Source organism: Pyrus communis, chromosome 1 (assembly GCF_963583255.1).
Source record: "Pyrus communis chromosome 1, drPyrComm1.1, whole genome shotgun sequence".
NCBI classification, from domain to species: Eukaryota; Viridiplantae; Streptophyta; class Magnoliopsida; order Rosales; family Rosaceae; genus Pyrus; species Pyrus communis.
The window spans coordinates 38,419,578-38,491,666 of NC_084803.1; the positions used below are offsets into that span (position 1 = coordinate 38,419,578).

Below are 72,089 nucleotides of genomic sequence, written 5' to 3' on the forward strand. Positions count from 1 at the left end.
CAAGATGGTTTGAGGACGTTAGATAAATCCATCTTAGCTATTAGGAATGCGTTGGTGTATGTAACGTCTTCTCCACAAAGGGTGGAAGCTTTTAGGAGTTGTGTTAAGAAGGAAAAAATTGAATGCAAGGGTCTTGTTTTTTTAGATGTGCCAACTAGGTGGAATTCCACCTATTTGATGTTAACGAATGCTTCGAAATTTGAAAAAGCTTTTGTGAGAATGGGAGATGATGAGATTGCATACTTGTCATGGTTTGGTGAAGATTTGCCGGAAGAAGAAGAACGGGTGGGTGAACCTTCCAATGGTAAAAAGAGGTATGGGCCACCAAATATGGAAGATTGGAGTAATGCTGCTATTTTTGTCAATTTTTTGAAAGTGTTCTATCAAATGACATTGAAGATGAGTGTTACTTTGCATCCGGCTTGTCATAGTACTTTTTCTGATTTGCTTGCAATTGATGAAGAGATAGTTGATTTGTTCATCGAAGAAGATATGTTATTGACTCAAACCTACACAAGCTTGAAATTGCATGAAATGGCACGAAGCATGAAGGTAAAATTTGATAAGTATTGGGGTGATCTTGTTAAAGTGAATCCTTTTCTATTTGTCGGACTTGTGCTTGATCCAAGATATAAACTGGGTTATGTGACACATATTTTGAAGCGTCGTGGGTGTAGTATTGATGAAGCCATGGCTAAAAAGGATGAGATAAAAAGCCTAATCTTCAAACTATATGATGAATATGTTCCTTCTTCCAACCAACCAAGTGGTTCTAGTGCTAGTAGTTGTTCTAATACTACTAGTACTATAGGTGGGGCTAATCCAACTCAACATGGAAGGGGGAAAAACGAGCTGAAATGGATGAAAGTTGGATAAAAGAAGTTGAAGCAAGTAATGCCGTGCTATCAAACCATGAGTTTGATAGGTACTTGTTAGATCGCAATGAAAAAGTGGAAGTAGGTCAAGATTTTGATATTTTAAATTGGTGGAAATTGAATGGTGTTAAATACCCAGTGTTGGCACTAATTGCAAAGGAAGTTCTTGCAATTCCGGTCTCAACGGTAGCTTCAGAATCTGCCTTTAGCACGGGAGGAAGGATTGTGAACTCATATCGTTCTTCATTGACTCCTCTAATGGTAGAGAGGTTAATTTGTACTCAAAATTGGTTGATGTCAGATAACATCTCAATTTTAGACGATGAGACAATCTTGGAAGATATAGAGTTTTATGAAGCACTTGAAACAGGTATGAATATTTATTTTTCATTACTTTGTTTTTGTTTTTTCTCTTGTTTTATTGCATGCTTACTAACTATTTGCTAATGAGTTCTTAATTTTTATATGTTCTAGAAAAAAGGAATGGTGGCACATCTAGCAATAGCATTGCGGATTCATAAACTATTCAATCCTAACTTATCACCTTTTACTAGTGATGGTATGTATGTAACTATCTTTCGTAAGTTGCAGCAAGTTGCAATCTCTGTTTCTACTCTGATTCTATCTTTCGTAAACTATACTGGTTTAACTATTGTTGGATATGCTGCTGTTCTTCTTGCTTCAAATGTTGCATTTTTTTGGGGCTGTTGATGGCGTGCTCAGTTGCTGTTTTGTTAATTAACTTTGGGAAACTTATGAGTTGAAAGTTGCAACTTAATAATGACTGCAGTAGCCTGCCTTAGCTTAGAAATGTATGTCACTTAACCACGTAAGAGCAAATCTGTATGATCAATTGAGTTTAGATGGTCGAATTCTTGTTTCTCTGTTTGGATGAACTCAGTAGACATATTTTAGGTACTATGAACTGATTTAGTTGTTTATCAGTGACCTAATTATAGTTTTGTCAAACTGCATTTCTACTTATTTGTCATATCAGAATGCATCTTTCCCTGATCAGACAGTACAGAATGCATCTTAATTGAAATAGTTTCTAAGGTCCTATTTTCTGTGGAAGTTATCTGCACAACTGCGTACAAAGAATTCAATCTTTTACTGAAATTCTTTCTGAGTTTGAAAGGCATCCAGCTTTGGAGGATTAGTCATGGATCATACATGTTAATTTCAGCATGTTTGTATATGCAAGTAGTGAATCCAAATTCCCTTTTATTGTTTGGCTTCATGTGAATTTATATCCATTTGGTTGTAAATCACATTACCAAATTCTTATCTTGTCTTTTGCCAGCATGCTGTGGATATTTACTTTTTTGTGGTTTGCTGTTTTACTTTTCTGGTTCATTTGAGTCTTCTCTAGTAGTAAATAGTAGAAAACTGATTCGGTATTTGATGTCTTGGTAAACTGGTGAATCAATAGTATGGCCTTGGTTGTATCTTTGTAATATTTCTCAATTATTTGTGTTGTAAAAGCATATTGGAACTCAGTAGACATATTTTAGGTACTATGAATCATACTGGTGAATCAATAGCCTGGCTTAGCTTAGAGCAAATCTGTATGATCAATTGAGTTTAGATGGTCGAATTCTTGTTTCTCTGTTTGGATGAACTCAGTAGACATATTTTAGGTACTATGAACTGATTTAGTTGTTCCTGATCAGACAGTACAGAAATTTCATTGTACAAACTATTCCGTTCATTTCTGAGTTGTTTGAAGTCTACTTTGAAATCCCATTTTAACCAGACTTTTTTCAATTATCCTCTGACTGCTATTTCAAGCAGTGATTACAGTTACAATGATTTTGGATTTTGTAGTAGGAGCAGTCGTGGAGGGAACAGAAATGGTCGTGTCAAACCACGTGGGAGTGGCAACGACAGTGGTCGTGGTGGAGAAGGGAGGAAGAAGCCTGTGGAGAAGTAGGTTGATGAACTCGACAAGGAACTCGATAGCTATCACGCAGATAACATGCAGCAGGGTTAGTTCAAAACTGGAGATGTGGAACTTTGCTTGCTGGTATCAGTCAGTGTTTGAGCTATGGTAGCTGTACAAAATATGACGGTTGTAATTTTCGGGATATAGACTAATTTCTGCTTGGATGTTAATGTGGATCAAACTAGATGTGGTTCAAAACTGGAGCTGTGGAACTTTGCTTGCTGGTATCAGTCAGTGTTTGAGCTATGGTAGCTGTACAAAATATGACGGTTGTAATTTTCGGGATATAGACTAATTTCTGCTTGGATGTTAATGTGGATCAAACTAGATGTGGTTCAAATAATTTATTATTAGGAACCGTAAACCGGCAAGAACCGGATCGGAACCGGTGTAGACCGAACCGTAAGGTTCTAGTAATAAATTTAAGTGGAACCGCACCGAATCGAACCGTTAATATATTTCGGTTCCGGTTTCAGTTTAGGGGTGGAACCGCACCGAACCGCACCGTGCCCACCCCTAATAAGCAATATTGGGGAGCGAGTAACTAAATGCGTAACCAACTAAAGCTACAAATCATTTGCACAATTCTAAATTGTTTCAGAGAATAAAAATTAAATTCATTTCAGCGTTCCCAAAATAAAAGAGTAATTTTTTTATTTTTTTATTTTAAATGTGACCTATTCATCTCACCGCTTAATAATTCTAAATGACAATGTTTTCCTTCCACCTGTAAGTTATAGAAAAAAAAAAAAATTTCAAAATCCCAAATAATCAGAACAAAACTTCTTCATGTGATTTGCTGAGAGGTTCATCGCTGACTCTAAAACTTTACGATCGGCCCTACTCTTGACTTTGAAACTATATATTATAATATATTTTGTCCTATTTTTAGTTATTATTTATAGTTATTTTGGTTAAATTTTGATACTTGTTATATATTTCAATTGTACGACATGTAAATCTACTTTGAGCAAAAAGTGATCAAATGAAGAAATTTTGGAGTAATTCCAATTGGAGTAGATTTGTGATGATTGTATCAAAATTCCAAAATTTAATTCCTAGCCGTTTGATTGTGGCGAAGTGAATATTACATACTCATTGCATATTAGTTATACGTTCTTGCTTGATATCACAAGAAAAATATGCATAAGGAAAACCTAACCTTCAAAGTTGCATGTATAATTCATAAGTATTTGGTAGAACTACATAGAATTGTTAAAGGCGATGGCTAAACCCTAGAGCTTTTTACATTTGATTTTTCCAAAACTATTTTATTTTCTCTTTGTTGCTAAGGTTTCATTAAAATCAATTTTAATTATTTTATGTCTTTTTATTTTAATTCACAATTCTAAAACATTTTCAAAACTTGTTTTAAATGATTAAATAAGGATTAGTTTAAATTAAAATTATTCATATCAATCTCTGTGGAGAGCAACCTTGCTTGAGCTGTTATACTACAATTACCTTGTTCTCTTGCAAGTATTTTTAAGTGTCTTTATTCTTACTTTTGCAGGTGGTAAAAATCCTATAATTCCCTCTCAACTATTCATTACAATCCCTCCCAAATGATTCATCACAACAAAGGAAGGATATGTTATGCTATCACTCTTTTGAACATTATCGAATACACGATGATTACGATAATGACATTTTTTTTTTGGTAAAACGATAATGACATTGTTCTATTGAAACAGAAACAATTTACTAGACTAAAGTCGGTCCAAGTTGGCGGGTATGAATATTTCCATTTTTTTCAAGCTGAAAGAACAAAACATAAAATCAAAGGTATAGATTTCAAAAGATCAGTCCTCCTCCTAGAAAGCTATCTTGCCTACGCCGCCTCCTAGTGCAAGGTCTATGACGCTATCTATACACTTTCACCTTGGAAAATAGTCGAATTTAAAGGATTGAGATCCACTACATATCTCTGTGTTTGGAGTCTGTCAATTTCAATCCTACAGGCCTCATTAATCCGTCCCAATAGCTCACTTTACAAAAATTCAAAATTTTGAACAATCCAAATCTCTTTTTCTCTCTGTCCTTGAGTTCTAGATATAGAGATTTAGAGTAGATCTCATTCCGAATTGAAAAGGATCATAAGGTTAGAGTGGAGGCTGCGTGATTTTCACGTAGGTATTTTTATTTGCTTTTGGTAAATAAAAAAAAAAAAAAAAAGCAAAAGTAAATTTTAGTTTATTGAATTATGACTTTTTTCTTCATTGGTACATGAATCATAACTTTTTAGTTTGTGATGAATAACGGATTACCATATTTAACCACCTAGAGTCTTAGAGGCAAGAGATTATCTCTTGTAACTAATGCACATTTTTAGTGGTGTCGCCACTTTATTGGATGTTCGTCACGTGTTCAAAACTCCATTCAACCTTTAAATAGATGTTTGTCATATGATGTCACCAATTATTTGAGCGTATTTCTTCAGACACCCCCAAAAAGGCTAACCTGCACTAGTAGTCTCTATGGTTTACTCAGATTTTTACTTTCGTTCCTATAATTTTTCTGTTGTATTTTCGTTCTTATAGTTTTCATTTAAGGGACTTCATTTAATTAACACCTTATCTAATCTTTCATGGGGAGTGGTTTCTGCACTCCCAATTCACCTCTTGCACTATCATTTTTTTTTTTCAAAGCAAGGGAGTACAAAAGGTTAAAAGGAAGTGAAAACCATTTCTTAAAGGCAAAAATCATTTTGTGTTAGTTTTTTTTCACATGAGAGGATGTGTTACAAATGGATGAAAATCTCAACTTAGCTGATAACTTGGAGAAATGTAAAAGCAAAATGAAGACAAGAAGGATAATGTAACAAAAAAAAAGAAAAAGAAAAAAAACCTACAACTAAAGTTCAAATTTAAATAAACTGCATAAAAATGATAGACCACTAATTCAATTGACTTATCAAATTGACTTAATTTTTTGTTAAAAAGCTTTTTAGTGTAAACTATAAATAAAAAATATAAACTCTGATTAATGTTTAGGGCATGCTTGATAACTATTTTCTTTAAATGAGAGACGAAGTAGATCAATATGAAGCATTTCGTTGAAGACTGAAATCTATATAAGTGCTAGTAAAAACAAACACCCTACCATTAACACAAAAGGGAAACCGAGGAGAAGGCAAAATCAACCCATTTTAGGCTGGAACATCACCATATGGGTATCAGGCTAAACTTAGAAGCATGGTTCTTGAGAATGGATGAGAATCCTCACCGCATTCTCTTTGTAATGATCACAGGGATCAATTTATCATGGTCATTTATCGTACATCATGCGACTAATTTTCGTTAGGTACTGTTTGCGTTCAATTTTAATAAAAAAATTCAAAATGATTTCTGCTTGTAGGATGACTGATGTACGGATAAGATGAACTGATCCCTAGGATCCTTACAAAGTGGATCCGGATAGGATCCTATTCTGTTGAGAATGACGGCCAATCAGGAAGAACATCAACTGAACCTCATAATACAACGTAGCAGAGCAATAATTCTGAGGGGGTTTTTGCCTGGTTTTGAATTCTAACTAGTTTTAGCTAGGTAGAGATCTAATATTGTTCATCGAAAAATCACTTCTCAATTTGTTGGGAGAGTTGAAGGTTCTTTTCTTGAGCTTTACGTTTAATTTTTCACAAATGACGCTGCAATTGCAATGTAAAGTTCAGCCTTACGGTTGCAAATTGATATGTGCTTGCAATTGTAAGTTTAATTTTTTCACAGATGACACTGCAATTTGCAAGTAAACCCGAAATTTGTGAATTGGAAATAAAGTCTGAACTGTACATTTCTTGGCAAACCTGAATTACCGTAAAATCTCAATAAATCAATGTCCGATAAATTAATAATTTCAGTTAAATAATAAAGTTTTATGTTTCCAACTCGGGCCTGTGTTTAAAGATAATAATGTCGCTAAATGCATGGTATAATAATTTTTCTTAAAATCCTTTAAAGCCCAACAAATATATAAAATAATAATTGATGAAATACAATAAAGAAATAACACAAAAAGTTCATAATACATACAACAACTAGACCTTATCCACTAAGAGGGGTCAGCTGTATTAATCATAGAACACCATTACGCTCGGTTTTGCTCCAAGTCTTTCATTAGCTCCAAGTACTCTATAACTTTTCTTATAGTGTCTTTCAAAGTCTTCCTAGGTCTTCTTCTATTCCTTTTGCCCTAAGTCTCCGTCTCATTGTCGCATCTTCTAACCGGAGCATTTGTAGGTCTTCGGTTCACTTGTGCAAACCATTTTAACCGATTTTCTCTCATCTAATCTTCCCGATTTTCTCTCATCTAATCTTCAATTGTGCGCACTCCTACTTTACCTCGGATATCCTCATTCTTATCCTATATTTTCTCGTGTGCCTATGCATCCAACGAAGCATTTTCATCTCCATTACACCATTTTTTACACATCTTGCTTTCTAACCGCTCAACATTCTGTGTCATAAAGCGTCGCTGGACTTATCGTTGTCCTATAAAGTTTTTCCTTGAGCTTTGACATACAGCGATCGCACAACACACCAGATGCGCTCTTCCACTTCATACATCTAGCTTGGATTCTATAGTTGAGATCTCCATCTAATTCTCCGTTATTTGCAAGATAAAGATCCAAGATAATGAAAACGTTCACTCTTTGGTACTTCCTGATCTCCAATTCTAATCCCTATCTCATTTCGGTCCATTCTCACTGAACTTGTACTCTAAATACTATGTCTTTGACGCACTTAGGTGAAGACCTTTAACTTCCAACACTTCCACCAAAGGTTAAGCATCGCATTCTCCCTCTTGTACTTCATCTGTCATCACTATATCTTCTACGAAGTATACGCTAGGTCGAGGCCCAAATTTGGAGGGACTGGACTTGACCCGTTTTAAAATGTAACGGGGTGGGCCACCAGGTTTAAGAATCTGAACTTTGGAACTGGACCTAACTTGGCATGTAAAAAAGAGGCCGGTTCGAGGCGGGTCTACGGGTTCAATTATTAATAATATTTTTTTTTTTGAAAAAAACAGTTTAATAATTTATTACTCCTGCAGAAGAAACCTCCTTGATTACAAGGTTTCGTTTCCATATATAACTACATATAAGTATATTTACAACCATCTTGCCTTGCATATATCGTTGCCCTGAATAGCATATATCGTTGCCCTGAATAAAAACCTAAATTACTGATTGACGTTTATGATTGTTTAAACGAATTCATGATATGGACTAAGATTAATCACCAACTAATTCATGTAAACATTGTGGAGCAAAAAAAAAAAAAAATCAGGAAAATTATGGAGGTGACACGTGGATTTTTGGGTGAAAAAGATAAAATTACCCTCAAAGCACACCGGGACTCCTATGCATAAGCAGCGGACAATAGCGATTCAATCAAGGTCAAAGGTGATCAAAATAGGTATTTATTCAAAACCTATTTTATCAATGTTCATCAAATCCTCCCCACAAGGTAACCTTCCAATCATTCTTTTCAAATTAGTATTAATTAGCTAATTAATTGATTAATTGCCTAATTGATTACAATTACACTCAAATCACCACAATAAGTGGCCAGTCCTTATTTCTCCAAATAGGGCCTACCATACCCCTCTAAATAGCCCTCATTACTCCAAAAAATCTAAGTCCATTCTTCTCCAAAAATTCTCTAAACACTTTCTCTCTCAAATTCTAATTTTGGCATCGGAGGTTCTTTGGCCAAAGCCCCCCCCCGCACCCCCCCCCCCACCACAAAAGTCATCGTGAGCACATGAAACTCTTGGCCTTAGCCTTAGGTGTTAATTGTTTTGCAAGTGCATTTTCGTCCAAGAAGAAGAAGGTGGAAATTTGCATCCACAAATTGGTGCTTTCATTGAGAGCCTTGATTCACACGCTAGAAAAAAGATTCTCGCATTCAAGGTTTTTCGTTTTCTTGTTCATTTGTAGATTTTTCATACATTCTTATTCTTGAAATTTTTGTTTATAAAAATTATTTGATAAAACGTAAAAGAAAAAGTACAATGACTAGAAACTCGGAAACCACAACGAGCGAAACTTCCTACGTTTAAGGATTTAGACCATGATGATCCATGAGGCTTAATGCGACGACAAATGGAGTGGCACCAGCCCAAAGGGCGCCATTGTAGTAGTCACCACTATGGTAACCCTTGGCGCAACCTAAGCCCAAGGTGAAGGAGACACCTCGCAGCCGCAAGCCCAAGCCCATGCTGTCTTGCAACAGCGAGCCTAGGCCTGTGCCACAAGAGTCTAGCTCGGCTTAGCATAAATAGGCCAAAGTTGCAACCGCAGTTGTCAAGGCAACAACCTAGACCTCGTGAGCCCAATCCACTCCAAGGTCGAGCCCAAGTCTAGAGGGCCCAAGCCGCGCCACTTCAAGCTTAAAGGGCCCAAGCCCAAGACAAGCTGACCCGAGCCATGACCCATCTCGAGCCCAGTGCGCATCTGAGCAGGGCCCAGGTCCAACTCCTACACATGCCACACGTGGAGGAGCCTACTCCCATGGCCCAGCCCATTCCTGTGGTGTCCCAAGCAGCCCAAACCGGTCTAAGATTGGTTCAACCATCCCGGCTCCAAATTTTTGGGCCGACGATTGAACTGGGGGCATTTTTACCTAATTTCTTCGCGGATTTGACATTTCCCAACTCAAATCTCGCACCCGGAGTCCATTACACTTCCATTACTCAAGGAGACGCATTCCATCTAAGCTCTTCTAACCTAAATGGTGAACAACACTTGTCCCGACAAGTCATAAAGTTGACAAGTGCCCTCGCATAGCAGACGACCTTGGTGAATCAGCTCTTGCAGCGCACCGAGATGCAACGTGCCCTAGACAAGGTGTCCCGAAGTAGGACAAGGGCAACGAAGAACCTTTCCAGCAGCGTCCCAGCAATCAGCCACTCGACTAGTCACGAACCGAGTGTTTTGGCGGTGTACACTCCCAATAGGGCCCCTGAGATAGCGTATACTCTCATCTTAGTACGCAGATGAACGTGCACTCTCGATTAAGCCCATGGACGAGTATACACTCACAGTTAGGGTCACACCCCAATATCAAAATGAGCAACCTTTTAGGCGAAGTGTTCATTCATGGTTAGGCCCGCAAAGAGCATCCTCCACCTTACATCGGAGTAGGCAACACGACGGACTGAGAGAAGTAGTTACTTAATCAAGCTCAAGTTCAACCAGCAGCCTGCAAAGAACTCGCTTACCTGTTAGTAATGTACCATATGCATCGTAACCCTAGCATAGACGAGTCGAACATATGGAAGAGCAGTTTAGACTAACAGGTCACGACTGGAAGCAGCTGGGAGCTTCGTTATCCTAACAAAGGAAAATTCAAGAAGAAGTAGAGAGGCTCTTAACCAAGTGATTATGTGATTTCCAACGCAACGAGGTCACTGACGAGGCACTATAACGGGACATGACTAACATAAGCAGACCATCCTTCATAGATAAGATTGAGCAGGCAGAGTCTCCACCCAAGTTCAGCATGCCATATTTCACATCCTTCAAAGGAGATGGAGACCCGAAGAGACACCTAAAGCATTACTGAAGCCAATGATCCTCTATCAAAACAATGACGATCTCATGTGCAAGATATTCACCACCACTCTATAAGGCGAGGTGTAAGATTGGTTCTACACCCTGCTGCCACAATCTATACGAAGTTTCGATGAACTTTCTTTGGTTTTCACCAAAGAATATTCATTTCATCACTCAATTAAGAAGAAGTCCGACCATTTGTTCAATGTCAAGAAGAACCCAAAAGAGTTGCTTCGTGATTATGTGAAAAAGTTCCAAACAGAGAAGGCAAAGATAATCAGATGCAATGACTTGATAGCTAGAGTAGCCTTCCAAAAAAGAATTTAGCAGACCACCCGTTGTTCAGAAAATTGATCATGAAATAAGATCTAACAATGGCAGATTCTTTGGCTTTGGCAGAGAAACATGTACTTTGGGACGAGGCTCGCTGATGCACATTCAAAGACTTGAAGAAGTACCCGACATCACATCCCTATTATCTAAACTGGAAGCAGTGAATGACTTATTTATATGCTTAATGGTATTTGAAGCAATAGTAAGCTCTACCCTCATACGAGAAGACTTAGGGGCCTTGCTACCTGTATTCTTTAGTTCAAAAGCTTTTCTCGATGCGGAAACCAGCAACTGGAAATTCAAAAGCTAACTTTGACAATAGTTGTTGCAACCTGGAAGCTCAAGTTATACCTTCAGATGCGAGCGGTCATCCTCATGACGCACTATTCTGCCCAATCCAGACGCGCGTTGATAAAGGTGCAGACACTAACGGATGTAAAGTTTTCTGACGAATGCAACGACTTAGCCCAAAAGGTGCGCCAAGGGAAAACGAACACTAGAAGGACATACTCGGAAGCAAGTTTTGTCTTCATAGCCCTAAAAGATTCTACATAGGAGCAACATGTGCCAGTAGTGGAGCACCACCTTCTATTTCGCGTAACACGGCCCCAGCCAACCCTTGCTCCATAATTCAGCTATAGAGTAGCCCAATACCGGCAGTTGAACATCTTCTGCTGCATGTAGCATGGCCCCAGCTCTATAGCTCCCTACTGCGCCTTCACGCCTAGCCTAAGCAAAGCAACAGAGCGACCCAACGATGCCTCGAAGGCAACCGAACACGCCCCAGCCACGCCTGCTTCACCTAATGGAGACTTCTGGCATTTGCACATTGATGGTGTATCCAACTACAAGGGCTCGGGAGCAGGCATAGTCCTTGTCAACTCAGATGGTTCGATGCTCGAGTAGGCAATCACTTTAGGCATCAAAGCATCTAACAACGAAGCAGAGTACGAGGCCCTACTAGCAAGCCTTTGAATGGCAAAAGACTTAGCGGTAAAAAAACTTGCGATCCATTCTGATTCCCAGCTAATCACCAGCCAGACTACTAGGGAGTACACGGTAAAACATCCGAAGATAGTGCAATACCTAAAAAAGGTACTAAAGTAACTTAAGGCGTTTCAGACTTACAACCTCACTCAAGTTCCACAAGCAAACATTGTTCCCAATGGCATTTGGTTTTGAAGCAATCATTCCTCCCAATGTTATCGTGCCAAGCATCAGCACTTTACTGCCAAGCATCGAGCATAATAGAAATGAGATGGCCATAAACTTAGATATGGCAGAGGAGAAATGCGAGAAAGTCATCACCCATATTGCAGTCTACCAGCAATACCTTCTCTCTAGATACAACAAAAGGGCCAAGATCCAGCAGTTATAGCCTGGAAATATAGTCCTAAGAAAAGTCTTCATCACTACCCACAGAGAAGGCTCCAAAAAGATGAATCCCATCTGGGAAGGTCCATACAAGATCAGTAGAGTAGGCGGCAAGGATAGTTACACTCTTGCCACCATGAAGGACAAGGAGATCGAAAATCAGTGGAACGCCTACAATATGAGGAAGTACTATGCGTGACCTCCCACTACATCAAAACCTGAAGACTCAAGCAGCTCGACAGGTTCCACCTCGCAAGCCAAGGACTATTCAGTTCATATGCAGTTCTTACCTTACAACTAAGTTTTCGTTCATTTCACTCATTTTTCAATAAGGAATTCAGAAGTAATCTACAACTTGGCTCGGCTGCATGCTTACAACAACTGATCACATGCACTTTAAAAAAAGACTGAGACCTTCTTAAGGACTTATTGTAGGAATTGCACCCTCTAAGGACCAACCATGCTCTCCAGTGCGAAAGGGTAAACTAATTCCCCGACACCCATCTAGGTTTGCTCTCTAGTGTGAAAGGATAAACTAATTGCTCTTTAGTGCGAGAAGGTAAACCAATTCCTCGACACCCACATGGGTTTGCTCTTCAATGTGGGAAGATAAACTTTACACTCCGAATATCCAGACGTGGATAAGTCGGGCTGCCCTGGTATAATTAGGTGCATAATGGCTTGTGTCGGGATTCCTAGAAGTAGCCACAATAGTCTTTTTCAAGGCTTAGCTAACTGAACAATTTTGGGCCCTGGAACTTGAAAGTTGTTACCGAGTGCACTAAGGTAGCATATGGTTTTCGAAAGACTGCCTATAGGTTACCCTTTAAGCAATAAAACCACACTAGGGTTATACAATTGCACTTTCTTGTGAAAGGTTAAATAAACTAACGTGCATATACGAAGCTTTATCTACTGCGGACATGCTACACAGTCGATAAGCTTCACCTCTGCCAATCATGAAATGATCATCTAGATCTACACTAATCCCTAAAGTGTTGTGATACTTGCTACGCAACCCACGTAATGGGTTACATAAAGAGCAATGAGTTCTCTCGAAACTTTGCTTACAAAATTCCATACACCCGCATACTTTTGATACGAAAGGTTAACGAATTTCATGACCCAAAGATCTTTAGTATGTTGTGATGCAGGTCATACGGCTCAAATGATTGAAGAAAGCCAAGGTTAACAGCCTAGTGGTCATGTCGATTCGTCTGCTTGTATAAGTAAAGCGTTCAGCTGCGGACCCTATGGCTAACAACCTTGCAAAAGTTCTACACCAAGACCTACAGCTGCATAGGCTACGCGGGCTTGTCTGTTTGTAGAAAAGTAGCACATTTGTCACTGATCTAAGGGTCAAAGGTTAGGCGAGAACAAAAGAAATGAAGATGAAGAAAAGTGAAAGAAGCAAGTTTATTAAATTTTCTAGCAAAATTGATAAATGACTAGCAAAGGCCGAAGAAGTTCAAGTAAAGCAAAAAGCAACAAGGAAAACAAAGAATATCCTAACGGCTACCTAGAAGACTACTCTTCAGCAGCTTCGACATCCCATGACTACTCGGTCTCCACACCTTTAGTAGCCGCGATGCTCTCTGTAGTGGCATCATCCATCGCTTCATCCCCGGCAGCCCTAGCCTGGGCACTAACTTCTTCGACTGCTTGACCTATAAAAGCCTTAAAAGTAAAGGTAAGCAAGTCTTCCGGAGAAATAGAGAAGGTCTTGAAGTTTTTCCCAGCAAACTCAAAGTTAAATGGCCTACCAAATAGATGGTTTACATAATTGAGCTTGTAGAAATCAGCTTGACCCTAAACAAGCGAAGCCTCGAGCCCAGACTTCTCACCCTTCAATTGTTCATTCTCCTCGAGCAAACCAACACGTACACACTGCAGCTCATCCACTTCTCTCTTCAGACTTAAGTTGATCTTTAATGCACTTTGGAGTTCAAACACTTGGGGTTCAAGCCTATCGACGATCTTTTTGAAGTGGATCACTTGATTATAAGTAGCAATCAACTCTTTATCCTTTGCGTAAGCAACATAACGAAGCTCAAAGACGGCACGCTTAAGATCTTGAATATGAGGTATGTAACATCCAATCTTTTTCTCTGCACTTTCATACTTAACTTGGATCACGTCAAGCCTAATCTTCAAGTCAACGATCGCTTGGCGAGCGGTCTTAAGCTGCAAAGAAGTGAGGGCAGAGATATTAAACCCCTTCAAAGCAACGAGCTCAAACTCCAACTTAATGATCTCGGTATAAGAATAAGGTTCAGCTGCCATAGTCTTTGACATCTCTTTGACTGCCTTGGCATCCTCTTGGTCAATGAGCATAGACTCAACTGCCAGAATCGTTGTTTTCTGCATCATAGCAAGCAAATCAATCCATCTATATTGGGTCGTATGCTTCGCAAAGGAACTTGGACAAGTAACCCCTCTAACGCCATCAACAAGCTTGGTACACGCGTCCATCTAGCTTCAAAAGTGCACATATCTCAGCAACCTCTCGAGAAACAGGCTTGGTGGATTTCTCACAACTGCCTACATAAGCAGTCTCATCTTTCTCAGTAGGTGCACTAGTCTTAGCAGCAAGAGGAATAGGCTTTGGCGCCACTTTAACAGAAAAGTCCAACTTATTGCTCTTCATAGTAGCAAGCCTCTCTAAAGGTGAAATGGACTTAACTCCCAATAGATGTCTTGGTACAGACATCGACGTTGGGGGTATGACAAAACCTCAACATTGAGCAATCCTATTAGTAATGGCACTAACCATTTTCGGCATGGTAGGCGTCACAGGCTCAGATCTAGCAACCTCATTATTCTTCCCATTGGAAGAAGTCAAGTCATTCATAGGCCTCTCGGCAACAGGCAGACCCTCACGAGTAACGAATGAAGTCTTTAGTTTTTTGTTAATCGACATCTCTTGAGTAAGCAGAGAATATCTCTTCTTTCCATCTTTATTTATAGTAGGCTTCACAACATCCATCAGACGAGCCATTGCATCCATCTTAATCCTCTTTATCTCCTCTCTCAGGAGCAACTCACATTTCTCTTGGTGAATAGAACTAAGTAGCCAATGCCATTCATAATACTCAGCAGGGGAGCTCAACCCATACTGGTTTTTCCCTTATTTTTTCTCGAACCAACAGGTATGAGGTCTGCATGCCTAGTATTCTAGCATCTATGAGGCCCACGACCTCTTCTTTTTTCTTAATCACCGACCTGGCCAGCATCAGGTCTAAGAGCCTAAATGACATGAGCCATGCGGCTTGCCTAGCACTGCATCCCAGCACCCCAATCTACAGCCTCAGCAGTATAGCTACCCTTGGCTTTAGCCAAACCGAGCAACCGAAGTAGTAGTCGTTGCCACTACACCTCCTTAACCGATGCCGAGTCGAATCTTAGCCCCTGCCAGTAGACATGCCGCACCACCCCGACAGCTGCCCCATGACAACACTATCCAAGGAAAAGACAAGGAAAATTAATATTTCTTACCTTGGTGCGGTGCAGATAGGACAAAGAAAGCAACGAAAGATGGTCATTTGCACGAGCAAGTGTAGAAGATTGCTAAGGGAAGGGGAACAAATATCCTCTAGCTTTCTCTCTCTTGTAGGGTAGAATAAATTGCTTTCTAAAGTTGATTTAATAATCTACTTAAGGTAGACTTTAGAAGTAATTTATTTCCTTTTCCTAGAAGGATCTAATTTCCAATTAAAGAGGGAATCTACATCAAAATAGGAAACAATACTATGTTTCCTAAAGCAAGAGAAGATCTTTACATCTGCTGCCCTTTCCTGTGAGCAGCTCAACTGGTGTGGGGACATTTGTGGAGCCAAAAATAATCAGGAAAATTATGGAGGCGACACATGGATTTTTGGGTAAAAGAAAAAGACAAAATTACCCTCGAGGCACATCGTAACTCCCACGCGCAAGTAGCGAACAATAACAGCTCAATCAAGGTCAAATGTGATCAAAATAGGTATTTATTCAAAACCTATTTCATCAATCCTCATCAAATCCTCCCCAAATAGGGGCGGCCACACTCAAATCACCACCATAAGTGGCCAGTCCCTATTTCTCTAAATAGGGTCAGCCACACCCCTATAAATAGCCCTCATTTCTCCAAAAAAACCTAAGTCTTCTCAAATTCTAACCTTGGCATCAAAGGTTCTTCGGCTGAAGCTCGCCTCATTCATCGTGGGCGTGTGAGGCTTTTGGCTTTGACCTTAGGTGTTAATTGTTTTGCAGGTGCATTTTCATCCAAGAAGATGAAGGCGGAAATTTGCATCCACAAACATTTGCAACGAGATGCCAAACAAGAAGATAAAATGAGGAGGGACTAGGAAGAGATAACCATATAGCTTTTTGGAAATTCAAAACTTTAAGCCTTGTAAACAGAGTCTCTAAATTACATTCTTACAAATGGTTTCCACTATCAATAAAATACTCAGTTTACTTTCAAGCTTGTAGATTCAAAGCAGATATTACACAATGCATAGGTTGCTGAACACTTGTAAATCGTAGCAAGGTGTTGCACATTTGTAGATTTGGACAATAAATAAATTCCCATTCAATGCTATGCAGCAAGTCTGCAAGTTTGAACAATACATTAATTCCCAATTCAAATTTCAAACATACAGTATGAACATTTGATCCCTAAATCCCAAATTCCCAATTTCTACGAAGGAAAATTTATGGATTGGGTTTGGGGTATGAAGAACTACCCAATAGGGTGAGAAATTGCAGAAAACCTTAACTCTCAAATCTAAAAATTAAGCAGAGAGAATATGAGATTGCAGATAATCTTGAATCCAGAGAATTAACCAAAGAGTTAAAAATTAGGATAAACTGCCATTTGACCACTTGAACTATTACTCCAGTTGAAATTGACCCCCTAAACTATTTTTTTGGATAAATTAACCCCCTAAACTATTTGAAATTAGCCATTATTTCATCAAATTCAAAGGAAAATTAGTCTTTCCTTCATCAATTCTTACTTGTCAACTATAACCACCAATGAACTTATGACATTTGAAAACAAAATAATGTGTAATGACAATGTGAGATGGTCCATTATGTAAACATTTGGTTTTTTTATTTTATTTTATTTTATTTATGTTTTCTCATTATGCAATATGTTTTTGAATTATTCTGTGTTCATGTGTCAAAATTTTATTGGTGGTTATAGCTGGCAAGTAACAATTTATGATGAAATGACTAATTTGCCCTTGAATTTGACGGAATTGATTCCGCAATCTAATGACATGGGGTTAATTGACTGATTTTAAATAGTTTAGGGATTAATTTACCAAAAAAAAATAGTTTAGGGGGTCAATTTCAACTAGGGTGATAGTTTAGGAGGTCAAACCGCAATTTACCTCAAAAATTAAGAGTTCAAAAATAATATTACCTTAAATTGGGAGGAGATGAGATGACGGTGGTGGTCTCAATTCGGAGAGATGATGGTGATGGTGGCTATTGATGGTTATCGCCACTCACATTTCACCAGAAAGAGGGAGACAAAGACGGAGTCAAGGGCTGTGGAGTCTGAGATGTTGGTTGTTGATGGATGGTTGCTGTCGAGGACTCGACTCCAGCTCGAGTTATGAATGAATGGAGAATGAGAGATTGAATGACTCTGTTTGTGAGATGAAGATATTCCAATCAACGGTGGAGAGTGAGATTTGACAAACATTAAACCCGTTCCAATTTTCTCAAGCTAGAAATGAGCTGGGCCGGGGGCCCGTTCCCTCCTATTTTTGAACCCGCCTCGCCCCGCTAATTTTGTGTTTTGAAAATTTGTACCCATCCCAAATTGCGGGTACAAGACCCGTTTGCCCACTCCTTGTATACACCAAGGGATATCTTGAGTATGTCCCGTTAACTCGTCAATTACAAATGCAAAAAGGTAAGGACTTAAAGATGAGTCTTGGTGTAACCATATGGTTATAGAAAAGCTTTCAGTTTATCCTTCATGAGTTCTTAATGCAGTCCTTACTCTGTCATACATATCTCTCATTGCTTAGATATATGCTACCCGTACTCAATTCATTTCAAAATCCTTATCGCATCTCTAATTTTTTGCCTTTTCTAAATTAGTCAATGCAGATTTTTTTTTTTTACTGCTTCCAAATGATATGCCATGGAAGAACAAAATGAGATGCCATGGAAGAACAATAATCGTAATGATTTGGAGTCTTAAGAGATTATATATATATATATATAGAGAGAGAGAGAGAGAGAGAGAGAGAGAGAGAGAGAGAGAGAGAGAGAGAGAGATTATGTTCTATGTAGATGTTTCTTTGTTTTTCAGTATCTTCGTTTTTTTTATAAGATACATGTATTTTTATCAAACAAAAATGAAAAATGAAAAAAGAAAGACATAAAAATTTATAATAATACCTCTAAAATAATAATTTTTCTTTGTCCCAGCATTAATCATTTATAGAGGTTGTATCGTGATAGAGCCGTCCTCTCCGGACCTTCCGAAGACACGAGCTTGTTTGGTAAGCAAATTGGAGGTTGGTGCATATAATATACAGATTTGGCAGAGATTCGTATGAATCTTCGAGTGCCATTAGTCCTAAACGTTCTGAAAAGAGTTCTCTAATAAACAACACACCCCAAGCCGGAAAAAACACCGAAAGTACCGGGTTCTCTGAAAAACAACATACCCCAAGCCCGAAAAAAAAAAAACCCGAAGGTAACAAACTCTACTGGTTCCAATTTGAGTACATTCATATAGTTAATGAACATCCAATACACAAGGAGAAATTCAATGAATGAATAGTCCAACCCAAAAATATTCAGCGATACAACCTAAACGTTAGTCAAGAAATGAAATCACTGAAATCCGAACCCACGGAAAAAAGAATACAGCGCGAGGGTTTCATTAGACATCTTACAACTAGAAACCTTCTTCCCAATCCAACTCTCCACCGCGAAATAGCATAACAGATAAGGCTTTAATAGATCATATCCGAGCAACGTATGAATTGGCGAGAGTAACATATCTTACCCACCGGTATGGATTATAAGTTCCAGATTTCTTTGCTATCTGCAAGTACTTTACCTGCATCAAAGAAACATCATTTAACTCAGCATATTGATAGGCCAGAAATGAAAATACCTCCCCCATAAAAGGGCATTAGTATTTTATGTATCTCTTTCTTAAAAATGAAAAACACCACTGGGGACAGCATTGTTAAAAGGGCAGGGAAAATCCATTCGCCCCACGGTGCAAGACAACAGAGGATGAAGAGCTTGTATAGGATGAGAGCTAGCTATTAGACAAATCAATGATGACCTCTTTGAGGTACCAGGGCTAATGCCTCCTTGGCTTGGAAGAACCACTAGGGCTATACATATCAGCCTCAAATGAGACTCATTTTAGACTACATCTATGACAGTATGACTCAAGGCCATGCCATAGTTGAAGCTTAGGTTGGATAGGGAAACAAAATCAGCACCCACATTCAACATTCGTCCCATATTGTTCCATTCAAGTCCAACACAAAGTAGCAACAGCATGACAATAAAGGATCCAACATTCTCTCTCATAAATAGATGAGTATTCTAACCATATAATCTACATCTTTGCATGGTTTTAATGAGGTAAGTGTGAAAGATATGACAATGGCTTACCTGAAGTTTTGAAGAATTATACATAGGTATTGTAAATGTCATGCTAACTGGTCCAGATTCTTTTGTAATATTTCCTGCAGCATGTAATCCATGAATATGTATATATAACGAGATTTACGCTAAATACGCATCATTTTGAAAGTATTCAAGAGATACCATGTGCTTCCGGTGAAAATGTGAGTCTGGCACGTAGTGTATGTTCAGATCCACCAATAATCTGTTGTTTGAACTTGTCAATATAGTATTTGCAATAATGGGACAAAGTTAACACTTCTAAAATCACTACTCAAAACTCAAACGTGAACACTTAAGATCATTGATAAGAAATTCTTGCCTTCTTTAAACCCCATTCAAGTCTCTTATTGGCATCCTTGAAATCTGTCGTTTGTCCAACTGCTCCTGGTTCCAACTCAAAACTGGCTCTGAAATAACATATATCAATTATTTAAACAGTGGATATGTATATATAGACAATATAATGCAATTTTAGCAAGGTCCGTCAGTTTGACTCCTCACGTGAATACTATGAATCCTTCTCTACACCTTTTTCATACACCACAGGTTAAACGTCCCCTTACATTTCAAATGTCTTTGTAATTACTCAAAGACAACTACCATGTTTTGCCGTATATTTTAGTTGGTTTTATTAACTACTGCCCCGACAAGTTCACAACAAACGGCAAAGTTTGATCAGTCTTTTAAAATACTTGATCTCCGGCACGTGCAAGATTCTTCGGAGCACCCCTCCCAAGGGAAAAATCAGCTAAACTAGTGGATGAAACCAATTATTAATTTCAGATCTTTCTAGTTACCTCCCTTTTCACTTATTTTTTGTCTGTAATTAATATAATTATAGTAAAGAAAATGATAGTCACAGATTCTCAGTCACTCAAAGTAGGTTTCCCTCCAATGTACTGTAGTGTAAATAAACTACCCTAGCAAGACTAGTTAAATGAAACCCAAATGAAAAAAGTGCTCATAGATTGAGACCGACGTTCATATTTTCAACAAACTTTAGAACCAAGAACAATGGCAATTTAAAGTACCCAGAAAATTTTATATGGACATTGATTATGTAAAAAATAGACATGCAAAAACGTTGCCCTTTCACCATATCAAATGGTATAGGGATGGAATAATACCTAATATTCTCTTAGAAATAAAAAATAAATGAACAGTACCTGATAGTATATTTAGGTAGCGGCATTTGTATAGCAATTGTGTTGGAAGTAATGTTCAAGGGGAACTCGGCATATATTTTCAGAATCACTTCAGCCTACAATGGCAATTCCAAACTGTAATTTCCTACCATCACTACATGATCTTTAAATGAAGGAATTGTACAAAGTTAACAGGAATACGTATTCCACAATGATCATCATCATAGTGCAAGCCAAATGCCTCAATCTCTTGTTCAAAATCTGATTCTTTATCTTCCTTAATAAGTTTTCTTCCATTCATTTCACAATCTTAAACCATTACATAAAATTTATGAAACAGTATTCACCTTATGAGCTCCTGCTTCTTCAATCAACGCATTAATACGAAAAGGGGGTTTGAACTCTTGAGTCATACGGTAGTTCATGACAGGAAATTCGCCGTCAGGGGGCACCTAAAATTAGTAACACAGAGCGTCCATTTAATCATTTCAACACACAATATCAAATTACTTTTGTATCATTTATTGAAAAAAAGAATAATCTGACCAATTCTTACTTACCAGGGTCAGAGTTTTGTCTACTTCAAAATTATCAAGACGTACAGATTCATGAAAATTGCAATCATCAAGTACCACCGCTGCTGATCCAAATGAACTCCTATGGTCTGCAAGAGAAGCAGCATTTGAGATTGTGAAAGGACAAGATACGAGCTTGACAAAATAAGTTGGCATTTAGTGGAAAACATGAAAATGAAACAGGGAATTTTCTTTAGAAAAGAGGACATACCACATGCATCTGACCTCAAAATTTTTGTTTATTAATCTAAAAACTAGATATTTTTCTAGGTAACATAAAACTCAAAATCTTAAAGTTTGATCATCTACTTGACCATGGTGCCACAAACAACTCCCTGACACCATAATATGAAAAGATTTATGTTCAAAGGATAGTTGTGAACTTGTAAAACATAACAATCTGGTGGCATGTCAGGTAAGTACCATAGCCTGACCCTCCACCTCTTCCTATGCCCAGATCCTCATTGAGAGCTAATCGGATTTCTGGATTTCCCGAGAGATAGCTCTTCATTTGAATGGTTCCATCAATTTCAGAAGTCAATACGTACCCCTGTATAGCAACATAAGATTACAAGAATAAATATAGGTAATTGACTATAGTACTGTTTCCACATATAATGAATAAATATAGGTGAGTTTGGGAGATGTCAGGAATTAAGTCAAAAGAATGTGCATTGCAGTAAAGTTTATGTACTACATGCATATTTATCCAATCTAAAATTTTAAGGTTAAACGAGCACTAGAACCTCAAGAGTTTTTGGGTCTAGACGCAAGTGACTAAGATGACTTACAAGGCATTTAGGCCTCATTTGGTATGAAGGACTGGATTGGAATGGATAAGCAATTATTTTCAAGGTATGTTGAAAGAAGAAATGAAAAATTTGTGACCAACTTGTAGGTAGGAGATGGAATACTCAATAAGAAAAGTTATCCTTTCCAATAACACTCAAGAAGAAAAGTTCTCCATTCCAATCCTCCCCAAAATGGTAGGATTTAGAAGTCTCCTTCACGCCTAATCCTCTTTTAATCCTCTCAAAATGAAGAATCATTCTCCTTTGCCTTCAAAATACCTTAAATTAGAGAGTTATCCATTCCAATCCAATCCTTTATACCAAAAGAGACCTTAGTATTTATTTGAAACCCTAACACCTCTAAGTTCAACCACAATTTTAATCCTTCAAACAACCCTTTAGAAAGGTCGAAAAGTCCTAAAATTAGCTACTGATGGACAACCTAATCTATTCACAATCAACCCCCTATTGTGCATTGATTGATATGAAAAATAATTATAAATAACCGCACAAGCTGAATATCAGATCCCACACAAGAGAGTAATGTCAACACCTCATTGATAAGAACCAGTGAACATACCTATATGATATTAAAAGAGTAAGGAGTGCAGGATTTCCATATCAAACCAAGAAGTTCACGATAACACTTGGTAAGATTGCCATCAAATTTTGCTTGTTAGAAATTATAAGAACTTATTATTGTGTTTGTACTATTGTTGTTATATTTTAATGCCGATATAACAGTGAGGAAAGAGTGGTTAAATCTAACAGTCAATTAAAGACGCATATACTCACACTAGAGCTGAAAGTAACACTGATCTTCTCGATTATATCCACGAAAATTTCCTCCCTCTTCCTGCCACCAGGCTCATTTGCAACAACTGATTTTGTGACAGCTGTTCCAGGCATTCTCTTTACCCCTTGCTGCATGTATCAGTTTTGGGAGTCGATCACTAAAATGCTACTAAGACAACAATAGAAATGGTATTCCACCGAAGCATAATTTATCTTCTGAAAATCTTGGATACATGACTCCTTACCATAAAAAGGCCAGTAGGGCCAATAGATGATAAACGCGCAGATTCGAGAACAATTGGCTCATTAAATATATAAGACTTCAACAATTCAGTTGATGTTGTTTGCACAAAGCCAAAATCCTGAAATGTATAAACAAAATCAAGTCACAAGCAAGTTAATAATTTCCATGGATCAAATATGTCTGTATTTTTCACGTACATGCATATATCAATTTTATCAACATATATTCTCTGGTTTTTAAATATCAAATACAAACTTTCATTGGATAGAAAAACATATTTGCAACACGGGGACAAGGTGCTGGCTGAATTATGTCACCCATCAATTGTACATTGAAAAGGAAAAACCAATTGCAAACAAATAACAAACTAATTTACAACAGCACAGTCAAAATAAATAGCATTAAAGACCACTCCCTAGATTTTAAAGAAACTGAAGCCCACAAGGATGTTTGGAATTGAACTTCGTCTCGCAAATGTACCATATGGTTTCCCAGCACACTTAAAAATATCTTGTTCATCTCCATCCAAACAACCCAAATTATTGTCAATACAACATAACTTCCTAGCACCAAACCCATTTTCCTCCCTCCAGAAAACTTTAACTTTCATACAGTAAAGCATCATAAGAAGCTGGGATTGCCCAACTCTAGCTGGCCTTATCTATCCTTAGCCTTATCCACGAAGAATACACAACTAGGCAGTGGAGTAGTCAGTGGTCCACACATTCAAAATTACTTTTTCCATACACACCATTGAGGAGAAACAGACATTCAGCACTACTTTTTCTGATCCAAAATAATCCAGTTGATAGATATCTACTAAAGTTTGGATTGAACATTACCACTTTAACCTGTCCCTTAAAAGCACTAGCCTTTTAAAAAACTGAGAATAAAACACAGAGGCGTGGGGCAATGATCAAGGACATTTACAAAAATTATCAAAAGGAGAACATCAATTCCAGATTCACTAAAGAGGATAACTAACAAATCACATTTTAATTTTTCAATCTAATAGAGAAACTCTGTTAGCACATTATGACGATAAGAAGTATGAATTCATATACATAAAGAAAAATACAACCAAAGAAGTAAAGAAACATAAAAGGAGCTTACTATAACTTCATCAAGCAACTCATACACAAGCACAAAATTCTTCCTTATAGAATCTTCATTGAGAACCCCAACATAATCTTTGATGACACGGGCAATTCGTTGTAGAAGTTCCAAGACAAGAGATGGTGATACATTAGCTCTTGTGGTTGCGACAAACAATAGTCCAACAACCTTCACATGAAAGTAGTTGACACCATCCACGTTCTACCGATTAAGTAAAGAAAAAGTTAGCAAAAGGTACCAGATCAAATACACATGCATTATGGATTTGTTCACAACCAAGACAAGAAACAATGTAACAATTAACAAAACAATAAAAATAAATAAAAAAAAAATGGGACAAGAAATAATGTAACTATTAAGCAACTTGGACGCCATTGTATAGTTTGAGATATTCAAAGAAAATTAATGGATCAAAGTTTTCGAGTTGAGAAAATACGAAGACACTGTCATTCATTCCTCAGTAAGATAATACCTACAAAGACAGGGGGTGCTTCCTCTTGCCCATCTTCTTTCCAAAACTTCACTTTCCTGAAAAATATCTCCGCGCTTCCCTTTGGAACTTCGCTGCGATCTGCGTTAACAAAATACACTTCAAGAAACATCTTTCAGCACTAAACCCAATAAGAACAGATCTACCAAATGTTTATTCAGCCTTTCTTATAGAAAAAAAAAGTGTTCAGTTACACTTGTTTCTCTATTTCACAACATACCCATTTCCGGAAAGGTCAACAAAGTACTAAATTCTTCAAAAAAACCAAGCTCAAATTGCCCTTCTATGAATGAAAAATAACGCGAAGAATTACGGTATGCAAGTACGATCTAGGAAATACCCACCAGAGATTAGAGCTGGATTAAATACTAATCTAGAGCTAATTTGAAATAGTATAAGCAACAATTTCATGTACACAAGAACTGAGTTGCTGAAGAATTTAGATCGGAAGTTAAATCTGAGTGAATGAAATTAACAAGGGATTAGAGATTGGATAAGGGGGAGAGAGAGACACTGACAGTCGCGGAAGACGATATTGTCGCCACGCTGCGAGAGCAGGAAGAACTGCGAGATCATGGCTTTGCTTTCCGTCTTCGCTGTGTCCGAAATGCGGGAGTTCCTCAAAGCTTTGTTGAGGCCCCCGATTGCATATTTAGAGCAGTTCCAGCGTGGAACCCTTCCAGGCAATACACTATGAACCCTTCAGGCAATACTGTAATATCCATTAGTGAACAGTAATTATCTTTAATGAACAAATTACCTTAACAATAGGTAATAAAATATTAATATTTTTTTAATTTATAAAATAATACAAAATAATTTTATTTGTAAAATAACATATATTTTAATGGGTTTTAAAACCTACTCTTGTGACATCAATTCCAGCATACATTATAACTCCCCATCAATCTTTCCTTCTCCCCTCACTCAGCCAGCTCTCTCTCTCTCTTTTACACACACACCACATCCCATCGCTCTCCCTCACATCTCTCCCTTTCTCTCTCTACCCATTAAACTTTCTCTCTCTTCACTCAGCCTCCCGTAGCTCTCCTCACTATCTTCCCCTCGGTGCAAGCCAAATAACAACCACACCATCTCCAAACACCGCCAAAACTCCCCAAAATTCACTCAAAATTTTCTAAGGGTCTATGCAACTCACTCTTAACCTTTGACTGTGGGAAAACCCAATGGAAAACGAAAACTCGGTTGTGTAGCTCGACGAACGTTGATGAAACTTTCACTCCTTCGACCACGGTAAGCCTAGATTTCTCAATCTCAAACTTTCCCTCGAGTTTTTGGTAAATATTCTTAGCATGCATGCACTTTTCAGTGCATTTGAAGGACAAATTTCCTTACTCTGTTTTCCGATCAAAGTTTGTAGGATTCCCAAGCCAAACCTAGCCAAACCCCCTTGGTTTGGTTGAGTTGAAGGCATATGACGATTTCGCACGACCCCTAGACCACGAGTTTGAGCTTGCATGCTTGAATCCACTTCGAAATCGATGAAAACAAAGAACTCCAACTCAGGGCGTCACTTTTAGGGCTTTTTCAAACGAGCTCTGGCCATCTTTTGGTCTTTAAAAAAATATAAAATTGGGTTGATGCCAGGATGAATTCAGCCTTGGCGTCACATTCACTCGAGCTCTCAGGCTGGCAATTCCTCACAAGCCCAGAGCTTGGGCCTCCACTCTTCCTTGGGCTGCCCACCCTAGAGCTTCAAGGCCAGACTATCTGGCCCTATTTCGTCCCCCGTCCCCTGAGCACCAGCCCACGCTGGATTTGCTCTTAGACCCGCCATTGCTTGAGTTAAATCAAGTTTTACAGTTTCACTCTCTCTTAATTTTGTGGAGGCCTAATTTAATAGCTCGTTTCAACATCCACTTGAGTCAAATCCAAGACCTTTTAGAGCAATTCCACCATTGCTAAGGCACCTGAGGGCTATTCACTATTTAATCCACCAAGTGAACAGTAACTGCCTTTTGCATTTCCACCTCTGCAATTAATAGCCCTAGCAATAGGTAATAAAATAATAGTATTTTTTTTATTTATAAAATAATACAAAATAATTTTATTTGTAATTTCAAATAAGATTTTTAATCGTTCTCGTTGCTCTATGTGTCATTATCTGAAAAGACAATTATTGGTGATGGATTTCGATAAGATTTTTATCCCGATAAGATTTTTAACCAATCACGTCGTACCACGTGTCACAATTTGTTTACAATCTTTGAGGATAAATTTTGATCATATTTTTAATGAATGACTGCATGCCACATGGCATTATCTACAACATAATCCTTTTTGAATCCTCCATATAATCCACCATCCATCCTCAGAAATCTCACCCTAATTTTCTCAAGATCTCTATTATTATTCATAGTTTATGCTTCCTTCTTCACCAATATCAAAATTCTGTATCATTATTCATAGTTTCTGCTTCCTTCTTACAATGTCTTCTTCTTCAAGGATGATGTGGGAAATCGATCAGCAAAAAGAATAATTGTTTAACCAATCAGAAGGAATGTTCAATCTCCAGGTGGCCTAAAATGAGATGGAAGAGGATGAAGAATGTAGAATGAGAGATGACGAAGCAAGAATGGCCAGAGCCTCACATTCCCGTCGAGTCATCCAAGTTGTGGCTTAGATCTGCAGGCCCAGCCGTTCCACAAACCTTGATAGAAACAGGCAACAACGAGGTACGGATCTCTTGGACGATTATTTGGTTTGTCACGGTGCATTCTCTGATACGTACTTTAGACGTCGTTTTAGAATGGAATAACATTTGTTCAACAAAATCATGATTGTTGTTTGTAACCATGATTCTTACTTTGTGCAAAAGAAGGATGTTTTTGGATTTATGGGTCTCCTTCCTGAGCAAAAAATTATTGATGCCTTGCGGATGCTTGCAAATGGAGCATCTGCAGATCAAGTGGATGAGATAGTGAAGATGGGGAAATCAACCATTCTTGAGTCCCTGATGAGGTTTTGCAGAGCAATCAAATCTATCTACACCGCAGAGTACCTCCGGAGACCTACTGAGATGGACTTGCAAAGGCTTTTGAAAAAGGGCAAGATGTGAGGTTTTCCTGGGATGATTGGAAGCATCGACTATATGCACTGGACCTGGAAAAATTGTCCAAGTTCATGGCAAGGCGCTTATGGGGACATAAAATGAGCAAAAAGTATAATTTTGGAGGCAGTGGCATCTTTTGATACATGGATTTGGCACGCCTTTTTTAGGGTTCCGGGAGCTCAAAATGACCTCAATGTCCTTGCCCAATCCCCAGTGTTCAACGATGTCCTGCAAGGAAAGACACCAAAAGTCACGTACTGGATCAATGGACATAAGTACAACGAGCCATACTACCTAGCAGACGGCATTTACCTAAGATGGTCATCGTTTGTCAAAACAGTGCCATGTCCGCGAAGTGCAAAGGAAAAACACTTTGCAAGCTGTCAAGAGGGTTGCAGGAAGGATGTGGAGTGTTGTTTTGGTACCCTCCAAGCTCGTTGGGCGATTATCAAGGGTGCTGCCAGAATGTTTGATTTAGAGTTGTTGGGATCCATCATGATGACGTGCATCATTCTTCACAATATGATTGTGCAAAATGAGTACGATTATGATGCCATTGATGAATATAAGCTAGACATGATGAACAATTTCATAATACAAATATATTATGCTCATGACCCCACCAAAGAACCCGTGCAACACGAGCCATTAAAAAGAGATGGACGTTACAATGAAAGGCTCATTCAACGATATACTACACTTCAAAGGCCATATATGCACAATGCTCGGTAAATTGACTTGATAGAGCACCAGTGGGAATTGAAACAAGCTCAAGATGCTTAAGTTCATTTAGTGTGTTTGTTTTTATTTGGTGTGTTTATTTAATTTTATTTCATGTGTTTTTTTTAGTTCATTTAGTGAGTTTTTTATTATTTGGTATGTTTATGTAATTTTATTTGGTGTGTTTTTTTTAGTTCATTTAGTGAGTTTTTTATTATTTGGTATGTTTATGTAATTTTATTTGGTGTGTTTATGTCATTTGAATAAAGATTCTCTTAGTATAAATAAATTACCAAATTAAATAAATTTACTCTTACTTTAAATAAAGTACTAAATTCAATAAATTGTAAACAACATAAAGTACTCTATTCAATAAATAATAAATTACAACCCAATGTGATTGAAAAATTATGGGCTCGTGAATGGATCATCATCACCTAACCAATTTGTGGTGCTAGGATGATTTGCTTTTGTCGTGCTAGGACCATCTCCACTTGCTCTCGCTTCTCTTGCATGCCTCCTTCGCACCACGTCTACTTTCTCCGACTTCCAAAAATATTTAGAATTTAGTGACTTCCCTTCTAAAGGTGTGTTCATAATGTCACGATCTCGTTGAGCCATTATTTCTTCTCTAACCTGTTCCCGTGCCAAAGTCAATTCACCTTGGCGAGCAAGTTCTTCCATATATTGTGCATAATCATTCTTGGAAGCATTCCCTTTTCTCTTTGAAACCTTCTTACCTTAAGGCCTAATTGGATAATGGGTCGACCTCGACGCTTGTTCAGGGGGGCGTTTCAGGCACTTCTTCTGCGTCATCTTCATGAACATGCGAGGAATGATCGGGCATAGATTGTAGATGGGTGCTGTTCATGAAAACTTCGGGACCAACAGGCACAACTCTGAATTTAGGACAATCTTTGACAATATTCCAACATTCCCATCGGGTGAGTGATTGCTTTTGGTTTTTGGATTTGGCATTATACCAAGATTATGCTTGAATTGTCTACATAATGCGGGAGAAGAAATAATTATAATCAAAGTAGCTAATGTAAATTTGGGTATGGTAGAAACAAATAAATAATATATTGTTACATGATCCGCTAAATCTTCCCCACTTCGAAGATTACTACTAGCTTGTGCCAAGGCGTCTGTCCACATACTAAACGATTGGCTAAGTATTTTCCAACGACTGGACATCAATTCTTTGGTTCTTTTCCCACCAATTTTTTCAAGATAACTGGTATGAATAAGACTTCACATTTCTCGCAACTGCATCTCATTACCTGTAATCGAATTATGAGTAACTTTAACCCAGCTAGTACACAACGCAACATCTTTAATAAGTGTCTAATTCGTACCTGCATCATTAGTCATTTTGTTGGAAAAAAAATTGGATTAAAACTTTGAGAGAAAGATAGGAATTTGGTTGAAAGTAGTTGAGAAAATATGAAATTGTGGTGTAAGGTAGAAGATAATGAGAAGGTATTTATAGAAAAGTAAAATCAATTTTTTTTTTAATTTTTCAAAATTTTTTTTTTTGGATTTTTATTAATTTTTTACATTTTTTTTAATTTTTATTCACATAATTAATCTTTGTCGTTGGATTAAAAAACATTTGAATTCCAACACTCTAGATTGTGCCACGTGGCACAACGGTAAGATTTTCGGAATTTTAAACTATTTTTTCTTTTAGAAAGGCGAACAATGTGGACCGTTGATCTCAGATCGAACGGCTGCAATTAAATAAGTTTTAAAATTATTATTACCGTTGGAAATCCAACGGTATAGAAAAAATTACCATTGAGATCCAACGGATGAGGAGGCGCCATATGGCTTCCCCAATGGTAACATTTTAATAAATACACCGTGGGCCCTATTTCTGCATTCTTGTCGGACGACGCACCCTGACGCGTGCCAACGAGGGGGCATGACACAAATCAGATACAAAACGTGGTTGATGTCGCTTGATGTCAGTTTTACCATCGGGCTCTCGGGCCATCTACTTCGCCAGGCCTCTCCCTCGGGTCCCCTCGGACCCCCTCAGGCTCAATCGCCCGGATGGGCTGGACGTGGTTGCTCGGGCTACTGCCCTTTGTTTTAGGGCCTGTCGTTGGGGCTACTCCACATGGTGGAGTTGCTCTTATATACAAGTGAAGAACTATCACTAAACTGTAATACTATTTTGGTGCACAAAGTGATTATGAATAATTGTTTTCCAAAAGAAATAAGTTAAAGCACTATATACTTCATTCCTATTGTGAAAGAATTGTGTTAGTGATAAGGTGTATATCTATAACAAAAGAAATAAAGCACACTATTCTTAATTAGTGGTCACCTATGTGAGAGTTGAAGTGAGGTCGCTTTTATGAGAATGAGATGGCTAAATTATCTAACCCTCTGTTCGAATGAGAGAACTAAAGTTTGGATGTGGAGAAAACTTAAAATTTATAAACTAACATGTACTATTCCCTTGTTTGGATTTATAAACATAAAATTAGCATTTCTGCCAATTAAAAAAAACTTGGAATTTGGGACCTTTGACTTCCCAGTTAAATTTCATGTAGATAGTTGTTATTTCAGAATTGAGAGTTTAAAAATAATTATAAAAAAAATCAACCATTAGTGGTCATCATTGTCACCTTCACCACCGTTGTCATCACCGCCACCTACCTTAACAACCGCTGTCACCACCACCAATATCCACCATTATCATCATTGTTTTAAAGATTCCCGCCAGTGCCGCCTTAGGCATTAGCCGGTTGGCCACCATCTCGATTTAATCCCTAAGCGTTTGAAAATTAAGAAAGGGTGCCCAGACCTGCTTAGGCGCCCGCCCAAACCTGCCTAAACACCCGCCTATGTCATGACTCTCACTTTAACAGAAAATATATATCTTTCATTTTTCATTTTTTCAATAAATTGTAAGAGACTTGTTGAATACTTAGATGAACACACATGCTATATTTTTTTCCCCATGTTTTCATTATGTTCTAATAATCTCTATGTCATTCTTTTTACAATTTATCTCAATGAAATTATATATATTTTTAAGTATAATTAGACACTTATTTATACGATATGTAATATACTTATTTTAAATCCGTCTAGTCTTCCTAGGCACCAACTCAGGCCTTGCCTAACCATCTAAGCGCTAAGCTTCAGCCACCACCCGACTAGCGCCTATTGCCTTTTATAACCTTAATTATCATTAAGGCCGCCATCACCATCCAACTTTATCACCACGACCTTCATCACCCCTACCACCAACCATCATTATCATTGTTGCCGCCATCACCTATTATTGCCATCACCACTGTCGCCCCGCCACCTCCAACCACCATCATCACCGTCGTTTTTGCCTTTGCCACCACCACTACCTACCATCATCATTGTTGCCACCACCTCCAACTGCCAACAATACCATTGCCTGTTGCCACCACTTACCATCATCTTGTTGTCGCTACCACAACTTACCATCAATACCATCACTGCTACCACCACCCACCATCATCACTACTACCTCTACTAGTACATTTCCTAACTATTTATATCACATATATATATATTAATAACTCTAGATACACATTTAATTTTTTATTTTGAATTTTCTCATTCTTTTGCGTTAGTTAGACAAGAGAATTCACAAATTCTAGAAAATTAATTTTCATCATTTAGAATTCAATCAATTCGGAATTCCTTAGAAATTTTGAATTTCCTTATCCAAACATAGTGATCTCTCATAAATCCGGGATTTGTTTAGGACCAAAATGAACATAACCATATAACTCATAATATATTACAATATGACATATGTGTGCTTATTCTCTTGTTTTCAATACATGGTGAATAGTTCAATGTCTCCTATACACCCTGTGTCACTAGTAAATTCGATAAATAGTCACTAGAGAAGGTTCAAGTTTAAAAGACACATCTTCTTATACATATCTTGTCCACTCGTACTGTCAAATTCTTCCTTATTTTTCATTCATATGCACGTGAATAATTTAACCAGAAGTGAATAGGCCCCACATTACAATCTTTATAAAGGGACAAAAATGAAATAAGATAACTTCAGCGCCTAAGTGCTTCATCATTGATCAAATATCTACTTCTTACAAAGCTATTGCTACCATTTAGATCAACGGTCCATTTCTCTGTTGTGCTTTGGACCATGATCGAGACTCAGATTACAATCTCACCAAAATACAAATTCATAGTTGGACATAATAAAACACAAGAAATAAAGACACCGAGAAATTTACGAGGTTTGACAAAAACTGCCTACATCCCTGGAAGGATATTGTTTTTCATTATGAGAATAACAGTACAAGTTACACATGAGTTAAATCGACATAACCCAATCCCAAATTCCTTGTACACCCACATACATAATTTTCCCAAGAACCTCACTTTACCCCAAGAGTTCTTTCACCAAAGACTTTTCACTCTTGATTTTCTCTTAACCCATATTCAACCTTTCCCATGGAGAGCTGAATGCTCTCCCCTTTGGATATGTCTTTGATGCTTACCCTCCTACTTCCCAAGCATACTAAATACAAAAAATATTGCATCTAGGTATAGGCATACACTAGCAACAATGCCAACAACCAAGATCAAAATGTCTTAAGTTCACATGACATAATCAACACCTAGCCTACATAGCATGCAATCCTTTTTTTTTTTTATTTGCCATTTCATGCATAGAAGAGAAAGCATGCACAATTGCATGCAAACAAACACATAGTTGCACACGGGTCATTACATTATTGCCAACTCAAAATATGAGCCAATCACAACGATCTCCACCTTGGCGAATATACGGTGCAAAAATCCTTGCACCCATCACCAAAGTCCATTGGCCTTACATACCAGCATGCATACCCTGAATCAACCTCGTTGGTCCTGTTCTGATTCAGTCACTTCCAATGCATGTGCAGCTGCTGCAAGCTAAAAATCGCCATTTAGCTTAAGACAAGATCTCGACACATCCTCGTCTCCTCTTGCAGGTTTTCCTCCTCTTCATTGTCTGCAACTTGGAAACTTATCAGCATCTTATTTCCATCAATAACCTATCGAGCCAAACAAAAACTCCCCACACTTCCTCTTTTCTCATGACCATCTGATCACTTGTGAATCCCAAAGCTCCACCTGCTGCAAAACCCCTGCAACACTTGAGACTATACATCACTAGGAGAAGTGTTGCTTTAAGTACCTTGAGGGCATACCCGAAGTCTTCCATTACAAACTTGCTACAACTCGGCCTAGCACCTGTAGCACCGTGGACCCTTACCTTCGGAACTGGATCTGAACCTGTTATCTCTCTTAGATACTCTTTTTAATTTTCTTCCACGATTCCAACCTTGAACAACTAAAGCAGTCTCGTGCCCACCATCGTCCATATTTTCTTTCTTTTGTGTATCATACAACACCAAAGAAATTTGCACCTACTCCAAACTTACTGTATCTTTCCATGCGGTAAAGTTTCACAAGGTTCTCACACGAATCTGGAAGTGAGGTAAGAAGAATGATGCCTTTATCTTCTTCCTCATCATCAACTTTCGCAGTTGATCCAAGCATCATTGAACATGTCTTCCATTTCTTCAGGTCTTTATTAATTTCTTCTGCCAAGAGTAAAATTGCCACTCCCATTAAACTGCTCAACTGAAAATTCCATGGTGAACAAATCTGGAACTCCAACGAACCAAAGCCCTTAACGATGCTCTGATACCAATTGTTGTGCTTTGGACCGTTCAGTCAATGCGGAATTGAGACTCAGATTACAACCTCACCAAAATACAAATCCATAGTTGGACATAATAAAATACTAGAAATAAAGACACCAAGAAATTTCGAGGTTTGGCAAAAACTTGCCTACATCCCTGAAGAGATATTTCTCTTCACTATGGGAATAACAGTACAAGTTACACATAAGTTAAATCGACATAACCCAATTCCAAATTCCTTGTACACCCACTCACAGAATTTTCCCAAGAGCCTCACTTTACCCCAAGAGTTCTTTCACCAGAGACTTTTCACTCTAGCTCTCTTGATTTTTTCTCAACCTATGTTCAACCTTTCCCATTGGAAAGCCGAATGCTCTCCCTCTTGGATGCTTCTCTGATGCTTACCCTTCCAGTTTCCAAGCATACTAATTGCATAAATGTTACATCTAGTTATAGGCATACACTAGCAACTATGCCAACAACTAAGACCAAAAAGTCTTAAGTTCACATGACATAATCAACACCTAGCCTACCTAGCATGCAACCCTTTTTTCCATTTGTCATTTAATGCATAGAAGAGAAAGCATGCACAATTGCATGCAAGCAAACACATAGTCACAAATGGCTGCTGCCATTTCGTTGTAGCATTAAATAAATGCCACACTTCATCCACCATTGAAAGTGTTGATGCAAATTTCTGCCGTCTTCAGTCTTGACGAAAATGCACCTGCAAAACAATTAACACCTTTGATCAAAGACCTAAGCTTCACGCGCCCACAAGGTGGGAGGGGTTAGGCCAATGGATCTCCAATACCTAAGTCTCTGAGAAGAGTAAAGTGTTTAGGGCTTTTTTAGGGTAGCAAAAGCTTCTGAAATTTGATAGAATATGGGGTATATATAGGGGAGAGGGTCGGCCATAGTGTTAGGGTTTTACAATACACATTGCGGCATCCTGTTAGCCAATGTTTATGGAGATATATTCTCAAGATATTAAATAGGAAATAATATTTTGAGATAATGGAGTAATTATCCCTAATTGATTTAAATTGGGATTACTTACTTGATTGGAGTAAATCGTCAATTGGGAATGTATTAAAGATAGGATTTGGGTAATTAATCCTTATCTTTAATGCTTTGACTTTTCCTTGCCAAGGGCAAGTGAGCTATAGGCAGTCACATTCAGCTTCTGAGACCTTCATGGGTGTGAGCTAGACGTGGGAGTATCTGAGGAGTCTGCCCATGTATTGAGGGCAATCTTGCCTTTCTTGAATGAAAGTCCACGTGTCGCCTCTAGAATTTTTGGGATTATTTTAGGCTCCACAAATGCCCCTACATCTGCTGGGCTGCACGTAGGAAAAGGGCAGTAGGTGTAGAAATCCTAAGCTACATGGGTTTGAAAAGTTGTTTCCCAATTTCAACTTGATATACCTATTTAATTCTGCCTTAAGCAGGGGATTAAATAAATTTGGAGAACAATTATCATTCCTACAAGAAAGAGAGAAGCCAGAGGAAAATTTTTTCCCTCTTTCCTAGCTTTTTTCTTCTCTTGCCCCTTGCAAAGAGTCGTACCTCATTGTTATTCTTCTCATCCGTGCCGCACCAAGGTAAGAATAATTTGAATTATCTTCTTGATTTTTTTGTGCTCTTAGGACTTGAAAAAGTGGCTCAAAGAGGGTTGAGGAAGTGTGAAATGTGTGGCAAGGGTGTCATGAGGTTGCTGGTGGTGCGACATATGATCGGTTGGCATGGCCCAGGTGCTCGGTTAGGCTCGAGTCGAGGGGACATACCCACTGGGGTGAGGGGAAGCCGGCTTGGGCCGAGCCTTCAAGGCTACTGGGCACGAGCCCATGCAGGTGAGATGTGAGAGAGTGGGAGAGACTAGTGTGGGTTGGCTCTCTGGTCCTGGTAGCCTAAGCTTGCGCGCGAGAGAAAAAATGAAGAGTAAGGTGCGAGCCTCATTCTGTGCTGGGCTGAAGTGGCATGAGCCATATGCACCACATGCATGAAAGAAGGTTGGGCCGTGAGGCTTGGTGCTGGGCTTTGCGGTCATTTTCCGTTTTTTTTTTTCTCCTTCTCACAAGCTGCCTTCTAAATATTTTTTCTTCGTACTTTTGTAAGGACTTTGAGATGTTTTCCTTCGATCGCAAAAGTGGGCTACTTCAAGGCTGCACATGTCAAGATCAATTTCAACGAGCTGTTTCGGGATTTTCTTGAGACGTACAAGCATGCAATTCCGTTAGTGGTTCATGTCAAGGGGTGAAAAATGATAGCGGGCATGAACTGTGCGACAAGGGTGCCACTGTTAGGAAAATAGCTATCAAATTCCATCCATAGTACTTCATGTTGGGATTTACTTTTCCCATGCCGCGTCTTTTCCAGGAGATGATTTGCTCCATGAAATACATGCATGCTCAGTGCTCCTTGAATACAGTTCGTGCAATGATGGGGTTCTCAAAGTTGAGCAAGTTTTTTTATCTTGGCTTGACCATAAATGAGTTATGGTACTTCTTTAAAATTGGCCAAAAGGAAGACGTGGGGCAGTTGAGATCTCGCCATAGGCTGCTTAAGGCTCCCTGCAAAGGTGATCATGAGTGAGTGAGAGATACCTTGGAGGTAAGTGGAGAGTAGGAGTCTGACTTCTCTCCTGTGCTGCGTGTTGTGGTTATCTTTATCAATGGTAAGTGAATTGCTTCATTCCTGGCCTGCTTGAATTTTTATTGAGCTGGTTCATGACTTCAGTTTACTAATTGTTCTTCGTACTTTGTGTAGATTTCAAATTTGGCTCAACTTCAAGAACTTCAACGGATATGAAGAAAGTGCATATCTCCTTAGGCATTCCTGCTGAATATCGTGAATGGGGCTGACTACTCAGTCCTCTTTGTCAGGAGAAAGGTGGGCTGCCTCTGAAGAAATAGATAAAGCAGATAAAGGATGAGGCGCTTGCTCGTCTAATCGCTGTGTAGAGCCTGCTGCCAATGAGGATGGAAAGAAGATAACTTATTCACCTGCTCGTGAACCTTCGGCTGAAAAGAAACCAAAGACTTAATCTGCTACTCGAGGGGACTCGACTGCTGGTGAGAAGCTTGTCATCGATCTAACTTCTCCCAAGGGGACAAAAAAGATCGTTGAGTCTGGGCATGTGAAACTTGTTGCTCCGAAGGTAGCCATAACCATTGCTGAGAGGATTTCCCAACGAAAAGGTTAGGTGGTGCCCCTGGTGTCTGGGTTGGTGTCGAAGCACCCGTCAGGAGCTAAGTTCGATTCAGCTTCTTAGAGGCTCATCGCTATAAAGAGCGGGAAGATAGATTCTGCTGCTAAGGTGGCGCCTGGGCCTGTTCCTTCATCTGTTGTGGCTAATGTGTCTGCTGAGAAAAGGGAAATCTACTCGCACGAGCAGTTGTGAGAGATCCACCGAGTATGAGGTTGGGGAGTTTCCCGAGGCTTATGCGCTACTCAAGGCTGACCTGTTTAAGGACATCGATGCATGCACCAAGTTCGTTGATAGCATTGGGGAAGTTATCATCCGTTCAGACTTTTTTGTGAAGCGTCTTGCCTACTCGATGAGGTCTTCCTTGTTTGCTATAATGCATAAAACTTTGATCCTGGCAGCTGAGTTTATATATGTTGATTAGGATGCTGTCAAGTGTGTTAAAGAGGCCAAAGTGGGGTTGACTGCTCAACTTTGCTTGGCTGCTAAAAAGATCGAGAAGCTCGAATTTGAACTCATCGTTTTGAAGGGGTCTAATGCCTTTGCCCTCACTTCTGTGCAGCTGGAGACCGTTTATCAGGAAGTCGTCCACTTGAAGGCTAAGCTTAGTACGACTCAGGCGATGTTGGAAGCTGTAAAGAAGGAAGTCAGTTGTGTTTCTCCAATGGTTAATGACCTTGAGCGTGTCAATTTGGAGCTATGATCTGCTCAGTGTGCCAAGGAAAATGAGCTTGTCTTCATACATGATGAAATGTCTCGTCTCAAGGATGTTGCCAGTAAGCTTGAGTCCAAGGAAGTGGATCTGCAAGGTGCGCTATCTGCTAGCGAAACCTTGAAAAAAAATGGAACTAGATAAGCTGCAGAGTGCTTACACTAGACTTGTTGAGGAGAACGTGCAGCTGAAGAATGAGAAAGCCGATCACAAAGTGGCACTTGCTTCTTGTTAAGCCAATTGCTACAAGCTTGGCTATGTAGACCATCTTCAGGGTAAGTTATCGGATTATGAGTTTTCCGAGAAGGATTTTGAGACTTTCTCTATTTCTCTAGTTGATCTGCTTGATTTCTTGTTCGAGGCTGCCTTTTGGTAGAGTAGCTGAAGGTCAGGCATGGGCGGCTGAGGATGAGCTAATAGAAGCTTTGGCTGTTGAGAACGGTGTTGCTACTGAAGGCATGGCAGTCGAAGAACCAGTGGTTGCACAGGCTGCCAATAAGTAGTCATTTTGCTTAGACTTAGGAATTTTCTTCTTTTCCTTTTCGTTTTGCTTTATTTAGACTTTGTTAGCATTTAAGCCAGTTTATCAATTTGCTAGAAATTTAATAAACAAAGTTTCTTGCTTTGCTTCATCATTCTATTTTGCCACGTCTTTTGCGAAACTTTGCTGTAGGACGGGCGATTGGGTAAGTTACTTTAGCGAAGCAGTCAATCCCACGTCGTCATTTAGGTTTTAGTTTCTACTTCGGGGCTTTGGGAGCCTTGCCTGCTGGAAGCGATTTGCAAAACTTTATCGTAAGACAGGCAGTTGTGTTGGCTACTTCGATGAAGCAGTCGATCCCACATCGTTACTTTAGGCTTTAGTCTTTGCTCTGATTGTCAATGAACTTTACCTGCATAAGGAAAAAATGAAAATTTATAACTTATAAAGCTGGCGGCTAGACACATGCTTCTTGTAAAAAGCAAAGGAAATCCGCGTAGCTGCTTTGATCTTACATTTCAGCTTTAGTGACTACACGAGCCTTGGCCCTCCCGAATAATGTTACAAAATTTTTAACGTATAAAGTCAAAGGCCGGACACATGCTTCTCGTATAAAGTAGAGGAAATCTACATAACTGCTATAGTTGTACATTTTGGTTTTAGTGGCTGCACGAGCCTTAGCCTTTCTGGGGCATGTTGCAAAATTTTTAACTTATAGAGCTATGGCCGAACATATGCTTTTCGTAGAAAGCAGAGGAAATCCGTGTATCTGCTATAGTTGTACATTTTGGCTTTAGCTTTTGCAAAACTTAAATCGTAGATCGTCGACCAGAAGCACTATTTTTAAATAAGCAGACAGGTCCGGGTAACCATAACTGGTATAAGTCTTGGCTTACAGATTGCCTTGGGCTACCAATCGTTGGGTCATCGATCGAGCATCGTATTTATAGAAACATATGACCCGCTTGACCATTTTAGGCATTGTCCCTGGCTCTCAGAGGCATTTTAGACTTACGGTGTAGGCAGAATCGCACCTTAGAAGCCATATCCTTCCGAGTTATAACTTGACTCCACAGGTCTCTTAACTAGTATTAGAACACTTTAAAGGTAAGCTACATTTAGGAAAACTTGCACATCGAGGATGAATAATGTAGTCGTGTGAATTCTTTCATGGGCAAGAATCTTGCACTTAGTGTATCTTCCGGTTAGAGACCCGGGCTTTCGCAGAATTGAATCTTTTAGTCAGCCAAGTCTTTTTAGGAGAAAGACTGTTGTGGCCAATTCTGGGAGTCGTCTAAAGTAGGTAGTCTATGCATTCAGGAGGAACTAAGCATTCGTAAAACCCATCCACGTCTGGATATCTCGGATTAGTTTACATTCTCTTGATGGGAAAACACAAGCCATGTCTGCAAGGGCAGGGACGTCTTCTACTGTCACAGAGGTGGTCAATTTGTTTATGCACTTGGCCCAGACTTGTGAATAATTCCTTCAATCTTCATTGAAAATAGAGAAATGTATTAACTTTGCTTGTAGGTAGAAATAGCATAACTAATATTCCTTGGTATGCAAGGTCTTGTTCGTCAAGCTGCTGAGTCTTCGAACTTTATTTGTCATGAACAGGGTCTAATGAATGATGGAAGGTCACACATAGCACTTTCTCAGGTTGTAAGCATTCCCTGTTTTTCGTTATCTTTGCCGCTTATGGTGGTGAAAGTGTAGTTGCTCTTTCTACCTACATGGCTGATTTTGTATGGACATTTCCAGATGGGAGCCATCTTTTAGAGCCTTCCTGGTGGACAGTTATGAAGGCTTTTCTGAGGACTAAGTTTCCTAGCTGGAACTACCGGATCTTCGCCATCTTGTTGTAACTGGAGAGAATTTGTAGCTGATAGGCCGTAATGCAAGTGATAAGCTTCTCTCGTTCTTCTTTTGCCAAGTATAGATTTGTGGCCATTTCCTTCTCGTTCTACTCAAAATTCGACAGTATAGTGCTGATACTTAGCACCATGACGCTAGGAGGGATGATTGCCTCAGAGCTATACACCAAAGAGAATGGAGTTTCGCCGATTGCTCATCTTTTGGTGGTGCAATATGCCCATAGAACATCGAGGAGCTCGTCTGGCCACTTACCCTTCTTGTTTGAGAAACATTTCTTAAGGAAATCAAGGATGGTCTTGTTGGACGCCTCGGCTTGCCCATTGCCCTTCAGATACAAGGGCATGGACATGTGTTGCTTGATGCTATGTTTTTTTAAAAACCTCGCTAAGTCTTTGCCCATGAACTGCGGACCATTGTCTGTGACGATGGAGTGAGAGATGCCAAAGCGGTAGATGATGTTTTTCCATATAAAGCACTCTACGTCCGTCTGGGTAGTTATAGTTATGGGTTCGGCTTCAACTCATTTTGTGAAGTAGTCAGTCGCTATGATAATCATGTATCTGCCCTCAGTGGTAGACGGCATTGGTCATACCAGGTCAATCGTCCACTACATGAATGGCCAATGGCTCGTCTGCTGGTGAAGTTCATTGACAGGTAGTGCGGGAACGGGCTTGAAGCGTTGGCAGCTGTTGCACTTTTGTACATACTTCTTGGCGTTTTGATGCATGGTTGCCCAGTAGTAGCCAACATTAAGAACTTTTTGATCCAGGGACCAGCTTATAAAGTGGTTTCCATATGCGTCTTCGTGGATTGAGCTAAAAACCTTCAGGTCGTCGGGAGGTGATAGGCAGCGGAGATATGGTCCTGAAAAGGATCTATGAATGAGTATGCTGTTCCATATGTAGTAGCGTGTTGCCTTCATCTAGAGCTTCTTGGACTCTAGTCTGTTTGCGGGGAGCGTTTTGTTGATTATATAGTTGATGATGAGATCTTGCCAACTTTAAGTTATGTTGATATGTGCTACCTCGACTATTGGTTCATTATATATGCTCGGCTTCTCTAAGTACTAGACTGGGATGAAACGTTTGAGCTGATTGTCTATGCCAGAGCCTAAGTTTGCTAGTGCGTTTGCGTAGGCATTTTCTACTCATGAAACTTGAGTGTGTGTGTGTATGCCTGGAACGTTGCTAGTTGCTCTTGTACCTTCTCAAGGTATCGGGCCATCCTTAGATGCTTTACAGCGTACTCCCCTCAGGTTTGATCGGTGATCAGTTGGGAATCGGAATATATTGCGAGTTTCTTCATTACTAAGTCTTTCCCCAGTCGGAGACCTACTAGTAGGCTTCATACTCTACTTTGTTGTTTGACGCCTTGAAGCTTAGAGTGATTGTCTGCCCAAGCATCGAACCATCTGGGGTAGGCTTGCTTCCGATCCCTAGTTGTTGGATGATCCGTTAACATGCAAACGCCAGAAATCTCTTGCAGGTGGGGTTGGTGCGGTTATGGCTTGCTCGGCTATCTTTGGGGTGCTTTCGAGCTGAGTTGCTGCGTCTTTCAAGCTTAGGGTGAATTCTACTACGAAGTCCACCAATGTCTAGGCCTTTATTGTCGTGTGGGGTTGGTATATTAAGCTGTATTGGCCAAGTTCCAACACTCACTTCATCATTCGTTGAAAAGCGTCTAGGCTATGTAAAACTGATCCTAGTGGGTACTGGGTCATGACGATGACTGAATGCCCTTAAAAGTAAGATATGAGCTTCTAAGCTGTAACAATTAGCGCCAAAATTAGCTTTTCAATCTTCGGGTATTTGGTTTCAGCATTAAGCATAGCTTTGGACGTATAGAATACCGGCAGTTAGGCCTCTAGCTCTTCTCGTATGAGGGTAGAGCTCACTGCTACTTCTGATGAGTCTAGATAGATGTATAGGTTCTCTGTTGCTTTCGGGTTGGATAGTAGTGGAGGTGACGTTAGGTACTGCTTCAGGTCTTGAAACGCTTTCTCGCACTCGTCATCCCATTTGTCCTTTTACGCCCTCTTGATTAACTTGAAAAAGGGCTTGCATCGTTCGATGGATCGTTAGAGGAAACGATTGAGTGCAGTTGCTTGTTCGATCAGACTTTGGATCTCCTTTAGAGTTGTGGGAGACTTCATGTCCAAGATCGTTTTGATCTACCTTGGATGAGCCTCAATTCTTTCCTAGGTCAGAAGGTACCCTAAGAATCAGCCTGAAGAGACACCAAAAGTGCACTTGGCTAGGTTGAGCTTCATTTTGTACTCTTGTAAAATGTCAAAAGTCTCCGCCAAGTTATCGATGTGGTTTGACCGCCACTTGCCTTTCACCATGATGTCATCCATGTAGACTTCCATGGTTACTTCAATCTACTTCTTGAACATCAAGTTTATGAGCCGTTGATAAGTTGCTCCTACATTCTTGAGGCCAAGAGGCATGACCTTGTAGCAGTATGTGCCTCGCTCGATCACGAATACGGTTTTCCCTTTGTCAGGCTCATGTATGGCAATCTAATTGTAGCCTGAGTATGCGTTCAAGAAGTTGAGCAGTTGGTTCCTGGATGTTGAGTTAACGAGCAGGTCGATTCGGGGAACCGGGTAATTGTCTTTAGGGTACGTCTTGTTGAAGTCGGTGTAATCCACGCATACTCTCCATTTGCCTTTGTCTTTTTTCATCATCAACACGACGTTGGCCAGCCATGCTGAGTGTGCCACTTCCTAAATGAATCTGGCCTTCAGTAACTTGTCGATCTCCACCTTAATAATCGTGACTCGCTCGGGTACGAAATGTCGTATTTTATAGATCACAGGATTGGCGGTAAAATCAATGTGCAGTTTGTGGCAAGCTATCGCTAGATCAATACTGGGCATGTTAGAGGGTGACTATGCGAAAACGTCATGATTTTCCTTAAGGAAAATATTGAGTTCCTTATTTTCCATCGGGCTCAAATGTGAACCAATCTTAGCCATATTCTCCAGCCCGTAGGGGTCAAGAATGATACTCTTAAAGTTCTCTTCGGGCTTCCATCTTGATTCATCTGCCAGGGCATTGTCGACCTTGATGTCATCATCTTAATCTACCTGTTATAATTGCTATTTGGCAGAGGTAAAATCGTCTTTTTGCACTTCAGACGTTACTGCTGGGGTGAAAGACTTCTTCTTCGACTCCTTGAGAACATGAACAGTGTATCGCTGAGACATGGCCTGATCACCTTTGATCTCTCTAACTGCTCCCCCTGGGATGCAAAATCGGATCTTCTGATGCTCGATCGAGGTCACAACTCCAATCTTCACTAGGTTAGGTCGGCCCAATATCCCATTATGAAGAGATGGGTCGCTAACGATCATGAAGGTCTGCGATTAGGCAATTGGAGGGCTGGTTACGTTGAGCGTGATCGTGCTAATGACAGTTGAGGTAAGTTCGTTGAATCTGGTCAAAACCCTTGCTTTGCGTTTGATCGTGCTTTCCAGGCCCATCTTCTGGATGACTGATAGATATATGATGTTAACTAAGCTGTCGTTGTTTACCATCATTTTGTCGACGCTGGCATGGGCCAGTTGAGCAGAAATCACCAAGGTATCATCATGGGGAAAGTCTACTCCCTCAGCATCCCGCTCGGTGAAGTCAACAATTAGTCCACGTACAGCATCTACGGCTTGAACTTGAAAGACCGATCTCGCCTGCTAGATCTTCTTCTTCTTGGAATTGTTAGTAGCCCTCAGATGCTCAGATTTGGTAAAGATGCCATTGATTCGGATTGTCTTGGCTGAAGGTTTGACATCGACATCTGCTTCTTGCCTTGGTTGGGCAACTGGCCTGTCAACATACTGGTCGCACTTGCTTTCCTTCATGAGCTTCTCAAGGTACTTCATCCATATGGTGTAGTCGTTGGTTACATACCCGGAACCTCTGTGGCATGTGCAATATTTTGTTTGGTCCATCTTGGAAGTGTCCCCTCATGGGTGGCAGCGTTTTGAACCACTGATTGTCTCTGAAGTCGCGAAGGATCTGGTTGATCGAGACGGAGAACTTGGTGTACGTCTTAAGCGTTGAGCCTCCATTTGTCGGGGACCGATCACTACGTCTGTTTCCTGGCTTGTCTTTTTCATTGAGCGGTTTATTGTCTGCTTTATTCTGAGTTGGCTCTGCATCCTTGCGCGGCTGCTCAGGCGGCTTCTGGGAGAGCTTGGCCTTATCCTAGAATGAGTGATTTTCTTCCAAAGCATAAGAATCTGCTAGCATTTTATCCCATGATCAACTTTTTGAAATACGGGTGATCAGCTGGGAACCCTTTATGGAAGGCTGAGCTTGCAATGTTGTTATCTCATCCAATGATCTTCACCTTCTCTACCTGAAACCTCTTGACGTATGTGCGAAGTGACTCATTCGGGTCATTCTTCATGTTAAAGATGTGGTCAGACTTCTTTTTGATCGAGCGGTAAGACGAATATTCTTGAGTGAAAACCAAGGAAAGTTTGCTGAAGTTTTGGATTAAATGTGGCAGCAGGGTGTGGAACCAGTCTTGCGACTCGCCTTAGAGCGTCGTGGCAAAGATCTTGCACATGAGAGTGTCATTGCTATAGTAGAGGGTTATGGTACTTCAATAGTGCATCATGTGTCTGTCTGGATCTTTATCTCATTTGAACACGGTGAAATACGATGGGCTAAACTTTCACGGTGGCTCTGTCTACTCGATCTCATCTGTAAACAGTGCCCTGCTCATGTTGGCCACGTCTCTACGAAAGGCATCGTTGGTAGTATCAATGTGCTGGAATCCGCGTAGCTACTATGCTACGAACCTTTGTACTTCATCCTAGATTTGCACATGGTGGAAAGCTCCTGTTGCCCCCCGTTGTTGACCTGCTGGTCTATGTTGCTCTTTGGTATGTCCTGCTCGCATGTGTCGCTGCCGCAGTTCACATGGTTCATTCTATGCCGCTCGTCATTGTGCTTGGCCAGTGCTGCCAATGGAACTTAAGCTGGACAGCTTTCGTGCTCTCCTCGGTCTGCTATGTGGCTGCCTACTCTGGTGCCTTGCAGGAGGATCTCCTTGTGGGTCTAGCCTCGTGTATACACTTTGCTTAGAATGTCTTAAGTGCTCGTCAAAGTGTGAACTCAACCTCGAATACACACTGACTCGTGAACCAAGTTAGGAATAAACACTTCCTTGCGCATTTAGGTGGGAGAAAACGTTTTACCGAGGGCCCAAACGAGAGTGCACATTACCCAAATGCACGGTTCGTGACAACTTGAGCAGCTTTTTGTCAGGACATCGCTAGAATAAGTCATGATCTTCCACCTTTGTCTTGCTTCGGGATACCTTATCGGGGGCGCGCTGCATCTCGATGTGCTCAAGGAGTTGGTTCGCCAAGGTGGTCTTCTGCACGAGGGCGCTCGTCAAATTGGCAACCTGCTGAGGCAAGTGGTGCTCGTCATTCGGATTAGAAGAGTCTGGATAATGGGAGTCTCCATGTATGGTGGAAATGTCATGGACAACAGGCACAAAGCTTGAGCCCAGAGCGGGGGCATTCCTGTAGAAAAGTAAGGTGAAAATAATCTTAAGTTGATCGCGGGATCGATGATCGGAATCTGGATTGCATGAAGTGGCCTCGGATTGGATTAGGCCTTGGGCCGGGTTGCCGGAGTTGGTCGCGAGGTAGGCCAACCAGGTTGGGTGGTCAGAGCGTGCGCAGGGAAGCGATAGGGTCACGCGTAAGCTGGTTAACGCTAAGCCACGACTTGTTCCTCACGAGTTTGGGCTCGACTAGCAGCGAGTTGGTCCTGGGCCGCCTGCTTGTGGACTACTCCTGCTGGCTGGGCTAGCTCTGCTGAGCTCTAGTAGGCATGCTAGGCAGTGGCCTGGGCCTCCTGCCTTAGGCCTATTATGGCAGCTGCCAAGCTCTAGGCCTTTTACCCAGGGTTTTGAAGGCTAAGGCGTTGTAAGAGCAGTGGTGTCGATATTTGGGTCGTGGCCCAGTAGCCTTGCCGTAGCTGCTGGGTCACGGCAACTGTGGTGGTGCAGCTCAGCGGTGGTGACGTTCCTCTTGCCTTTGCCTTGAGCCTGAAGGATTGCCGTCATGGGGCTATGTCTTCGTCTCCAGTTTCCGGTCCAAATCCTTGTATGTACGAGGTTTCGTTCGTCATGGTTTCTAAATTTCCTACCATTGTATCATTTCTCCGGGATTGATCAAGAAAGTTTTCTAGGAAAAATTAATTGATACAACACGTGAGAAATTCAACGTAACAAAAAATTCAAGAAACCAAAAGTAAGAGGCTTATTCGAGTATTTGAATTAGCTCTTAATGAAAGCACTAATTTGTCGATGCAAATTTCAACGTTGCAAATTTCGCCATCTTCAGTCTTGGACGAAAATGTACCTGCAAAACAATCAACACTTTTGATCAAAGACCTAAGCCTCACACGCCCACGAGGTTTGGGGGGGGGGGGGGGGGGGGTGGGGGGTGGGTTAGGCCAATGGATCTCGGATGCCTAAGTTAGTTTCTCTGATGAGAGTAAAGTGTTGAGGGCATTTTTAGGGTAGCAAAAGCTTTTGAAATTTCGTAGAATATGGGGTATATATAAGGGAGAGGGCCGACCATTGTTAGGGTTTTACCCTACACATGGCGGCATCCTATTGACCAATGTTTGTGGAGAAATATTTTCAAGATATTAAATAGGAAATAATATCTTGAGATAATGGAGCAATTATCCCTAATTGATTTAAATTGGGATTACTTACTTGATTGGAGTCAATCTTCAATTGGGAATGTATGAAAGATAAGATTTGGGTAATTAATCCTTATCTATAATGAAATATTTGACTTTTCCTTGCCAGGGGTAGGTAAGCTGTGGGCAGTCACATTCAGCTGCTAAGACCTTCAGGGGTGTAAGCTATGCGTGGGAGTATATGAGAAGCCTGTCCATTTATTGAGGACAATCTTGTCTTTCTTCGAACAATTGTAAGTTAATATATGGAAATATCCCCATTCATTTATAAATAATCAAACAAAAGCGGAATGTATTTAGTTAAACAAGATTAGGAGGATTTTTTTTTTTTTTTTTTTTTTTTGTCAATCGATAGATTTTGTTAGATTAGCCATCAACGAAGTTCAAACCTACACCATCATATAAGGGCTCAACTCCTGTCCACTACTATAGTAAAAACCCACTTGCAAGAGAAAATATAATTACCTCGGATAATTGCACTTGAGCCGGAGTTCGGAAAAGCTATGACTCTTTCCTGTTGAATAGTATACTTACCTTACATTTACAGACTAACACCAATATGTATATGCAAGTAACTTCTGTAAACACTTTCAACTGCTATGTACTTACAAAAATCTATGCTTTTTAAAACTTTGAAACCTCCCTTTCATCGCTAAAATGAATTGATCCCGTCCTTAGCTTTTGATACATTTTCTACTTTAAATTGTGTACATTCACGAGCAAGATCCGCGGAATCATTTGATGCCTCCGGCCTTAGAACTGTGTTGCTTCTTCAAATGGAAAAGGCTAGGAGATCATATATAGCAGTTATAGTGGGAAGCTGGCACAATTTTAGGTCTAAATACAAAGTTTGGACTGCAATTCAAGGGGATCGAGCGCCACCTATTAGCATTCAGTAGTACTCATCAAGACTTAGAATGATGGCGCCTGCTTGGACGTGAAACAGAACATGAAAATTACAGACAATTTTTTCTTGACATGTACTTGTACTCCCTCTTCCTCTCTCATTTCCTCTTTCTTTTTTACTCCGGTGACCAGAAGAAGAGTTGAGCATAGAATTTCAGGTGGAATAGACTCTTAGGCCATCTCTAGCCAAGTGCTAAAAGGATTTGAGCCGAAAAGGGTCTCAGGCTGGCCACATTTAGCAAGCCCAAAAGCTCGGTCTATAAAATTGGCTGGTGTTGATGTGCGATGCGGAGCATCAAGTGCAACGCACCCGCCCCGCGCATGACAAACAAACAGCTCAAATGCAATGTCCATTGGCATCCGTCGTCGCGGCTCGTCAGCCAAAAATAATTATGAAAATCAATCGCTCTTTTCTCACATGGACATAATTTTTCACATTTCTACTTATTCACATACTTTCCACGCTGATTTCATTTAAACATTGCTAGTATATTTTGCGTTGATATTGTAGATGATACAACATTAAGTTTTATACAAGAATGCATACGAATATTAGATATGAAGCAGGAGGACACTTGAAAAATTAGTACTATGAGTTTTTTTTTTTTTTTTTTTTAACAACCGATATTATATATACTAAGGGGGAGGGGATGTGCTTAGTCTCACAATGTGATAGCAATAATGTGGTTCAAATTTGCCTTTGGCGAAAATCAAACCTAAGATCTCTCACTTACAAATGAAGAAAAATGTCATTAGACTGTAATACTAAGCGACATAATATGAGGTTTTGGTTATAGAACGTAATGTTTTGAGCGTTGACACTCATTTTCCTTGGCTTGGCCAAGATTTTGCATTTCTGTTTTTAAGGAAAATGCATGAAAAATGATTTTTCATGAATTCTTTTTCGCGTCCGTACCAAACACAACCTCAATACTTACAAGTTTGGAAATGAGTATGAAATTGTATTCCCTTGTTTAATAGGCTCATTCTTATTGAATGAGTATAAACTTTCCATAGAAACAGGATTTCATACTGTTGATTTATCTTACAAACAAAAACAACTTACATGAACCGAATTCACTATCTCGTAGTGTCCGGACTTGTAAAGGTTACTATAGAAACCCACAAACCATTTCATTCTTTACGACAAGAAAATCCAACTTTTTTTTATTCCTTGTAATCTAGGTTTCTATACAACCACCTCACGCCATGATTATTGGTCAATACAAACTCATATCCTCGTCAGCATCCTCATAAACCCGACCCCGGTTATTACCCGAAACCAACTTACCCAGCCTAGAACCGGAGGTCCGATTCTCCACCACAGCCTTCAATGCCCGCTTCAAAGCCCTAAACCCCTCCTCCCCGCCACCGCCAGCCCACTGCATCACCACCACATTCTTGGTCCGACTGCCGACCGTCATCATCTCAGCCCGCACAGTCCTTGCCCGAACAGACCTTATCGCCTGTACCAAGTCCCGGTTTAGACCCGGTCTGTCTTCGCAGCTCAGTGTCGCCTTCAACAGCTTGGTCCCGCCGTTGCAGTAGTTCAGCGTCACCTCGTCCGATTCGCCCGGAAACGGCCAGGCCTCCGACCCGGCCCGGCCTTGGCCCGCCAGGTCATCAGCCTGCCTCCTCAGCTCCCTCACGTGCTGCACCACCTCCGCCAGCAACGACGCCTTGTCCGTCTGCATACATTCAAAACACCGCGTGCAATTACTGTAATGTCCCTGCGTTAAGTCGAAATAACGAGAAAAAGTACGCGGTTACAGATATATATACCCGGGTGGTGTTGGGGAGGAGAGTACGGAGGGTGGAGAGGTGGGCGTTGATACGCTGCCTGCGCCGCCTCTCGGCTTCCTTGTGGCTGGTGGATGCTTCTGCTGACTTGGCGGTCTCCGTCGCCGATGCCGCCGAGCTCAGGATGGAATCTGCGCCGTCCATTAGGTTGTTGTTGTTGCGGTTTTGACTGGACCAGCTCTGTCGCTCCGACTCAGAGTAGTTCTGGAAAGGAAGCATTCTTTCTCTTACGAATCAAAAAAATGATAGAATGTAACATAAAATGAATGAGAACAAATTAAGTGGAAGAGAGAATGGGAGTTGAAGTGAAGAGGTTAAAACGCAAAAACTTTAAACTCAGAAGAAAGCTTAAGGGGTCTGTATATGTATATGTATATATAAACCCACACCCACAAACAAAAGGGTGTAATTCTATAAAACAGAGGAGAGAGAGGGACAGTGAGTTATTTTGTACTTGGTTTTTACTTTTGATTTTACCGTTTTGGGTTTCTTTTTTTAACAGATATTAAACTAATCCATGAATCAGTTTTAATAAATTAGTATGAATTTATTATTTATTTACTAAAGTTAAATTTAAACTTTTAACTCCTAAATAAAAATAAAAACTATTAAACTAATTCATTAATCAGTTTTATATTAAACTATTCGTTTTCACGTGTGAGTGAGGGTTCTTAAGTTCGATTATGACCAAAGGCGAATTTGAACTACCTTATTACTAGTTTATTATGACTCTAAGTCCACCATCCATTTAGTAATAAATAATAAGAAACTTTAAAGAAAAGTTTCTGGTACGGTTCACTTTAAAGAAAAATCACATTTTTACACTAAAAAGTCAATCATAGTACTATTCATTTTACCTTTTATTTTATTCTTATTGTTAACACTCAAAATTTTTAAGTTTTTTTTATTAGTTTTCCTTAAATAATATTATTTGTTAATAAAAAAAAAAGATAAATATCTTTAAATATAATATTAAATAGTAATATTAAATAGTTTTGGATAAGATTAAATAACATTTAGTTTGTTGGGCAGGTCCACTAGGATTAGATAAAAAATTACCACAAAAAAGATAAAAGTGAAAAAGCGTGGGATTGGATGATATTAATTTTGAAGGAAAAAAAAAGACAAAATGGACGAGTATCGAGGAAGGACTAGAAACTTGAAAGGGGAAAGACTGAAAGAGGGGACAGTGTTCGGAAGGGGACCAAGGGAATATTACTAAACAATCCATGGGTCATGTCCATATGTCTGAAGAAGTGGTAAAATGTCATTGAAATCATTTTTATTTTTTCACATTTTCTTTATATTTACTTATTTGTATATATTTTTTCAATTATTTAAACTTAAATTTTTTGTTGTTGTTGAAACGTTTAGTTTAAAAGTTAGATAGTAACTTGTTTATTAAAAAAAGTTAGATAGTAACACGATGAGAATCTACTTACACGTTGAACAAAAATGAACTTAAATATTTAAATATACACACTTTTTTGTATTCTGTTTGACTAAATAAATCAAGATTTAAATTATGAACAATTTTTATTGGTCGGCTGCTTAAGTGCTAGGCAGTAGTGATCCGAGACGTTTTCTTGCAAATCGGTTGGAAAAATCAGTTGGGCTCTAGGCAGGCTAAGCGCTAGGCGGGTGAGGCGGCCCTAGGCAGCTCTAGGCCGTGACTAGGTTGGCTAGGCGGTGCTAAAAAAAAATCCTATCTACATTACTATATTTCCTTACTTTCCTCCTATTTTGAATTTTGTGTGGTTTAAAATTGGGAACTTATTGTACATGTGTTATCCTACAATACTCCTCACTATGGTTCTATGACATATGTGCTCAATGTGTTTTTAAATTTTGGACTTGTTGGATACTCTTTTTGCATTTTATTATTCTTTTATTATCTTATCCATGGATTTCATACAAGTCTAATTTTTTTGTTAGTGTCAATATGCACTTATTTACAAGATATAGAAGAAATTTACCTAAATCTGCCTAGGCCTCCTAGGTGCCTGCCTAGACCCCACCTAGCTGCCTAGGCGCTAGGCGCCAGCTCGCCGCCTTACTAGTGCCTAGCGTTTTTTAGAACCTTGATAAAAATAAATTCTAGACATGTCATGCTGTGATTTGATCAAGGAAGAGGATATTTTCCGGATCCACTTTGTAGGGATCCTACAGATCCCCATATCTTAGCCGTTTATTGTATATCGTTCGGCTAGTTTTCGTTAGGTATTATTTGTGTTTAATTTTAAATATAAAAAAATCAAATGATTTCTGACCGCACGATGCACAATAAATGACTAAGATGTGAGGATCGCTAAAACCCTACAATTGAGATCCGGATGAGATCCAAATCCTTTGACCAAAACTTAAAACAAAAAACTTATTATAAGACTTAGTTCATTTTATTTTAAAAATAATTGAACAGTTAATTGAATATATTTTTTGTAAGTAGTAAATTATTAAGGAAAACTAATAAAAAGGACTTGAAAACTTTGATTTTTAATGATAAAGAGAAAATAAAGGGTAAAGTGAATAGTACCAGGATTGATTTTTTAGTGTAAAAATGTGGTTTTTCATTAAAGTGAACAGTACCGTGGGCTTTTCGTTAAAACTCTTAAATTATTATGATGAATAGAGTTTTTCTCTTCAACTTAATATTTAAAAAAAAAAAAAAAAGAAGTCATAATTTCATCATTGTAGTTCAAAGTAATAATATTGTATGACGGTGTGAGTTTGAACCTTGTTAGTAGCTAATTTAACATATAATCTAACAAAATATATGGTTTGACAAAAAAAATAATAAAAATATTGCATGTAATTGAAAAATGAATCACTTTTTTTTTTTTTTTTTATCCAAATAAAACTACTTAAGCCAGTTAATAGTTTAATAATATTTATCTTCAATTGTAAGTGAAACGTCTTTAGATTTGAATTTGTAAACGGCCATTTTCGTACCAGTTATCGTTGTATAAAAATAGTATAATTTCTCCTAGAGAGATGGGTTCATTCTTCTACTTGTTAATAATGTATCTTCAAATTTTTTACAATCAAATTGGTTCAATCTCTAGTATTCATTTTCCGAGTACGATGCCTCTGATGAGTCGGCTTGATTGTGGTTACGTGCTTACTAGTAGGATGAAATTCCCCACATCTTCTCCGGCTCGAAAAGAGTGGATAACCATGATTTATCACCAGTTATCCTTCTTTCTGCAAAAAAGAAAACAATAGAAAGTAAATTGGTAATGATATTGTACTATACTAATTCAATTTAAGTATTCACTACGGCGGCGGCAACAGCAAAAGCAGCAGCAGCAGCCACAGCTTTTGAGGAGGAGGAGGAGGAAAGAGGGGAATCAAAGGTGGTGACAGCAGCGATCATTAGCCGACAACCTCTTTTACCTTTGCCTTCTCTCAACTTTACCCAGTTGCCCATGTTTCACTTTCACCCTTCCTTCTTCTGCTCTTTCTTTATGCTTTGTTACCGTAGTTGAAAATATTTCTCATCCTGTGGGGGTAGTTTCTTTAAGTTAAAAGATCTTTCTTTATGCTTTGTTACCGTAGTTGAAAATATTTCTCACCCTATGGGGGTAGTTTCTTTAAGTTAAAAGATGGATTTCATTTAACAACAATCGAGAAAACGTCACATAAAGCGGGTCAAAAAAACTAGTCGGGTAAAATTGAGCGGAAAAAAGTTTGGATAAAGAAAAAGAGGTCCCATGTATCAGCGCAACAAACTAACTCAAGATTAGTGATCATTAATATGTTAGTGCATTGAGGTGCAACTCGAGTGGGTTAGATGGCTGACCCAACTCTAACTCAACCTTCACAACTCATGCTTGGGTTGAGGTTGTGGTCAACAACTATAAATAAAGGCACAATGAGGTGATACAATACACACCTCACAATTAAATCTTTATCTTCTCTCTCTTGCCACCAGCCCTCTCCCTCTCTAGTCCTAAATACAGTTCAATCAAATAGGCCTACAATACGTTATCAACACGCTCTTACTAGAAGCTAAGGAACTAAAGGATCGTAGGAGGAGGTTTTCTTCTACAAAATTCAAAGGCTTTTATTTGTTTTCGGCTAATTAAGTACACTTAAAATAAAGCAAGATGTTTGAAATGTCCACAAAGCATGAAAACATTCCCCATGATGCATGAACCCTCTATATTTATATTTTCCTTCCTATATATATATATATATCATATATGATTCATATATTTGTCAATATATATAGACACAAACACGTTTCATGCATTACACAATTATTATTTTGCTACGTGGAATTTGTGAGTCAAAGCATATAAATAAATTAGAAGCGATTTAGGGTTCTTAAACCCTAGAAAAGTCGAAAAAAGGAGAAAAATCTGGGAAATATGTAGCATGGTTGTGGCTCGCCGCCGTGCTGCTTCTAGGCATCATCGCCGACCACCACAACTGGCCTATAGCCCAGCCGCATGGAGCAAACATGGGAACATAGTCATTTGACACCTTGGACCACATGGTAGCAACCCTTTAGGCTTTACTGCTTACACCAAAAAACCCAAGCCCTAGGCTTGATAGGGTAATCACGGGCCTAAAGCCCCCAGCCCAAACCGAGAAGGCCTGAAGCTTTCTTGGCCTTGTCCCGTGCATATTTGGCCCAACTTCAGCAGCCTAGAGTTGTTGGGCCTTTCATGTCTCACGCCCAAGCCTGCCCGCATCAACATGTTGCTTATTGGGTTTCGACCCAACTCACCAGCAGCTTTTGCTGCTAGGCTTGACTTGCCCTGACCCAAAAACCTGGACCTCATCCTCGGCTGGTCTTCCCTGCACCAACCCGCAGGCCAGCACATGATGTGCCTACACCCGTTCCTTGTTTTTGGCCCAAACCAGCAGCACTTGCTGCTTACACGACCTAGAAGCTTATAGCCTTCCCCGAGGCCCACTGGCCTGCAGCCGTCCCCGCACCGCCGCCAACCCTTTTCTTTTTTTTTTTAGCTAGGACGTGTTCTCTTTTTTGACCCAATGCCAATTTTTGGCATTCCCGTGTTATAACTCATACCCAAATATTTTTTGGGGTACTTTGGGTTACGCCAATTAATTCTCATTTAATTATCACTTGGCCTATAGCTAACCGAAGCTAATATGACTCGTCTGTCATTATTTTGCTTCCACGATCGACCCCGTTTGGTCATGATCTATTGAATTAATTAAAAGTGATCAGCAGTCCATTAATCTGATAATTAATCCAAAATTATTGACCTGAAGATCACTTTAGGACATTGACGATTCAATAATTTATTTTTCTACTTTGAACCGTTGACATCCTTTTGTAGTCCCAAAGCTTTCACATTTGAGTTCCCGAAGCAACTCAAATCCATTACACTGAAATCGGCATATTGCATTTTGTGTTCTTGTAGGAACCTCTCCTTTATGAACTAATCATTCATAAAACTAAATTGAACCTGCAGTTTCATATTTAGTGCCTTTGAAACTTGAAGTTTTCATTCAAAACTTACGACATGAAACCTAGACCTTTCATGCTTAAATTAAACCAATACATGTCTATAAAATCTGAATGTTCTACGATGTATGTCTATGGATTACCATATGAAAAATATGTTTTGTATTACCCTTCGTTTTAAAGACATGTCGAACTTGAACAAGCTTGATTTCACCACTGTGGAAGTATCTAGAAGAAACTACCTGAAATGGATTCAAGACATGAAGCTCCACCTTACTACAAAGGGTACTAGAGCCACCATCGAGGAACCTACCGACGACAACCCCGTCAACGAAGCTAAGAAAGCTACTGCAATGATCTTCGTTCGAAGACACGTCCATGATGCACTGCAAACCGAGTACCTCACTGAGGAGGATCCACACACCCTATGGCTTACTCTACCTGATCGTTTTAATCACAGGAAAAGCATTTACTTGCTTGAGGTAAAACATGACTGGCAGCATTTATGTTTCCAAGACTTTAAGTCCATGACTGCATACAACTCTTGAAGTTTGTAGAATTCGATCACTGCTTAAGTTCTATAAAGTGGACTTAACAGATGCAGATATCCTGGAGAAGACTTATTCGACCTTCTATGCCACCAATATTGTCCTGCATCAATAACATAGGGCATAGAAGTTCACCAAATTTTCAAATTTGATCTCTGTTTTACTTCTCACTAAAAAACAGAACCAATTTTTGATGAGAAATCATCAAGCTTAACCCACTGGCTCGAACGCTTCGCTTAAAGGGCATGTAACCAATTCTAGCAGCCGAAAATGACGAGAAAGCCGTCATGGGCCCAAGGTCAACATAGCCAAGGCCCACCCAAAGGAAAAAATTTGACCCAGAAGCGCCAACCCCTTGCACCTAAGGCCCCAAACATTACGAACAAGGAAAAAGCTACTGTTCAATCAGCTTACACTTAAATAGGCATGTGCTATTGCTGTGGATCAAAGGATCATTGGTCACGCGTATGCATAGCTACCCCTAAGGCTATTGCCAAGTATCATTCTCGTTGTGAGTCTAACTTTGCCAATGTGGAATATCCCAAAGATGTTACTACATCCATGGAGATATTAGATTTTCAAAAGGCATATGCCCCTATGGACAAATAAGTTTTATTCATCTAGACATGTTTTTACCCCTAGTGGCCGAACCCACTAGGAGTGGCTGAACCCCCCTAATTTTTAGGTTTATGGTTTAATTTTTGGACAATTTTTTCTAAGTATTTGGAATAATTTGTTTGGTTTTGGTTTGTTTTGAACTATGGATAATTATTTTATGGATAATATTTCTCAATTGATTAATTGAATGAATGGAATGACAAACAAGTTTTATTCTTCTGGACATGTTTTTACCCCTAGTGGCTGAACCCACTAGGAGTGGCCGAACCCCCCTAATTTTTAGGTTTATGGTTTAATTTTTGGACAATTTTTCTAAGTATTTGGAATAATTTTTTTCGTTTTGGTTTGTTTTGAACTATGGATAATTATTTTATGGATAATATTTCTCAATTGATTAATTGAATGAATGGAATTATACTTATGCATGTGACCAATTCAATTAATTTATTTCTAGGTATGACTAGTGGGGAAGTTAGTTGTCTAGCTGATAATGCTACCATGCACACCATCTTGCGTGAGCAACACTATTTTACTAACTTCGTACCTAAGAATGCACCTCTGGCAACCCTCTCAGGATCATCTAACCTAATTGAAGGTTAAGGAAAGGCCCGTATAATGTTGTCTAATGGTACTATTTTAACCATTAAAGAGGCCCTCCATTCTCCACATTCCGGAAGAATGTTGCTGAGTTTTAGAGACATTCAAGATAATCAATATCATATTGAAACCACTGAAGAGAATGGTTCTGAATTTATTTTTATCATTTATTACGAGAATGGCCAGAAGCGTATTCCTGATAAGCTAGAATGTTTCCCAAGTAGGTTGTATATCACAACCATTCACAGCATAGAGACCCACCATGTGGCCAGCCCTGAGCCTGGGTTCCAGAGCACTTTGCTGCTTTGGCATGGCTGTATGGGACATCCCGGACGTGACATGACGTGCCGTATCCTCAAATCATCACATGGGCATCATTTACCTCCTTATGTTGAACTCTCGCCATGCAAAGCTTATTCTTTAGGGAAGTTGAATACTCAACCCTTAATTACATAGATTATTCACAGCCCTCTTAAGTTTATTCAAAGGATTCAAGGGGATATTTGTGAACTTATCCAACCAACATGCGGACCATTTAGATACTTTTTGGTGTTGGTTGATGTATCGACACGTTGGTACATGTCTGTTTATTGTCCACACATAACACTGCATTTGTGAAACTCCTAGCACAAATTGTTAAGCTAAGGGCTCATCACCCTAATTATCCAATCAAGTCGATTTGACAGGATAATACTAGAAAGTTTATGTCACAGACCTTTGACGATTATTACATGTCAGTTGGGATTGAAGTTGAACATCATGTACCCCATGTTCACACCCAGAACAACCTGACAGAAGCTTTCGTAAAGCCCCTTCAATTGATAGCTCGGACTTTGGTTTTGTGAACCAAGCTGCTAGTATCTGCCTGGGAATATGCAATATTGCACATAATTATGTTGGTCTGCCTAAGGCCCACCGCTACCCAACCTTATTCACTGTTACAGTTGGTTACTGAATACGAGCCTGACGTCTCACATTTATGTGTGTTTGGGTGCGCAGTTTATGTGCCAATAACGATGCCACTACATACCAAAATGGGTCATCAGAGAAAAATGGGAATCTATATCGATTATGATTCACCATCAATTATTTGCTACTTAGAGCCCTTGACAGGATATCACTTTGTAGCATGTTTTGCAGATTGTCACTTCGATGAGATAGTCTTGCTGTCATTAGTAGGAGATAAGAACACTAACATTCCTATAGAATGCCGCGAATTATCGTGGTATGCTCTCACTATGTCTCATTTAGATCTTCAAAGCATGCCGAATGCTTTTACTGATCTAGCGAAGGTGATGAAATCACATATTGATAGGAGCATATTTAGGCGACTTACTTAGCTTGTTTTCGTGCATTTATGTTGTTGTTTCTTAGTTCTTTAAGTGTTTTAAGTCATTTTCGTATGATTTCAGGTTCTAAGGGCTAAAGGAGCAAATAAGTGCATTTTGGAGCCTTTTGGAGCATTTTTGGGCCAAGAATGGATAGCTTATGCTTGGAGCCAAAGTGTTGGACAAAATTGAAGCTTTGTGTGCACTTTAGAACATAAAACAAAGGGCCTAGCCCAAGTAAACAAAGCCTTAGAACCAGAAATTCCCATGCCAACACATAAACAAAGCCCTTTGCCATGCATCACATCACATTCACACACATGCACTCCCATTTCACATCCACTTCACTCTTTGCCGTGACTTCACATTGCATTTCCAGCATGCATTCACATGCATTTTCAGCTACATATTCACCCACATACACTTTAATCATTCAACACATGCATTCACACACCAACAACCATTTTGTGCCGTGCATTTCATCACCTTTCCAGCTTTCCCTTTCAATTCCAGCATGCATTCACATACAAAAACAGCACCATTCATTCTATGCCGTGCATTTCATCACCTTTCCAGCTTTCCCTTTCAATTCCAGCATGCATTCACATACAAAAAAACAGCATCATTCATTCTATGCCGTGCATTTCATCACCTTTCCAGCTTTCCCTTTCACATTTCATCACCTTTCCAGCTTTCCCTTTCAATTCCAGCATGCATTCACATACAAAAAACAGCATCATTCATTCTATGCCGTGCATTTCATTTACCTTTCCAGCTTTCCCTTTCATTTCAAGCTCTAACTCTTCATCATTGCAGCCACAAACACCTTAAACAAACAGCCATATACATCTCCACTCCTCCTATAAATACCCTTGCATTCCATTCACCAAATCATCTTTCCATTCACAACACAAGAACAAACACAAAAACAGCAACCTTGTTGTCGTGGGTTCTCTTCATTTCCAGCATTATTCCCTTCTATTTCCACCACTTCTCAACCCTCCAAACCACTCCTCATCCATTTCCATAATCCCCCAAACCTCACCTTAGACCTTGTGCTACAATAACGAGGAAGATAAGAGGGCCTAAACGTTCATACAATTCAAGTTTGATTTGTTGGAATGTTTAGGTGTTTCTTTGATTTCAAAGTTTAAATTCAATTTTCTTTGTTTTGTACGTATGAGGAATGGAAAAAAAGAGTGCCTAAACGTTCATACAATTCAAGTTTGATTTGTTGGAATGTTTAGGTGTTTCTTTGATTTCAAAGTTATGAGGAAATAAACCCCCCTTTAGCTAGGGGGTGATTCGAAACTATGTTTATGTTTGCAATATGAATTGATTAACTTTCGTTGGAATTTCATAAGTTGTTGATTCAATTTGTTTAACCATTTGATTGATAACTTATTTATGTATGTTTATTAAGAATGAGCGCTTAATTTTCATGCATGAATATGACGCTAGGATATAAGTGAGTTTCACCTAATCGTTATGAACTTATATTCACAAGTAGTGGAGGTTGCTTATAAACAATCGCGTTAAATGAATTCTTGGCACGAGTTTCATGCTCATCATAGTAACGAATGCCTCGTCAACACTTATAGTTTTCATAATGCTTAATGATCTTTGATTGTATCTTTATTGTGCTGTTCACGTAAAGGACTTTTGGAGAATGTTGTGAATTGCGTTGCGCAAACCCATCCAATTCATTAACTTAAGGAAAACTTGACGGTTAATTTAAGCGGACCTAATTAACCCGGAGTGTTGAGTTTCATAATTTATCGAAAAACCAATTGAGAATCAATCTTGTATGCAAGTGTAACATGTGTGGAGAAGAACTCCTTAGCTATTCCATTATCCATATTTTCATCACATTCATATTTACATTTTGCCCTTAATTATATTCTGTCCATTTAATTTAATATCGTCCAAACACATTTCCCCCATATTTCGTTGAGTCTTAATCATTCGTATTTGTTTTATTTTTGTGTCTTTAAGCATTTGGAGTCATAAACATTTTCAAATTCGTCTAAATCAAGTTCTAGTTTCTATTTGAGTCAATTTGATTGTTTTAGGCAGTTTGAGTTTTTCAAAGCTATTCTGAGTCATAGTAGTCTTGTTAAGAGTCTTTACATTCAGTTTTTGTGTTTTCAAGTCAATTCAAAATAGATTAGCACCCCTAGTTAATCCCCGGTTAGAACGATCCCTACTTACATCATTACTACAATTGTCACAAATAGGGTTTAATTTGTGTGCGTATAAATCCCGCATCAAATTTTGGCGCCGTTGCCGGGGATTGGCAAAGTTGCTAATCCCTTGTCTTGAGTCTTGTTTAAATTGTTTAGTTTCTTTTTTGTTTTAATTTGTTTTGCACCGTGTGTGTGTTTTATTTTCTTACTTGTGTGCAGGTACTAGTTTATGACCCGTAGCTCACAACCTGTTCGTGAGCAAATCTCTGACTTTGACGGTGATTTCGAGATGACTTTGAGAAGGAACAAGAAATTGCAAGAGTCTAATCCTCCTAGTCCCGAACCTGAAGTAGAAGAGGAAGCCACGGATTGGGTTAAAGAGGAAGTACTAACCATGGCCGTGGAAAATCGAACCATTAAAGAGCTTTCTGCCTCAGGTTTGGCCAATGCAGCCCCTCTTTGCATTCAATACCCCGCGGCTGCCCAAGGCAAGACCGATGAATTTGAACTCAAATCCAGTTTGTTACACCATATTCCGAAGTTCCATGGCTTGTCTATGGAAGACCCCAACAAACACTTGAAGGAGTTCGAGGTGGTTTGTTCGAGCATGACCCCCGTCAATGTGGATGGGAGTATATTGAAGATGAAGGCCTTTCCATTTTCACTTATGGACAAGGCCAAAGATTGGCTCTACGAATTAGCCCCGGGAACTGTGACTTCGTGGGAGAGTATGAAGCGTGCTTTCTTGGAGAAATTCTTCCCTACTTCGAGAGTGATTCTCCTACGGAAGAAAATTAGTGGTATTCAACAGAATCATGGTGAGACATTCCCGGCTTATTATGAGCGCTTCAAGGGCCTTGTAGCTTCATGTCCTCAACATCAAATGAAGGAGGAACTTCTCCTTCAATATTTCTATGAGGGCCTCTTTCCTATCGAACGTCAAATGCTTGATGCATCAGTAGGAGGAGCATTGGTGGACAAAACACCAAGGGATGCCAAGATTCTCATAGCCAACCGAGCGCTCAACGCTCAACAATATGAAGGAGTGGGTCAAAGGGAAGCCCCACGGCAACAAAGTGTAAATGAGGTGAGTGCTATTTCTGAAATTCAATCACAACTTGCTAATCTTACTTCTCTTGTTTCTCAGGTTGTGATTGGTCCAAAAGCACAAGAACACCAAGTTTGTGGCGTGTGCTCAATTCAAGGGCATCCATCCGACAAGTGCCCTCAACTAATCGAGAATGGTGGGTGGGAATCTGCCAATGCAATTGGTTTCCAAGGACAAAATCAAAACAACCCATACTCGAACACTTACAATGTCGGATGGAGGGACCATCCAAACTTTAAATGGAGGGAGCCACAACAAGCTGCCCAACAAGGAGGATTTAGGCCAAACCCCCCTGGTTTTTATTCCAAGCCGTATGCACCCCAACAACCCCAACAACCTTCGGCATCATCTCATTCAGGTACGTCCTTGGAAAGTGATCAAGTTATGCAATTACTAACCTCTATTTCGCAGGGATTGCAAAATCAAAACAACCGGATAGCAAATAACGAGAAGGAGATGATGGATATGAAGAAACAAATAGGGCAGATTTCTGAGTTCCTTGGACAGATTAGAGAGCAAGGAAAGCTTCCTAGCTCAACCACAGTCAATCCAAAGGGAGGATTCGAATCCGCCAAGGCCATCACCCTAAGGGGTGGAAAAGAAGTTGGGACCGAGCCAAACAATCCCAAATCTGCCCAAAAAGTAGATGAAGAGACGACACAACCTGAGGCAGATCACCCTAACTCGGCCAAATCAGGTAATTTAAGTTCAAATTCATGTACTTCACGTCCTAATCTGCCCAATGTACCTTTTCCTAGCAGGTTCATGCAAGAAAAAAAGGAAGAAAGCGAGAAGGACATTCTTGAAACGTTCCGGAAGGTGCAAGTGAACATACCGCTTCTCGATGCAATCAAACAGGTTCCAAAGTATGCTAAATTCCTCAAGGACCTATGCAATACAAAGAGAAGAAGGGCAAACAAAGAGGTAGTGAAGGTAAGCGAGAAAGTGTCCGCTGTTTTGCAACGTAAACTGCCTACCAAGTGCAAAGACCCCGGTAGTTTCACGATTCCTTGTGTGATTGGACATAATTGTTTTGAACATGCCATGCTTGATTTAGGTGCATCCATAAATGTCATGCCTTATTCTATTTATGCATCTATGAATTTGGGTGAATTAAAACAAGATGGTGTAATTATACAATTGGCTGATCGTTCTAACGCGTATCCAAAAGGAGTTTTGGAAGATGTGCTTGTGCAGGTGAACCATTTAATTTTTCCGGCTGATTTCTACGTCCTAGACATGGAGGATTCAGCCCATTCTACATCTTTGCCGATTCTCCTTGGTAGGCCATTCATGAAGACGGCCCGAACGAAGATTGATGTATACAAAGGCACCTTGACAATGGAATTCGATGGGGAAGTGATTGATTTTAATATTTCTGAAACTATGAGATATCCCGTTGATGACCATTCTTGTTTTTCCATTGATGTTATCGATTCTTTGGCGCAGGCATACCTTGAAGAATTGAACGAGGACGCCCTGGAAACAACCATCACTAAGGCCATAGAGCGCAAAAATGAAGGATTTGGGCCAATGCAAGGCCACGGCAAGGAGAAGGAATTCTTTGCAATGGGTTCTAGTAAAGAAATAATTGAGGTTGTGGCAGCCCTTGAGTCATTGCCACAACAATATGGTAAGGTTCCACTCTCACTTTCAAATTCAGTTTCCACTAAGATGCTACCTTCTGTTGTTCAGGCACCATCGCTTGAACTTAAGCCGTTGCCGGACCATTTGAAGTATGTGTTTTTGGGAAAAGGCGAAACATTGCCCGTCATCATTTCATCAAGTCTCACGGCAATGGAGGAGGAGAAGCTTGTGAGGGTGCTGCGAGAGCACAAAACGGCCATAAGGTGGACTTTGGCCGACATTAAAGGAATAAGCCCTACCACATGCATGCACCGTATACTTCTTGAGGAGGGGGCTAAACCAACTCGAGAGGCTCAGCGCCGTCTCAACCCTCCAATGATGGAAGTTGTGAAAAAGGAGATTATCAAACTTCTTGATTGTGGAGTGATTTATCCGATCTCTGATAGTCGTTGGGTGTCACCAGTGCAATGTGTTCCAAAGAAGTCCGGAGTGACAGTGGTGAAGAATGCTGAGAATGAGCTTGTGCCAACCCGCATTCAAACAGGTTGGCGAGTATGTATCGATTACCGGAAGCTAAATGCCATGACTAGGAAAGATCACTTTCCTTTGCCATTCATCGACCAGATGCTCGAAAGGTTAGCCGGTCATGCTTTTTACTGTTTTCTTGATGGATACTCTGGATATAACCAAATTGTGATAGCCCCGGATGATCAAGAGAAGACCACATTCACATGTCCCTTTGGAACATTTGCTTATCGTCGCATGCCATTTGGCTTATGCAACGCACCGGCCACTTTCCAAAGGTGTATGGTAAGTATATTTTCCGATTTTGTTGAAAAGATCACTGAGGTTTTCATGGATGATTTCAGTGTATTTGGGAGTTCATTTGATAATTGCTTGGATAATCTGACCTTAATTTTGAAACGATGTGTTGAAACTAACCTTGTCTTGAATTGGGAGAAATGTCACTTTATGGTGAAACAAGGTATAGTTTTAGGACATATTGTTTCAGAAAAAGGAATTGAAGTAGATAAATCGAAAATAGACCTTGTACGTCACTTACCCTCTCCAACTTCGGTTAGAGAGGTACGTTCGTTTCTTGGCCATGCAGGGTTCTATAGGCGTTTTATCAAGGACTTCTCCAAGATGTCCAACCCTCTTTGCCGATTGCTTCAAAAAGATGTGCCATTCAAGTTTGATGAAGAGTGTAATTCGGCATTTAACCAACTCAAGGAGAAGCTAGTCTCGGCCCCCATTATTGTACCTCCAGATTGGAGCCTTCCGTTCGAGCTCATGTGCGATGCATCCGACTATGCATTAGGAGTTGTTCTAGGATAAAGAAGAGACAAGCGGCCGCATGTCATATACTATGCCTCTCGGACTCTCAATGATGCCCAATTGAACTACTCCACGACGGAAAAAGAACTTCTAGCTGTGGTTTTTGCTTTAGATAAATTCCGTTCATATTTAATTGGAACTAAAGTAATCGTTTATTCTGATCATGCAGCTTTGAGGTACTTGCTCACGAAAAAGGAAGCAAAGCCGAGGCTTATCCGATGGATGCTTCTTCTCCAAGAGTTCGATATCGAAATCCGGGATAAGAAGGGAAGTGAAAACGTGGTGGCTGACCACTTAAGCCGTATGGTGCATGAGGAGGATGCCGTGAAACCTAGTCAAGCTTAAACGGAGGTACCGTCCGGCTGCAAGACGTAAAAGAAAGCGCTATTTGGGAGGCAACCCAATACACAGAATAAAATAAAGCTGTCCATTGATCTTCGTTTCGTTGAAAAAAAAAAAAAAAAAAAAAAAAAAAAAAAGAGATACTAAACATGGAGAAAGATGGAGCTTCACAAAGGTTGTTTACGTGAAGCCCCACTACGAGGCGCAGAAGCGGAAGGCGCAGAAGCGGGAGGCATAGAAGCGGGAGGCATCGGAGCGGAAGCCATCGGAGCGGGAGGCATCGGAGCTAGAGCATTCCAGGCCTCAATACTTGGCCAAGCGCTGGATGACCCAGGAAAAAGGTGCCTCTGGAGATAAGACGCAAGCCTTTGACGGTCATTGTGAATTCGACCCTCAGATTCTTGCAGCTCATCAAGCTTCCTCTTCATGCCCGCCGAATAGTTATTTGCAAGCACATGCAAACTTCTATTCTCGTACTTAAGCTGTTTGATTTCCTGCTTAAGACTTTCCACCTCTGCCATCAACGATTCCACTTGGCGGGACCGAGCAAGCAAGCGTTGGCCCATGTTGGACACAGAGCTCGCACACTGAACACTAAGTACGAGGGACTCTTGAACGGCCAACTCATCAGACCGTCTTGACAGCAGCCTACTATCTTTTGGAGTGAGGAGGTTCCTAGCTACTATTGTAGCTGTTGTGGCGTCCTGCATCACAGAGTCTTCACCTGAAAGAGGACCGTTAGAAGATAAAAAAGAAGGGCGCCATACATTACCTTGACGGGGCGCAACCGGATCGCTGCTGAGACTCAAATCTAAGCTAAGGTTCGATGAGTTTGCCATTTTTTTTCAAAAGTGTTCAAAGAGAATGGGTGGATGGAGTTAAATTTCGAATGGCCGGAGACGATTTTCAAGAATGGGAGATCTTCAGAGTGTGTATGTTGGCGGTGATCGATAGCTCTATAAAAAGCCAAGGCGACGCGTCCACCGGTTCAAAGAGCCGGATTTTCCTGCGTAAGTTAGGCGACGCTCCCTCGGCTTTTCAGAAGACGCGTTCAACTTTGTCAAAAGATATCTGACAAAGCTGAAAGCACGTGGAGGCCATCATCGCAACTACACCTCTTTAGCCGACAAGCGCAAAGTTCGGCGACGCTTTCTCTGGTTTTCAGAAAACGCGTGCAGCTTTGTCAAAAGGAGCCGCATCCGCACTATTACGTGTCGTTCAGAAAGCAAAGGGGCGTCGTTCAGAAATCGAAGGGGCGCCTGCTCAGAAATCGAAGAGGCGTCGTTCAGATATCGAAGAGACATTTGTCGACAAGGGTAAAAACACAGTACCACCACTTGATATTTTCTCTATATATGTCGACCTTCGTCTTTTATGGCAAGGCAAACCTGAAGAGAATGCCCAACTCTCCCTCACCTCTGAGGGCGCACTCCCAGCACAGCCTTTCGAAATACTCAATTCTTTCTTCTTCCCCAAAGATGATACCAGATGCCTGGAGTACATATGACCCAGGAGGAAACAGCACAACAAATACATGTGCTGATTCATTCACCGCTTCTTCAAAAGCAAAGGTATCTCATATCATCAAGGTCAAAAGCAAAAGTATCTCATATTATGCTCTTTCCCTGTCTTTTTCTTTGTCCTTGTTCTTACTCGCATGGCAAAGTAAAAGAAGCAATCAGCCGGCACTTGGAGTCAGTCTTCCGATCTGGAGCCAACTGCCTGGGATCTATTCCTGATTGCTTACCTAGCGTTGCTCTCGAGTAGTCATCTTCAACGGTTGATACACTTCCGGAGAAGGGACCACTTCTGCAAAGGGGAGCGAGTAAGGCAAGTGAAAATGATACATTGAAGCATGTGGAGACAAACATAGGTTGAGTTATCCTCTAACCCTTTTCAATACGAATTGGAAAGATTGAACAAAGAAACAGACCAAAGGGGTAAGCTCAGACCTTCGGGGAAGACCAAAAGAATCCTCCAGCCCAGTAGCACAAAGGAAAATCAACAAGTGGGGGAGACCAAAAGAATCATGCAGCCCAGTTCAAGAGTATGCCTGTGGAATCACCAAGATCAATGCCTCAATGCAATCGCCAAGGAGAAGAGGGAATTTACACTCCATAACCAGATTTACGTCCCTAAACTCTTCTCTTTGTTAATTACATTCTGCCATGTTTAGTATGTTGAATTGCTTTTTGTGTGTTTACTTATGTTTTGTGTGAATCTATGCTTAAAACATTGAGGACAATGTTTGATTTAAGTGTGGGGGGGTAACTAAGTATATTTATGCAAATTCGTGGGATTTTATCACCCATAACTTCAAATGTTGTTCCTTGCTGTTTTAAGGTGTTTTTAAATTGTTTTAGAGTGTTTTAGTGTGTTTTGTTTTATAACTCCGAAAATCACATAAAAATTTGAAAAAAAAAATGTTTTGAAAAGCCTAAAAAGAGTGTTTTGAGTCGTTTTTGTGTGTTTGTGTCTTAGGGTATCTTCCAACAAAATGAAAAGGATTTGGTTTGTAATTGCATGACTGTTAAAGAGAATTATAAACATGGATGAAAGTTTGATTTACTCTTGGTATATGCTTGGTTATGGTTATAATGTATAACTTCACATGCAATCATAAAAGAAAAATTCGTTTTAGTAACATGCTTGAAGGAAGGAACTCAAACAAACACTACAACCCTGTGAGACTCGAGCCATTACCTTCTTTGGAGAGTTATAATCTGTGATTTCTTGTTTTCTAAAGTCGTTGCATGATCTCATCATTCCTTGCTTGGTTGCTACTTAGAATGCAATTGTATCATGATAGAACTAAATGCTAGAACTTATATCCGTTTCATTCAAAGCATGACATTGAATTGCATAACATATATCAAGATGAAGTTGTGTAGTTGCCACCTTAGCCAAATAGCCTTACTTCCCATATTTCGTATTTGTTGTAAGTTTTAACCCCTTTGAGTTTTTTTTTTTTTTTTAAGCCTATTTTCTTTGTTACCCACATCACCCCTTACCTAGCCTAGTTTAGGACAATCCACACCCTTGTTCTTAAATGATAGTGAGCATGACTTAAATGAATTCCTTTTGAGTTACATTATGAAAGAAAATGAGTGTGGGGGAGAGAATGTTTTGTTCTTAAGTGTTTATGTATGTTTTGAGAGTCAAAAGAAAAGAAAAAAAAAATTGTGAAAAACATATGAAAAAGAAAAACAGAAAAGAAAAGAAAGAAAGGAAAAAGAGCTTGTTCCCCCTTGTTCAAAAGTTGATGTTTTCATTCAAAAGAGAATTCTAAGTTGATTCAATTGCCTTGCTCACTATTTCTTTAAGAACCTTTGTTTTCCATATCCCTTCATTGTTATCCACACGCTCCGAACCCCATTACAACCCGTGACTTCAATCTTGAGTGTTATGTGTTTCAATTTGTGGAGTTTGAACTTGGTATGAGCATATGGTGTCACTGGTTCTCGCGTCTAAGTAGTAGCATTCCATTCATGAGATCATATCTAAACATGCTTATTAACTCCAGAAATTGCGTTCTTTGTGATACATATATGTGAGTGTTCGTTTTCATGTTTACATCAATCTTCTCACATATACTTAGTGTAGGGTGTGTAGTCAGAAAATCTGAGTGAAATTGAGTGCATATCTTGTGAGGAATTGAGCAAATTCTCTAAGGCATGTTACTACATTCAAAATATGGTTTTAAATGCTTAATTGTGAAATAGTATGTGGTGACGATGATTAAGAATGTACTTAAGTGCGAAGATGACTAAAATCTGTGGGAATGATGATTTTTAACATGTCATGTGCATTGGAAATCCCTAAGACGATTGTTGGAAGGTTTAGGTTGTGTTTTACTTGTTTAGTGTCGTTTGTTTGTATGTTATCGTTTTGTTTTGCTCGAGGACTAGCAAAAGCTAAGTGTGGGGGAATCTGATAGGAGCATATTTAGGCGACTTACTTAGCTTGTTTTCGTGCATTTATGTTGTTGTTTCTTAGTTCTTTAAGTGTTTTAAGTCATTTTCGTATGATTTCAGGTTCTAAGGGCTAAAGGAGCTAAGAAGTGCATTTTGGAGCCTTTTGGAGCATTTTTGGGCCAAGAATGGATAGCTTATGCTTGGAGCCAAAGTGTTGGACAAAATTGAAGCTTTGTGTGCACTTTAGAACATAAAACAAAGGGCCTAGCCCAAGTAAACAAAGCCTTAGAACCAGAAATTCCCATGCCAACACATAAACAAAGCCCTTTGCCATGCATCACATCACATTCACACACATGCACTCCCATTTCACATCCACTTCACTCTTTGCCGTGACTTCACATTGCATTTCCAGCATGCATTCACATGCATTTTCAGCTACATATTCACCCACATACACTTTAATCATTCAACACATGCATTCACACACCAACAACCATTTTGTGCCGTGCATTTCATCACCTTTCCAGCTTTCCCTTTCAATTCCAGCATGCATTCACATACAAAAACAGCACCATTCATTCTATACCGTGCATTTCATCACCTTTCCAGCTTTCCCTTTCAATTCCAGCATGCATTCACATACAAAAAAACAGCACCATTCATTCTATGCCGTGCATTTCATCACCTTTCCAGCTTTCCCTTTCAATTCCAGCATGCATTCACATACAAAAAACAGCACCATTCATTCTATGCCGTGCATTTCATTTACCTTTCCAGCTTTCCCTTTCATTTCCAGCTCTAACTCTTCATCATTGCAGCCACAAACACCTTAAACAAACAGCCATATACATCTCCACTCCTCCTATAAATACCCTTGCATTCCATTCACCAAATCATCTTTCCATTCACAACACAAGAACAAACACAAAAACAGCAACCTTGTTGCCGTGGGTTCTCTTCATTTCCAGCATTATTCCCTTCTATTTCCACCACTTCTCAACCCTCCAAACCACTCCTCATCCATTTCCATAATCCCCCAAACCTCACCTTAGACCTTGTGCTACAATAACGAGGAAGATAAGAGGGCCTAAACGTTCATACAATTCAAGTTTGATTTGTTGGAATGTTTAGGTGTTTCTTTGATTTCAAAGTTTAAATTCAATTCTCTTTGTTTTGTACGTATGAGGAATGGAAGAAAAGAGTGCCTAAACGTTCATACAATTCAAGTTTGATTTGTTGGAATGTTTAGGTGTTTCTTTGATTTCAAAGTTATGAGGAAATAAACCCCCCTTTAGCTAGGGGGTGATTCGAAACTATGTTTATGTTTGCAATATGAATTGATTAACTTTCGTTGGAATTTCATAAGTTGTTGATTCAATTTGTTTAACCGTTTGATTGATAACTTATTTATGTATGTTTATTAAGAATGAGCGCTTAATTTTCATGCATGAATATGACGCTAGAATATAAGTGAGTTTCACCTAATCGTTATGAACTTATATTCACAAGTAGTGGAGGTTGCTTATAAACAATCGCGTTAAATGAATTCTTGGCACGAGTTTCATGCTCATCATAGTAACGAATGCCTCGTCAACACTTATAGTTTTCGTAATGCTTAATGATCTTTGATTGTATCTTTATTGTGCTGTTCACGTAAAGGACTTTTGGAGAATGTTGTGAATTGCGTTGCGCAAACCCATCCAATTCATTAACTTAAGGAAAACTTGACGGTTAATTTAAGCGGACCTAATTAACCCGGAGTGTTGAGTTTCATAATTTATCGAAAAACCAACTGAGAATCAATCTTGTATGCAAGTGTAACATGTGTGGAGAAGAACTCCTTAGCTATTCCATTATCCATATTTTCATCACATTCATATTTACATTTTGCCCTTAATTATATTCTGTCCATTTAATTTAATATCGTCCAAACACATTTCCCCCATATTTCGTTGAGTCTTAATCATTCGTATTTGTTTTATTTTTGTGTCTTTAAGCATTTGGAGTCATAAACATTTTCAAATTCGTCTAAATCAAGTTCTAGTTTCTATTTGAGTCAATTTGATTGTTTTAGGCAGTTTGAGTTTTTCAAAGCTATTCTGAGTCATAGTAGTCTTGTTAAGAGTCTTTACATTCAGTTTTTGTGTTTTCAAGTCAATTCAAAATAGATTAGCACCCCTAGTTAATCCCCGGTTAGAACGATCCCTACTTACATCATTACTACAATTGTCACAAATAGGGTTTAATTTGTGTGCGTATAAATCCCGCATCACATATACTCATTGCAAACCCACCTGCAAGGATGGACGTACCTCGAGTATGCCATATTATCGCCTAGAAAGGCCGAACCATCCCTAAGAGTGGGGCGGTCGCACCTTCCACATGACCCAGTACACTGGCGGCTAGCCAATCATCTGCTCCTACCCTGAAGCATGGCAGATCCCTTGGTTCAAATGATTCACTACCCCAGAAGAGGAAAACGACTTAAACTAGTGACCTTAGTCTGAATTCGACCATTGTTTACTCATTTGTTCCAACATATGAGGTTATTCTAAATTACGATAATGTCTTAGATGAAACAACCTAGCTTCCCGAGAATCGCAAGATTTCGGTCCATTACACAATAGCTACTGACATCATGCATAACAATGACATTGAACCACATTCCGTTGATGAATGTCAACGTAGAACATATTGCTTAAACTGGAAACAAGCAATCCAGATCGAACTCGATTTTCTTGTGAAACGTAAGGTGTTTGGGCTTGTAATTCCTACTCCACCACATGTGAAGCTCGTGGGCTACAAGTGGGTTTTTGTGAGGAAGCGTAATGAGAAGAATGAAACAGTGCGATACAAAGCACGCCTCGTAGCGCAAGGCTTCTTTCAACACCATGGGATTGATTGCGGGGAAACGTATTCCCTCCGTAATGGACGTAATA

General features: G+C 39.6%; 2 protein-coding genes across 2 annotated transcripts; both read right to left on the reverse strand.

Moving 5' to 3' along the window:
• Nucleotides 1–18,802: 18,802 nt before the first annotated feature.
• On the reverse strand, nucleotides 18,803–25,563 carry LOC137716495 (AP-4 complex subunit mu-like). The gene is made up of 13 exons (XM_068455956.1): nucleotides 25,422–25,563; nucleotides 24,890–24,984; nucleotides 24,411–24,614; nucleotides 23,299–23,415; nucleotides 23,054–23,182; nucleotides 21,891–22,017; nucleotides 21,453–21,556; nucleotides 21,240–21,344; nucleotides 20,914–21,008; nucleotides 20,067–20,154; nucleotides 19,889–19,949; nucleotides 19,733–19,806; nucleotides 18,803–19,160 (listed from the first exon to the last, which is right to left on the reverse strand). Exons 1-13 carry the CDS (start codon nucleotides 25,477–25,479, stop codon nucleotides 19,062–19,064), a joined length of 1,356 nt encoding a protein of 451 aa, XP_068312057.1. The 5' UTR covers nucleotides 25,480–25,563; the 3' UTR covers nucleotides 18,803–19,061.
• A 23,727-nt stretch (nucleotides 25,564–49,290) lies between these two features.
• On the reverse strand, nucleotides 49,291–50,471 carry LOC137717835 (transcription factor bHLH30-like). The gene is made up of 2 exons (XM_068457325.1): nucleotides 50,124–50,471; nucleotides 49,291–50,029 (listed from the first exon to the last, which is right to left on the reverse strand). Exons 1-2 carry the CDS (start codon nucleotides 50,358–50,360, stop codon nucleotides 49,562–49,564), a joined length of 705 nt encoding a protein of 234 aa, XP_068313426.1. The 5' UTR covers nucleotides 50,361–50,471; the 3' UTR covers nucleotides 49,291–49,561.
• Between the last annotated feature and the right edge of the window lie 21,618 nt (nucleotides 50,472–72,089).

Coding starts and splice junctions, on each gene's coding strand:
- LOC137717835 (XM_068457325.1), bottom strand. CDS start 50,360: ATGCTTCCTTTCCAGAACTACTCTGAGTCGGAGCGACAGAGCTGGTCC. Junction 50,030..50,123: donor TCCTCCCCAACACCACCCGG/GTATATATATCT, acceptor GAATGTATGCAG/ACGGACAAGGCGTCGTTGCT.
- LOC137716495 (XM_068455956.1), bottom strand. CDS start 25,479: ATGATCTCGCAGTTCTTCCTGCTCTCGCAGCGTGGCGACAATATCGTC. Junction 23,183..23,298: donor GCCCTACTGGCCTTTTTATG/GTAAGGAGTCAT, acceptor TGATACATGCAG/CAAGGGGTAAAGAGAATGCC. Junction 21,557..21,890: donor AGGTGGAGGGTCAGGCTATG/GTACTTACCTGA, acceptor CTTCTCTTGCAG/ACCATAGGAGTTCATTTGGA.